This window comes from Xenopus tropicalis, chromosome 9, assembly GCF_000004195.4.
Source record: "Xenopus tropicalis strain Nigerian chromosome 9, UCB_Xtro_10.0, whole genome shotgun sequence".
Classification (NCBI taxonomy): Eukaryota; Metazoa; Chordata; class Amphibia; order Anura; family Pipidae; genus Xenopus; species Xenopus tropicalis.
The window spans coordinates 70,803,705-70,875,793 of NC_030685.2; the positions used below are offsets into that span (position 1 = coordinate 70,803,705).

The window sequence follows — 72,089 nt, forward strand, 5'->3', positions numbered from 1 at the left end:
TGTGCATCCCTGTATACCCCTGTGTATCCCTGTGCATCCCTGTATACCCCTGTGCATCCTTGTGTATCCCTGTGTATCCCTGTGCATCCCTGTGTATCCCTGTGCATCCCTGTGCATCCCTGTGCATCCCTGTGCATCCCTGTGTATCCCTGTGCATCCCTGTGTATCCCTGTGCATCCCTGTGCATCCCTGTGTATCCCTGTGCATCCCTGTGTATCCCTCTGTATCGCTTGTCGTTACACGGTGGGAGCAATGACCCCCCCACGCGCTTGACGGAACTGCACATGCGCTCCGAAGCACACGCAAAGGGTAGGAAGGCACGTCAGTCTCAGGGGCACATAAGGCTGATGCCACACAGGGAGGATATTTGCCTGCGGATAAAGCCCGGCCAAGAATCTGCCCCACACTTCAAAAATCTCATTGTTATGCCGACACCCAAAGCCATTGCATCAGCCTGGGTGCAGACACTCGAACTGGAACTTGGCATGTAACTGCATACAGTCAGTCATCTCATTGTTTTCTAACATACTGGGAGTACTGGGCATGTTTTGTTTGCTAATACTACACTCTAATAACTTCAGAAGGCCAGATATTGGGCTGTTTAAGAATTAGGGGCATAAAAAATGAATAAATTCTATATTATTAAAAAAAATCAAGATTTCTTTTTCCATCATTCGAGAAAATATAGAAGTCAATGGGAGGTGTATTTTCAACATTCAAAATATATATTTTTTTCGAGTGTATTCATGAATTTTTACTGTGATCAAGTTTAGAAAAAAAAACTCAATAACTCATATGTCTCCCCAACTGTGTTTCATAAGAAGCCAAAGGCATCTTATCGGTTTCTATGGGCTCTAAGGGATTTTTTTTTTATAACTAGCTATATTTTATTTTGAGTGATAAATCTATTTATGTTTTATTACCTCTTTAAGTGAAAAACTACAGAATTATTTTATAACTTTTTATAAGGGGGCCCCAATGACCTGTAGCATAGTGTAAGGAATCAGGGCTTGGAGGGCTAGGAGGGCACCCCTCCCCTTACTCATTGACTGGGGGGGAATGATTATACAAGGAAACATAGGCCTAGCTCTTCAGATGGTTTTGGATGACGGGAGGAACAGCAGTTCACAACGTCCCACCTTCCCTCCCTATGAGGCAGTAGGTGTTGCAGTTGGAAGAGGGTACTTTTATTAAGATCCCCAGGAGAAGTTAAATGGGGTGTTTAACAAGTAGTGTAAGTAGCTCTATCCCTAAAAAATAGAGCCAGATTATCCAGATTGGGTGGGACTCTCATTGGAGGATTCCCTTGCACTTACTAACCCAGATAAATTGGGCACTGTTGCTTTAAAAATCCAACTTGCATATAGTATGTTTCAACAACAGTGTTTTGATCCTCTTTAAAGGAAATGCAAACTCTCTCTCAAGAAATTAAAGCAAATATGCTCCGAGTGCTCTTATGAACACTTTTAAAATTTATATTAGTACTTTTTTTTTTCGTTTTCAAGATATTAGCAATTTTACATGTAAATATAATCAAATTGAAACTACAGCGCCATCTTCTGGTCATTTTTTCCAACTGAGCTTTTTTCTCTTGACTGCCAGCCCATTTGTTATATTAGCGGTGTAAAAGTTGCTAATATCTTGAAAACAATGAATTAACAATAAATTGCAAAAGTGCTCAGAAGAGCGCTCTGAGCATTTATTTTACATTCATTTATATTGAGGGTTTAAGTTTCCTTTAATATTTCATCTCACATGCATGGTCAGAAATCAGAGTACAAAGGGAGTATCCTGCGTTTTGATTGAATGATGTGTACATCAGTAAAAAGAGGATCTTTTGCGGTTGTTTATATGTATTTTGTGGTCACAACCTCATTGCACCCCCGCCTAATGGTTTACAATTTAGTGGTTGAGCACAACTTTCCCTTTTTCTTGTGTTATTGTTTATACAGGAGCAGTGGCCAGCTCCATGTTGTAGCCCCCACTATTCCCAGCTACAGTCAGGTGATCCCAATGGAGCCAATAAAAGGGCAACCATATGGGAGTTTTAACCTTATAAGCAAGCATGTTGCAGGTAAAACTTAGTCCCTTTGCTCCTAAATTGACCTAAATTACTTATATAGGTCAGTGTAGGACTGGCCAGAAGGGATGACTTTGACGTAGTTGGCCAGCTTGAAGTATATTGCAATGTACGGACAAACAATCCATCTTTTGGGTCTGGGGGGGGGGGAAGGCATTTCTTAGTAGCTGAATGCACAGAAATGTCCTATTTCTACATATTGATAATGGGTGAGTGCAGAGGATCTTTTGCGGTCGTTTATTTTATCTCACATGCATGGTCAGAAATCAAAGGGAGCATCCTGCGTTTTGATTAAAGGATGTGTACATCAGTAAAAAGATGAGGCCTACGGAGCCATCTGAGCCACATATCCAGATAAAGTTTGCTCCATCCGTATGGAGTCAATTTTTGATCCATCAGGTAAACATGGGCACATCTCCTTACAGACACCCATTGTTGTTAACCTATAGGGAGAGGAACATAGGGTGATAAAAGCTAGTAAATGGGGTGAGGATACTTGTATAATAAATAATAAATAATACAAATAAATATATTAAATAATGTATGTTTTTAGAATCTGGGTCTTCCAAACTCAAATGGACTACAGCTCCCAGCATGCCTTAATCTTCATAATATGTAACATTATTCTGGCATTTGTAGTCCAGCAACAGCTAAGTAAAGTTTGGTTGACCAGTGCAGTACTGCAGGGTTTAGTACCTCTATAACATATTTTCCTGGGTTCCCTGATGGCAGCAAATAATGGGTTAATTTCCTTATCATGAGATTGGACAGGCTTAACAAGTGACCAATTACAGAAGACCTAATAACTCTCCAGCCTCTTTTTTTTCTTGTCTGCTGAGTTTGGATGGGCTTTTTTCTTTTTTTCACCTTGGTCATTGTTGGCCCTTTTACCTCTGCAAAAGGTATCCACATGTCTCTCTGCCTGAGGATCTCCCTCCTTCTATCCTGTGTTTGCATGGAGAGACACGTAAGGCTCCATCTTTGCAGTGGGGAAGGTGCGGAGAAGTCCTTTTGCGTTGTGCCAATTTGCGTTACATTCCATTGGAATGTGGAAGTGATGTTGATTTTGATTTGAGTTTCTTTGTGGTGCCAAAGTATGTATGTGTGTATGTATATCTTTATTTTTAAAGCGCTATTTATGTACGCAGCGCTGTACAGTAGAATACATTAATACAAACAGGGGGTTATTAAGATAATAATAGATAAATACAAAGTATAACAATAAATACAGATAAATACAAGATAAATACAGCTGCAACAAGTTAAGAGTCAGGGACACAAGAGGATGGAGGTCCCTGCCCTGTAGAGCTTACAATCTATATGGGAGTAGGTTTAAAATGTTGGTGCTTCTGCTTCTGCCTGCCCTGATTTGCTTAGCTGCTGTTGTTTTCTTATTTTACCCTCTGCTGGTAAACCTTCAGTATTTTAGTTTTTGGCATTTCTTCCTATCTGTGGGTTTTTTCTAATAGGCTCTGATTTTATTAGCCCATTGCCATGGAGGATTCTCCCACTGCCTGTAATGCACATTGTTTAGATTCTAGGTTAGAACATTTTTTTAAAAACATTTTATTCTTTACTTTTTATTTTATTTTCTAGACTCTATACCAGGAATTCACTCTCCGCTAGAGAAGAAGAAAGGAGTGGTTCAAAGAACCCCTGGGCAGTGAGACCTATGGAAGAGTGCAGAGCATATCCTAATAGTTGTGCTGGGATTGCCTTACAGAGGGGGCTGGAGAAAGCAGAAAGGAATCACCAGATGTGCTGGATATGATTAAAAAGGCTGTAACAGAGGGTATGCCTTCTGCTGCTCAAGCCTCGTCTACTATCTAGAAAAAGACCTACAACAACTTCACCGAATAAGGGAAGGATGAGATTGATGGCAAACTTCCTGGGCAAGCAGAGTCTCAGATTTTCATAGTTTGTGACTTAGAGAGAGCAGTTCGGAGGCCACTTCCTTCAGTCCTTTCCCACACCTAAGGGCTGATTCACTAAAGTGCGTTAAAACGAGCGCTATTTATAGCATGCATTAAAAATTTTATAGCGTCTTAACGCACGATTCACTAAAAGGATACTTGCGTTCATTTAGACGCGATGCTGTTTGCGTTATTTAAGTTGTGAAGACTATTTTCATGCGGTATTTGATGGAACGCGCTAATCAACGCATGGCGCACAAATAGTCGCCGCATGCAAAAAACGCACGCCATATTAGCCATACACGGCATTACTTTCGTAAAACTACTTTTCTGAAAATGCCCATTTCCCTGCAAACTGGAGGCTGCATCACACTAGGGCCAACACAGACTTGAATAAATCCCACTGCAAAGTCCATATTGTGTTGCCAAAAGCTCATGAACTGTACTTTTCTATAATTACCGCCTGCTCCAAGTAGGGGTTCATTTTCGCACAGACAAATGCGATATTTAGCGCATCTAAGTGTTTGTGAATCATGCGTTAGTATTATTTCTGCACGCTAATTAATGCAATGCGGTAAAATTAATGCATGCGGTTGCGCGTAAATTAACGCATGCGATATGCGACTTAACGCATGCAATAATACATTAGTGGATTGCGCGTTTTTTTGTAAATAAAACTTATTGGCCTCTCTCCTTATAGTTTGTAAGCTCTTTTGGGCAGGGCCCTCTTCACCTCTTTGTATGTAATTCTGTATGTCCAATGTATGTAACCCACTTATTGTATGTTGGCGCTTTATAAATACACGCTAATAATAATAATGTTATTAAAGGAGGTTTCTTAATTTCATCTAACAAGAAAGATTGTTTTGCCAGCATTTTCTGATCAGGAAAGCAGATTCTCTGCACCTTTTGGATCCAGTGAGAAGCTTAAATTGTTCTTGGATTTGTAGTCCAGCAACAGCCGAGAAAAATTTGGTTGAGCAGTGCAGCACAGCAAGGTCTTGTACCAATTTAATCTTATGTAAATCTTTTCAAGTGAGAAGAGAAAGGTTGCATGCATGGGACTGAATTGTGGGGCAGGCAGCAGGGCCCACCGGGGTTTTTCTCAATGTACCAGTGGGCCCAGTGTCGGACTGGCCTACCAGGATACCAGGAAAACTCTCGGTGGGCCCAAGGGTAAGTGGGCCCTCCTGCTCCTGATCATTTGTCCTACTTCATGGCCATTCCCTATTTCTGAATACGAACAAAGAGAAGAAATAGATGGAAGGATAAATGCTAGCATGTAAATAAAACTTCTTGGAGAATAAAGTGGTTGAGTGAGGAAAGGAGGAAAAAATAGTTTGGAGAGGGGGCCCATGGTCTAAGGTTTTCTGGTGGGCCCCTGGGGTCCCAGTCCGACACTGAGTGGGCCAGTCCAATCGCAATATTGTTATTGTTGGGAGCAATATTGTTATATTGTGGTCTCCAGGATGTATAAACCTACATCACAAAAGGATGATATCTCTTTAAGCCTTCCAGCTGTAACATGAACTAGATGGAACTTCATGCTCAGCCTATTTATTATAGAGAGAGGGAACACAAAACACAGTTTCGCTCACTTTGCATATGCAAAACAGCAAGTCTGGGAAGGTTTCTCTGCACATACCGTAGCACGTTGTTTTGCTTATACACCTCTGGTTGCAGTTTGTGCCTTCCTCCAATGTTCAATGAGCTGTGCGTAATCCTTACTCATATCATACAGTACATAAAGTAGTACGTTGTGGTTTAATGACTTTTAAGGGCAATGGAACATAATGAATTTAGTGGCCTGAGATAAATGTGGACAACAAAACACCTAATTATATTGTTACATAGCAAAGCATGAGAATTACCTCAAGTTTGTCACTACAGTTGTGGGATCTGTTATCTGGAAACCTGTTATCCAGAGAGTTATGGGAAGGCCAAATAATAAAAAAATTTAAAAATGATTTCCTTTTTCTCTGTAATAATAAAACAGCACTTTGTACTTGATCCCAACTAAGATATAATTACCCCTTATTGGGGGCAGAACAGTCCTATTGGGTTTATTTAATGGTTAAATGATTCCCTTTTCTCTGTAATAATAAAACAGTACCTGTACTTGATCCCAACTAAGATATAATTACCCCTTATTGGGGGCAGAACAGCCCTATTGGGTTTATTTAATGGTTAAATGATTCCCTTTTCTCTGTAATAATAAAACAGTACCTGTACTTGATCCCAACTAAGATATAATTACCCCTTATTGGGGGCAGAACAGCCCTATTGGGTTTATTTAATGGTTAAATGATTCCCTTTTCTCTGTAATAATAAAACAGTACCTTGTACTTGATCCCAACTAAGATATAATTACCCCTTATTGGGGCAGAACAGCCCTATTGGGTTTATTTAATGGTTAAATGATTCCCTTTTCTCTGTAATAATAAAACAGTACCTGTACTTGATCCCAACTAAGATATAATTACCCCTTATTGGGGGCAGAACAGCCCTATTGGGTTTATTTCATGGTTAAATGATTCCCTTTTCTCTGTAAAAATAAAACAGTACCTGTACTTGATCCCAACTAAGATATAATTATCCCTTATTGGGGGCAGAACAGCCCTATTGGGTTTATTTCATGGTTAAATGATTCCCTTTTCTCTGTAATAATAAAACAGTACCTGTACTTGATGCCAACTAAGATATAATTACCCCTTATTGGGGGCAGAACAGCCCTATTGGGTTTATTTCATGGTTAAATGATTCCCTTTTCTCTGTAATAATAAAACAGTACCTGTACTTGATCCCAGCTATGATATAATTTATCCTTATTGGAGGTAAATCAATCCAATTTGGTTGATTTTAATGTTTATATTATTTTTAGGATGGAGATTCATATTATGGAAAACCCCTGGTCCCGAGCATTCTGGATAACAGGTTCCATACTGGTATAAGCGCATAATTGCACAAAACCATTGTCTATGTGATTTACCTACACAGTTGCAATTTCAATGCCTTGCTACAGAAGACTTTTTGTTGCCTGCAATTTAGCGTGCCGCTGGTGTAATCGGGAGTTTTAGCAATGTTTGTCCTATGTATGTTAGCTTTGTAAACAATTCTCATATTATTAGTGTAGAATAAGTCCAGAGGCTTGTTTTGGTTACATGCCTTATGTAAGCTTATGTATGATTAACATTGCAGTTCAAACATTAGCAGGATACTTATTACTTAGCAACTGCTATGTTGATCTGTGTTGTATCTCATTCTTATTCTGGAATGGGGTGTTGTGTGCCCTATTTCTTTTGTATGTGCTCTATCCTTTACATGGCATATGGCAACCAAGCTGATTCCAATGTTTTGATCTTTTAATACAGTGATCCCCAAACATTGGCTCGACACTGATGCTGTTCCAAGTGATCTCAAAGTAGGTGCCCATTTTTAAATTTCCAGCTTAGAGACAAATTTTGAAGCACCGAGAGACAGGCAGAGCCTCCTTTAGGTTAGCACAGGGCCGCTTAAAAAATCATGTGGCCCACAACAAAATTTTCTGGGCCCCCCTCCCACATGGTCCCTCTTCCAATGGCCAATCCCATACACAGTGCCCCCCATACACAGGGCCCCCCTAATTATGCTGGCCAGGGCCCCCCATACACATTGCTGCCCATACTCTATGCTGGCCAGGGCCCCCCATACACAGTGCCCCTATAGACAGTGCCCCCATACTCTATACTGGCCAGGGCCCCCAATCCACAGTGCCCCCATACACAGTGCCCTCATACACAGTGCCTCCCATACACCTTCTCCAATGGCTTCTTCAGGCTCCTCCGTTAGCGAATTCGGGCTCCTCTGGCGAGATACTTCCTGAACAATGCCTCTTCACTTGTGTCTCCACGCGAAAGGAGACAGGCCTTTTATAAGGTTGCGCCCCGTGCGCACTGATGTCACACGTAAGCACGGGGCGCAACCAATTGGAATACTAATGACAGGGCCTGTAATAGATTAAAGGGGGCCCAAGCTAGTCAGAAGACTGTAGCACGGCTGGGTCCCCTTTAAAAGTCAAAATTGCCCCCCCCTGTGCCCCCCTGAGCCGGCCCTAGGTTAGCAGACCACATGGGGCTCACATATAGCCAAGCACCGGCCTTATTTGCATCCCCAAAGAACTTTTTCCTGCTTGTGTGGCTCATCAACACTTTTTATATCTGAGTGTGGCTCAAAAAATTAAAATGGTCCAGCTTAACTTGCTTCTGTCACGTTCCTTACTGAAACATATGAGCTGGATGCCTTATGTCAGTGCTGTCTAACTTATTACATTTAGTCTAAAATACTCTGGAGGGCCACATCCGGCCCACAGGCCTCCAGTTGAACATCCCTGCCTTGTGTCATTGTTGCTGATGAGCCTTTTTCATGAAATCAGAAGCTTATGATGTCGTATCCTACTCACACTCCCAGCCCTGATAAAAAAAGCTATCATTATCACCTCTCTTTGGTGAATTGTTTTCCATGTGTAATGAAACAGTGATTCTAGTAATTCTGAATACAGAAGGTCACTTACTACCTATTAGGACAGCACAAAAATTGCTCTACTGTGTATTTTGATTTACTCCAAATTTTTCCACCATAATGTTGCACTCAGTATCTAGTAGAATTAAGTCTAAAACAACTGGACTTTTCTGAGTTTTTCTTGAAAACGTTTCACCACTCATCCGAGTGGCTTCTTCAGTTCAAATGACTGGTAGGGAATTCCCCGGTATTTAAACTCTTGATTGGAGTGATTGGATCATACCTTCTTACACCTGTCAGTTTCAGCTAACACCTAACTGAACAAGTTCAATGGAACCATTGTGATTGGATGTCTGTGACTCTACTACCATCAAGAGTTTAAATGCCGGGGAATTCCCTACCAGTCATTTGAACTGAAGAAGCCACTCGGATGAGTGGTGAAACGTTTTCAAGAAAAACTCAGAAAAGTCCAGTTGTTTTAGACTTAATTCTACTAGATACTGTATATCAGGACCTGGATGAATGAGAATCTTCATAGACAATGTTGCACTCAGCTTTACATTAATTTTGTGTGATAAATCTGTATAGCGGTGGTGTAACTAGCATGCTCCTGGCCCCCCTGTAAAAAAATCTTAGGAGGGGCCCTGCACACAGAGATCAAAGAGATCCCTACCAGGCCCCTAACCACCAACACCCCACCCCCAGCTGGCATCTTCTGCCCACTTTCCCCCCCCCTCTAGCAATTGGGATAGTGGCTGGGCAGAAGGGAGTTCTTCACCATGATAGAGGAAGCAAACTCTGCGGTCCAGGCCCCCCTGTGGCCCGGGTTCTTCTTCCTCTGTAGTTATACCACTGCTGCATGATTTTACAGTGTTGTGGGCCATTAAAGTGGTGATATATAGTGCATTCTAATTCCACTTTTTTTTATATGGCTTGCTAAAAAAAGCCCCTTATAGTCAGTGTCGGACTGGGCCGCTGGGTTGATGGGGAAGAATCCCGGTGCCCCTTGGCGGTCCAGATCCGATTCCCCCCAGGATGCTTCCGCAATTTGCCATCTCCCTCCCCCGATGCGCCACAGGTAAGGGCAGTGGCAGATTGGGAGATTAATCGCCCCGCAACAAATCTTCTTTGCCCTGGGCGACTAAATTCCCGCAATGCCATCCCACCTGATAGAATGAAAATCGCCGGTGGGATGGCATACCCGTTGCTGCGATGTCCCGCAGTCGCCTGAAGTTTCCTCTGAAGACAACTTTGGCCAACTGGGGGACATCGCAGCAACGCGTATGCCATCCCACCAGTGATTTACATTTTAGCTGGTGGGATGGAATTGCGGGGAGATTAGTCGCCTGCGACAAGGAAGATTTGTTGTGGGGCGACTAATCTCCCCATGTGCCACTGCCCTAAGTTTCTTTTAGGAGCACTCGGGTGTGGGGGTCGGAGAGTGTTGGGGGCCTCTGCGTGAAGGCGGTGGGGCCATTGGGGGGTGTAGGGGCCCGGTGGGCCCTGCACCCCCCAGCAGGGTCGGACTGGGGGGTGAAGGGCCCACCGGGGCTCGCGCCCCAGGGGCCCTGCAGGTGCCCCCGCCAGCTGTGTCCCCTAAGTCTCCCCCCCCCGCCGGGGCCCCCCACCCAACATCCCCCCAAGCGTGTGTAATTTAACGTGTCGGGAGGAGCGGTCGGGCAGAGGGAGCGCAGCAAGGGTCGGGTCTGGGTTGTCGGGGACCACTAGAGCCGGGGCCCACTGGGATTTTTCCCAGTGTCCCGGCGGCCCAGTCCAACCCTGCCCCCCAGTCCGACCCTGCTTATAGTCATGTGACTATAATTTTAACTGTTGCTGTTGTGATTTCTTTGGTGTAAAATTCCCCTTTTTTTTTGCACAAGGTATGAAAAAAATCCTAAAAAAATAATGTTTCTTATTTAAAGGTCCGGAATGAAATTGTACATCTAGTATCTATTTAAGGCTGTGTAATTATTTGTTTCAGCTCAGCTCCCCGGCATTAATTACGCTTTCTTGCCAATTCTTGCTGCCAAACTCTTGCTGAACAAATTGCAGAACAATGCCTAGTTTGAACGTTCACTATTAGATCACAATAAATTGTAGATTAAATGGAAAAGTCGTGTACGCGCACCGCCGTGCCGCAATTAGTCCTACTCACAACTCGTACAGTACAAAGTAATCTGAGCTACTAACGCACTACTGTTGGGAGCTTTTAAGATGTGCCTTTGTATGGGGAATGCCTGGGATAAACATATGTTGCTTTCATGTCAATTATAAAAGCTTTGCAAACAATTTTTTTCTTTTGCTTTGCTTAAGTATTATAAACGAATGTATCAGAATGTGCTTCCAAGGACAAAAGGGAAACCTTATGATTGGATGCTGGCTAGTCCTCTCCCACAGTTAGTTTTAATTGGCTTGGAGTCTGGCTGGGATCACAGTTGCCTGTGCAGTGCTGGAACAGTGAAGGGATATTTAACGTGGCTGCATATCCTGGATGGTTGCTCTAAGTTCCAGCGTTGCTGTATGAAGAGCAAACATGAGTCTGTTCGCAAGGAGGGTGACTTTACCCGCCATCACCCCGCTGGTTCTGCAGAAGAGGGTAAGGGTGCAGCATTATTTAGTTACATAGGGTTGAAAAAAGACCAGAGTTCATCAAGTTCAACCCTTCCGAGTAAACCCAGCACGGCTTTTGTTTCGTTTTAAAAATTTGCCTTTGTAGGTTCTGTCAATAATTTGTTTTAAGGTGACGGAGGGAGCGGCAGGATTCCATGTCTGCTGAAAGCAGCGACGTTGCTTATTAACTCACCTTAGAAGTGTAGCGTGGAAGGTTTGTTATTGTTCAGTGTCTGTCATTTATAGGGAATATTATATGCTATGTATTAATAACACACATATAATATATATTTAAACTAAAATTACTATGATTTCCATTGATATACTAACATTCTCTCTCTCTCTCTTTCCCTCTCTCTGTTTCTATCTACTTATCATCTCTCTGTCAGTCTGTCTTTCTATCTTCTGCTGATCAGTCACACTGCCAGTTTCTATCTACTAATAATCTATCTGTCTGTCTCTGTAGCTGTTCCTCTGTGTCTTTATATCATACGTCTGCCACTCTGACTATATAGCTCTCTGCCGTCTCTCTCTTCCTTACTTTTCTAAGTTGTATCAGATCTTTAGGAGAATGCCAGTTTTTAAGAAATTCGTATCGTATATAGGAAATGTGCAACCTTGGCTGCTGGGAATTGTAGTTCAATAGCAATAGGTCTATGCAATAGCTATGTGGGGGTAATTTATAAAGACTGGGCAAATTTTCACCTGGGCAGTAACTCATGGCAACCAATCAGGTATTTGCTTTTACTGCTTAACCTGCAACTGGATGAAAAAAACTAATCACTAGTTGCTATAGGACACTGCCAAGGTGCCAATAAATAATCCCCACTGTGTCTAGCATTGACTCCCATGCCTTTACTTTGTGTTTAATGAATGAAGTTCTGGTACTTTAATGGGGCTTATAGGAACATGCCCTCCTAGAAACTGGTAAAGGAATAAAAAAAGTGCATATTTTACATAATTCCTTGTAAACGCTATCTTGGGTCAAGGAGTTTGTTCAAAAAATGAACACGGGTTGCATCTCTAAATGTTAAGTGTTGGTCACCTTAAAAGGAACTTTTAGAATGTCTTTTTGTACATTTGTTTATTGTTATGTTGTATCTGTTGCACAGTTGTTTCTGTTATCTGGTTGTTAGGGCCCCTGAGAGTTTGTCTGCTTGAACAGAATGAAAAGCTATACAAAAACATGACAGCTGTGTGTTTCTTTATCTAGATTCATTGGCCTCATTGTGTGTGTGTGTGTAGGTAAATATAAATGTTATCCATATATATGAAGCACTTTGACATCAGAATGCAGGGTTTATAACTTAAAGATATAGCAGCAGTGACCGGCAATAACATAGGTGCTCTAACAGGAGCACTAACACAAGGCTACAGTTGGCAGCAGTGCAGCCCCTATATTAGTGCATGTTGGTCAGTTTGTGGATAAGTATGAGGAGTTTGTGTGTATTGAAATTTAGGATGAAACCAAAGAAGAAACTGGTAGGGAGACTGGTTGGATGTTGGGCGAGAGTTCTGATAGTTGGGCTGGTGCATGACAGTGAAGGTGATGGGAGTTATCCATGATAACCAAGGAGTGGGAGGGCAAGTGGGGCAAATACCTAGGGCTGTAGCACAGTGAGTCAAACATGTACTGAAGGCTTTGAGATTTGAGCATAAGAATGACTTGGAGTTGCTGGGAGTTGTGTCTGCCAGTGAGATGCTGGTGGGTGGGGAATGTAACTCAGATGCACAGGGGGGCTCCGTGCGCAGTGAAATTTGTGAGGGCGAAGGAGTGAGTGGGCCTGGTACTGGGAGACTGAAGGTGCGAGGAGTTGTAAGGAAAGACTTGTAGGGGAGCTGGTCAGATATTGTAATATTATTCATAATAATAAAATTACTTATACCTAATATTTTGTAATTAATAAATTAAATTGTATAAATTATACGGACCTGGAACTTATCCCTGAGGATGTAGAGAATTCTCTCTCTCAATATATATTTACAGTATGTGTGTGTAGGATTTAATTTATACCATGAACCTTAATATAAAAAATGCATAATACACATTGCCATGTTGCTACTTGCTGAATCAATGAACGCCCAGGTCTGTCTGTGTAGGGGGTTTGCATGTCCCCATATCTGCAGGGGTTTCCTCTCTCTGCCATTGTATCCTGTTACCAAAATGGATTCTAGTCTGTGCGTCTGTACAATGTGTTGGTATACAGTATGCTGGTACAGGTATGGGACCCATTATCCAGAATGCTTGGGACCTGGGGTTTTCTGGATAAGGGAACTTTCCATAATTTGGATCTCCCACCTTAAGTCTACTTAAAAATGATTTAAACATTAATTAAACCCAATAGGATTGTTTTGGCTCCAATAAGGATTAATTATATCTTAGTTGGGATCAAGTACAAGGAGAGAAAAAGGAAATCATTTTTAAAAATTAGAATTGTTTGATTTAAATGGAGTCTATGGGAGATGGCCTTTCCATAATTCAGAACTTTCTGGATAATGGGTTTCCGGATAAGGGGTCCCATACCTGTACTATATAAACACAATATATGAATAGCTGGTTAGGATGGTTGTGACCAAAGGATCCTCTTGTAGTTTTACTTAAGTCTGGGATACTTACTTTGGAGAGTTAAGGGGTGCATTCGTTTTGTATTAGAAATCTGATCTTTTGGAGAGATCACAATCTTTGCCCAATTTAGACGCTCAGGGCCAATGATGGAATTGTAACAGAGCCCTATGCAGGCCCATGGGGAGAGAAATGCATTTACAGGTTGATGCAGTCCTCACCTGACAGGAATTTAAAACTTGCCCAATAGATATCTGGCCGATCTTCACATATGGGTTTGGAAGGCTGTAAAAGAGGTACTTGCCCAAGGCAAATATGTCTTCTGTTTGTTCCTGGGATTGGGGCTCCAGTCCTTAAGGATATTAATGAGCTGGAGAGAGTGCAGAGACTGCAACTAAACTGGTTAAGGGGATGGAAGAGTTAAACTATGAGGTTAGACTGTCAGGGTTGGGGTTGTTTTCTCTGGAAAAGAGGCGCTTGCGAGGGGACATGATTACTCTGTACAAGTACATTAGAGGGGATTATAGGCAGATGGGGGATGTTCTTTTTTCCCATAAAAACAATCAACGCACCAGAGGCCCCCCGTTTAGATTAGAGGAACGGAGCTTCCATTTGAAGCAGCGTAGGTGGTTTTTTCACGGTGAGGGCAGTGAGGTTGTGGAATGCCCTTCCTAGTGATGTTGTAATGGCAGATTCTGTTAATGCCTTTAAGAGGGGCCTGGAACAAGCATAGTATCCAAGGCTATTGTGATACTAAAATTTACAGTTAATATTGATGTTTGTATATATAGTTTATGTATGTGAGTGTATAGATTGGTAAGTATAGGTTTGTGTGTGCTGGGTTTACTTGGAAGGGTTGAACTTGATGGACTGTGGTCTTTTTTCAACCCTATGTAACTATGTTTCTACTTACTACCCTCCCTTTGCTTGCCCCCCCATTCACCACAGCACCCACTGCCCTTCAACTCCCACTCACCTGTGGGCTGCCACCATAGCAGACTGATTCATGTGATATATTTTGCTGTAGGTTTGACCCCATAGATGTTTTAATAAGCTACTGACCCTGGGCTGATTGTGAGGATCATTTGCAATAGACTGGGGAAATGGTTCCCCCCATAGTGCCACCATCGGGTCTTTAAAGCATTCATTTGTGGGGTAGCGGAACGTTCCTGCCTTAAGAAATGGACCACAGTGGCCTATAGTAATTGGCAACACCAAAAGGCAGTGTGTGAAATGCAAAAAATGGTGTTTGTGCCTGTTCTTTGCACTTTAACCACTGTCTTCGGTTAAATAAATGACCCCCTTGTGTGTCCGAAGCAAAGTCAGACCCCGTACGGCCAACTTAAGATAAGGTTTCTGTCTCCTTTAAGGAGCTAATGGTGAATAGTGTATATTGCCTTTTCAAACAAGCAGAGAAAGGAATGAGTGTGCCTTTTAGCGAAGGGAAAAACCCTCTCCTTAACCCACTCATTTGTTTACATGCTGTACTTTGAATGGCAGCCAAAATAATCCAGCTGGAGAGTTCACAAGAAACAACATTGTACCCATATTGTATGCAATGAGCACAAGGCAAATAGATTTGCAGGAATGATTATATTTTAATAGAACATGTAAACAGTAATGTTTGTCGTCTGCAAACTGGGCAAATATTTAACTCTTTCAAGCCTCACATTCCCCAGGTTTTTCCTCCCACAATGCACCAGGAAAGGAATATTCGCTAATAAATGTGTTTAACTGCTAATAATGGCTAAAGGCAAAGTTAACTCTTTTTTTTAATTTACTGTTATCCTATTTGAGTTGTAGCACCGATGTAGGAATTGTTTTGTGGATTTGTTTCAGAAAGACTTCTGCTCGCTTATTTCTCCTGCTAATTACATTTATCAATGTTCTTCCCTTGCTACCGTTCTGCAGACAATGCATTGCTTATGTTTCCCAGAGAGAGGTATATTCCAGCCCCTTTAGAGAGAGGGACAATAAAGCTTCCCGAGGGCCCTCCCACACATATTTCCAGTCGTTTGATGCGTGCAGTTTTGTGATTTAACGGGATGATAGCATGAATTGCCATTTATTAAAAGAAAAACCCATCAGATTTCCCCTTTGCATTTCCAGCCATGCAAGCTATAAAACAAATATTTAACCAGTCCATTTATGCTTCATAAATAAACCATTTTCATAAAAATATACTATTTTAGTACAAGTATAGGACCCATTATCCAGAATGCTTGGGACCAAGGGTATTCCAGATAAGGTTTTTTTGTGTAATTTGGATCTCCATACCTTAAGTCTACAAAAAAATCAATAAATAATGAATTAAACCCAATAGGGCTGTTCTGCCCCCAATAAGGGGTAATTATATCTTAGTTGGGATCAAGTACAGGTACTGTTTTATTATTACAGAGAAAAGGGAATCATTTAACCATTAAATAAACCCAATAGGGCTGTTCTGCCCCCAATAAGGGGTAATTATATCTTAGTTGGGATCAAGTACAGGTACTGTTTTATTATTACAGAGAAAAGGGAATCATTTAACCATGAAATAAACCCAATAGGGCTGTTCTGCCCCCAATAAGGGGTAATTATATCTTAGTTGGGATCAAGTACAGGTACTATTTTATTATTACAGAGAAAAGGGAATCATTTAACCATTAAATAAACCCAATAGGGCTGTTCTGCACCCAATAAGGATTAATTATATTTTAGTAGGGATTAAATACAAGGTACTGTTTTACTATTACAGGGAAAAAGGAAATCAATTTAATTATTCAATTAAAATGGAGTCTATGGGAGATGGTCTTTCCATAATTCTGAACTTTCTGGATAATGGGTTTCCAAATAATGGATCCCATACTTGTAGTATGTGCTATTGGGTAATCCTAAATAGAAAATTGCCATTTTAAGAATTAAGGGGCCGCCCCCTGGGATCATAGGATTCACAGTGCACACAAACAGGCCAAGGCACACATACATGCTAGGCCCCATCAGCCAATGAATGGGCAGAGTTCTGCCTTTTACTCCCACACTACTTCCTGTTACAGTTAGAGCTGCATTATTTCCTGTCAGCTGATCTCTGAGGGAGCTCACAGCCCAGCACTAAATGGCGGCTCAAGGGAAAAGATGTACAACGGAAATATTTACTGATATATATATTCCAGTTTGGCGAGATTCTTTAATAGGTCACTTCACATGATATAAACTGGCTGTGAGATTGGGGGAAAGTTTTGCAAAAGTTTTATTGTGCAATATTGTTTAAAAATACAACCCTGATGCTCCTGGACTACAGCTCCCAGCATGCTTCAGGTTTCATATTATGTTACATTATGCTGGGATTTGTAGTCCAGCAACAACTGAGTAAAGTTTGGTTGAGCAGAGCAGTGCAGTGCAGCAGGGTTTACAAGCCCTTTGATGGCATGATCTCTGTATTATAAATACAAAATAATCTGCCAATGAGAACACTGATTCCCAGCACTGTGTCAGGCATCTTGCATTTAGAGATGTAATTTTTTTTTAAATTATATTACACTAGAATACAACATGGGGATAAAGAACTGTGCCAGATTTTCACAGACCAGCTGGGATTCTCATTGGAGGATTATTTTGCATTTTAATGCAGCCACTGGCTGTAGAGAGATGTGGAATAGTTTTGGAAAAGTTTTACTGTGCAATATTGCTTTAAGAATACAACGCTAATGTTGCTGGACTACAGCTCCCAGCATGCCTCACCCTTCATATTATGTAACATTATTCTGGGATTTGTAGTCCAGCAACAGTTGAGTAACGTTTGGTTGAGCAGTGCAGCACAGCAGGGTTTAGTTCACCTTTAATTAACCAGCTTTTATTATTATTGACACATTTTTTAGTACCAGTTTTCTAATGAATCTTGAATATTTTCAAAAACCCAAATTCAAATTTTGATAAGTCTGCCCCTTATTATCTGCCCTTAATATTGTTGGATAGTTTTTTTTGCAGGCGCAACAAATTTTTCCACTGTGAATTTTCACAGAAGTTTCGCAAACAATTCACCAATGGCAAAATGCAGAAATTTGCTACATAGTTACATAGTTACATAGGGTTGAAAAAAGACCAGTGTCCATCAAGTTCAACCCATCCAAGTAAACCCAGCACCCACAACCCACACCTACCAATCTATACACTCACATACATAAACTATAAATACAACCACTAGTACTAACTGTAGATATTAGTATCACAATAGCCTTGGATATTCTGCTTGTTCAAGAACTCATCCAGGCCCCTCTTATAGGCATTAACAGAATCTGCCATTACCACATCACTAGGAAGGGCATTCCACAACCTCACTGCCCTCACCGTGAAAAACCCCCTACGCTGCTTCAAATGGAAGCTCCATTCCTCTAATCTAAAGGGGTGACCTCTGGTGCGCTGATTGTTTTTATGGGAAAAAAGAACATCCCCCATCTGCCTATAATCCCCTCTAATGTACTTGTACAGAGTAATCATGTCCCCTTGCAAGCGCCTCTTTTCCAGAGAAATCAACCCCAACCCTGACAGTCTAACCTCATAGTGAGCTACGAATCCATGCCTGGCGAAAAAATTTGCTCATCACTACTTGTTATTAGTATCAGTAAGCCTGGCCAAACACTGGGCCACAAAAGAAGTCTTGAAGTAACTGAACCCTGATTATTGCCACTTCTCTAAGGGTTTCTGTATGTTTCGGTGGCAAAAACCTGTCTTGTCTATAATAACAACTGAAGTTGGCTTCAAGGGGCAACTAAAGGCCCCCATACACGGGCCGATTCTAGCTACTGATATGGGTCCCTTACACCGTTTCGGCAGCTAATTGCCCCGTGTATGGGGACTACCGACGGGCCTGCCCGACCGATATCTGGCCTGAAATCGGGCAGATATTGATCGGGCAGGTTAGAAAATCTAGTTGGATCGGGGACTGCATCGGCTCGTTGATGCGGTCCCCAGATCGACTTTGCCTATACCCATCATTATACAAAGGAAGCCTAAATTCCCACGATATTGTCCACCCGTAGGTAGGGATATCGGGAGAAGATCCGCTGGCAACATCGACAAACGAGTGGATCTTAAGGTGTATGGCCACCTTAATGCACAAGTTCTTATTGTGACCCCCCGTACCAAAAGCAGCCTCCATCCCTTCCACGTGTCTTTCCTGTTTTCTAGCAGTGAATGGAGTAACACCTGAGTTATTTCATACTTGGCTCTGATTTATTTTGAACTACAGATTAACTATATTTGTTAATCAACTATATGTTAATTGGCCATAATGACTTATCAGTGTTCAAAGGGCAGAGCTACTATCAAAGGTCATTTGTGATATGAGCTCTGTGCTGGCATTATGGCAACCTCTATTAAACCTCTATTAAACTGGGTCTTTGTCACCTATTTTACCATGTTGAAAGGTGTCACTGTCACTTTTTCTAAACTGCCTGCAACAGGTGCACGGCGGGTTCATTGAAAAAATGTACAAAATTTAAAATGAAATTAAAGAATTTGCAAAAAAACCCCAAAACCACGTAAAAATCCCCTGAAAACCTTTAAAACCATAAAACAAAGGAAGATCTTCTAGTTATAAAAAGGACCCCGCCTTTGACTTCTACATGATCTTGAAAGCTTTTAGATGGCATATTTTTGCTTTCAGATTTGTTTTGGTTTTGTTGCATAATAAATCATGAAGAAATCGCAAAAAAAACCCCACGCCAAGATTGTATTTTGGTGTAAATAAATACGGATTGTGAAAAATAATCAAACATTATTAAATAACCCCCTGTATGTGATATGCAATATACAATAAATGTATTGCATAATATATTTTGGGAACATTTATCAAAAGGACATACAGGTATGGGACCTATGATCTAGAATGCTCGGCACCTGGGGTTTTCCGGATAAGGGATCTTTCCATAATCTGTATCTCCATAACTTAAGTCTACTAAAAATAATTTAACTATTGAATAAACCCAATAGGCTTGTGTTTAATAAGGATTAATTATATCTTAGTTGGAATCAAGTACAGGTACTGTTTTATTATTACAGAGAAAAGGGAATCATTTAACCATTAAATAAACCCAATAGGGCTGTTCTGCCCCAATAAGGGGTAATTATATCTTAGTTGGGATCAAGTACAGGTACTGTTTTATTATTACAGAGAAAAGGGAATCATTTAACCATTAAATAAACCCAATAGGGCTGTTCTGCCCCCAATAAGGGGTAATTATATCTTAGTTGGGATCAAGTACAGGTACTGTTTTATTATTACAGAGAAAAGGGAATCATTTAACCATTAAATAAACCCAATAGGGCTGTTCTGCCCCCAATAAGGGGTAATTATATCTTAGTTGGGATCAAGTACAGGTACTGTTTTATTATTACAGAGAAAAGGGAATCATTTAACCATTAAATAAACCCAATAGGGCTGTTCTGCCCCCAATAAGGGGTAATTATATCTTAGTTGGGATCAAGTACAGGTACTGTTTTATTATTACAGAGAAAAGGGAATCATTTAACCATTAAATAAACCCAATAGGACTGTTCTGCCCCCAATAAGGGGTAATTATATCTTAGTTGGGATCAAGTACAGGTACTGTTTTATTATTACAGAGAAAAGGGAATCATTTAACCATTAAATAAACCCAATAGGGCTGTTCTGCCCCAATAAGGGGTAATTATATCTTAGTTGGGATCAAGTACAGGTACTGTTTTATTATTACAGAGAAAAGGAATCATTTTTAAAAATTAGAATTATTTGCTTATAATGGAGTCTATGGGAGATGGCCTTTCCATAATTCGGAACTTTCTGGATAATGGGTTTCCGGATAAGGGATCCCATACCAAATATTGCAGAAATTTCTCCAATATTTAAATAATATGTGTTTTGGAGAATTTTGAGAGGGGCCACACAGTATGTAATGCGTTTTGTTTCAATGCACTGATGCTTCTACTTACAGATACAATGCAGCTATTGACCCTCCCAGCGTCGGTTCTTTTTACATATTAGAGCACATGAGGACAGGCGTTTGCTAAAAATACATGTGACATTGGAATCTGAGTGAGCTGATTGATTCATTGATTCTTTTATTTAAATACAACAGCAATAAACATTTGTCTTGGCTAAAGGTAAATAGGGTCACAGCTTCTAGCAAGTGACTATGCTCCTGTAAGTACACAAATCAAAATTATATTAAGGAACAATGGGGGTTATTTAATAAAAGGCACACAGTTTGCCCAGAAGCAGTAACTCATAGCAACCAATCAGCAGGTAGAATCTTCTGGTCACCTGTTTAAAAGCCAAAATCTTTGGCTTGCTATTGGTTGCTGCTCCTGGGCAAATGTAGTGCCTTTTATTACATATGGAGGTTTATCTCTATATTAAGGAACTTGCAAGCTTTGGCCTAATCGCCATACGGTGCCTAGCCTTGTGGTGGTTTGTTGAACCTGATTTCCTATTACTGATATCTGTTGGGTTGAGAACTCTTCCCCGTATATATAGATACTTGTACACAAAATGCAATTACAAATTTTAATCATCTATATATATATATATTCATTGCATTTCAACAACACAGCATTTCCCAAGTTCACTTTTTCATATTGAAGGGCCTTATTTATTAAAATTCGTATTCACCCCTAGCTTTGCACCCCTAACTGGCCATTGGATGGACCTACACTCAATGCAGTGCTTCTAGGCTTATTAGAGGTGCCCCTTTATTTGAAGACAGAATATATAAGGTAAGGATACATAGATTCACCAGAATACTAGTACAGGTATGGCATCCCTTATCCGTAAACCCATTAGCCAGAAAGCTCCGAATTACGGAAAGCCCGTCTCCCATAGACTCCATTTTAATCAAATAATTCAAAATTTTAAAACTGATTTCCTTTTTCTCTGTAGAAATTAAACGGTGCCTTGTAATTGATCCCAACTAAGATATAAATAATCCTTATTGGATGCAAAACAATCCTTTTGGGTTTAATTCATGTTTTATTGATTTTTTAGTAGACTTTAGGTATAGAGAACCAAATTACGGAAAGACCCCTTATCCAGAATACCTTTGGTCCCGAGAATTCTGGATGACGGGTCCTATACCTGTACATCTCTATTCCCATATAGCGAAACCCCCTCCCGGAACTTGGTCCTATGCAATCCCTTAGGGTTAGTTTGATTCTCATGTTCCCCTGTGACACATAGGGGCTGATTTACTAACCCACGAATCCGACCCGAATTGGAAAAGTTCCGACTTGAAAACGAACATTTCGCGACTTTTTCGTATGTTTTGCGATTTTTTCGGATTCTTTACGAATTTTTCGTTACCAATACGATTTTTGCGTAAAAACGCAAGTTTTTCGTATCCATTACGAAAGTTGCGTAAAAAGTTGCGCATTTTTCGTAGCGTTAAAACTTACGCGAAAGTTGCGCATTTTTCGTAGCGTTAAAACTTAAAAGGTGCAAAGTTTCGCGTAAGTTTTAACGCTACGAAAAAAGCGCAACTTTTTGCGCAAGTTTTAACGCTACGAAAAATCGCCAGATTTTACGCAACTTTCGTAATGGCTACGAAAAACTCGCGTTTTTACGCAAAAATCGTATTGGTAACGAAAAATTCGTAAAGAATCCGAAAAAATCGCAAAAAATACGAAAAAATCGCAAAATACCGATCATTACGAAAAAGACGCAATCGGACTCATTTCGACCCGTTCGTGGGTAAGTAAATCAGCCCCAAAGTATGCCAATTGCCCCGCACTTTAGCTTGTGAACTTAGACTCCCTTTATTCATAGCTAGCATGGAGCATTGCCAGTCTGACCTGCCTGTTACAAATGTCAGCAAATGTCTCTGTCTTTGATGCTGATATATTAAATGGAGTCACATGATACACAAAAACATAAGTCTGGGGGCACAAAAAGATAAAAAAAGATGAAAGAGCGATTCAAAACAAAACAGAAACGTACAATTTCATCTTTATTGATTTATATTTTAGCTTTGTAACTACTTATTTAAAGAAAATGTAAATAACTGCCTTCAGGGGGGAACCAGCATTTTTTTTTCCAAGAGTAAAAACACACTTCATTCTGTCATTCTTTACACAAACAACACAGTTTTGTGTACAATAGGCAAGTGTGCGCTACCATAAGTCAATGTCTCCATAAAACTGACCCACTGCTCCCCCTAGTTCTCTAAAATATTTGGCCAAAAACTTAAAAGGATTTTGTCATGATTTTTAAGGGATACTTTTTATTTATAAATGACACTGTTTACATAGCAAATAATTCCCATTTAAAATGTTATTCTTGAACCAACAAATGTATTTTTAGCTGTAATATCGGTGTGTAGGCGCCATCTCAGTGCATTGTGCCTGAGTCTGAGCTTTCAGAAGGAGCCAGCGCTACACATTAGAACTGCTTTCAGCTAACCTATTGTTTCTCCTACTCCCATTTAACTGGAGGAGTCCCAAGCCGGACTTGGATTTCTTACTATTGAGTGCTATTCTGATATCTACTCAGAGCTACTATCTTGCTCTCTTACCATTCTGCTCAGGGTCGGACTGGGTGGTGCAGGGCCCACCGGGTCTGCCGCCCCAGGGCCCCCACACCCCCCACACCCCCCAAGGTGCCATCATCAGCTGTGTCCCCCGCACCCCCAAAGGGGCCCCGCAGCACCCCCTAACCCTTCATCTGATATCCTCCCCTGAACATGCTTAAGTGAAATGCGTCAGGGGAGGACACTGGCGGCTGGGGGAGGGGTCAGAGGGATCAGGTTTGGGCCGCCGGGGCCCAGTCCGACCCTGGTTTTGCTGATCGGCTGCTGGGAGGGGGGTGATAGCACTTCTACTTGCAGCACAGCAGTAAAGAGTGATGTGTTTTGAAAAAAACATGTTTATGTTTGTGTTAGTATTCCTTTAATTACAGATATGCAAGGGAATGTTTATGCCAATCTGATTCATGTTGAGCTGGTATGGGCACTGTTGATTCACACTGCAAGGCCTACAAAATACATTTTTGATCCTACAGATGAAAGATGACAGCTCCATTGACTTCTACATAAACTCGCAAGCTTTTCGACGCAGAAGTTTTACATTTGAATTTTCCGATTTTTTTTCCCTTAATAAATATCAGAGATTCGAGTTTTTGAATCCTAATTTGAATTTTGTGAGTTTTAGTGCTAAAAACTCGAAAGTTGAAAAATCCTGTACTCCAACCATGGCTCAATAATAGAGAGTAGTGAGGAGCGAATCTGTCCTGTTGCGCTTCGCTGGAAAATATTGCGAAATGTCGGAAAATCCGCAAAATGTCTTTGTTGCGAAACTTTTTAGTCACCTGCGTGTTTTTTTGTCGCCGTGTCTTTTTTGCCGCTCCCATTTTGACACGACTGAGCCCGTTTTGCCGCAACCACGCCTATTTTGACATGGCCGGGCCCAATTTGACTTTTTTGACAAGAAGTTTCATGAAACAATTCGCCAATGCCGAAATGCAGAAATTCACTGCAAATCCATGCCTGGCAAAAAAATTCGCTTGTCATTAAAGAAAGTTATATTTTACATTTGCATTATGTACACACTTTACAAATACGCAAAAGATCAGTCAAACAAGTGATAGTTACAAATTGCATATATTTTATTGTCCCTTTGTAATTTTTGGCTGAAAAAACTCGCAAACCTTCTCTATTATACAATAATGTAACAACAAAGACAAGAGGCTCCATGGCTGCTGGGGGCCTTGGTGTGAAGAACGCCCAGCAGATACTCTGACTGATGCATTACAGTATGAGTCAGTTACCTTTACTCTACATATGAATCCAACCACATTCCCATAGATTAACTGAAATCTGGGTTGGGCACTAAGAGAAGCCTATATTTATTCTCTGGGTACCTGTAGCTGCTAGCAAGTTATTTCATCTGCAACGTTGATAACCATATTGTTTGTTATCCAGGTGATTAAAGTGTATGGTGAAGATGGCACCAGTAGAGCTATAGAAGTTCCTAATGATATGACGGCTCGTGATGTCTGTCAGTTACTTATTATGAAGAACCGTTATATTGATGACCATAACTGGACAATGTTTGAGCACTTGTCTCACTTAAACTTAGGTAAGCTTGCTTTCTGCTATATGTTAGATATTATAATGTTCTTTGCGTTTTTACTTCTTAACTAGCAAAAATATTTGAATACGCCAGATGAAAGTTAGACTATAATGGTGAGATTAAACAACTATTTTCTTCCAGCTTTGTGACATAAAAAATAAAGAAAAATTTGTATTTTTGTAAGATTTTTATGACTAATGATTTTGATACTTTTTCACCAAGGCCTCATTTCATCACAATGAAACCCGTGGCCATCACAGAATTAGGGTTACAAGTCATTTGTGTTTTTGATTTTGCTGCCATAGAAAAGGCATAACCAGAAATAGTAGAATGAAAGACCCAAGAAATGTTTTTTCTGCATAATGAAATAGAATGTGATTCTAAGCCAATTGTACATCCTGGAGCTAGAAAATAAAGTGAAAGAGCAGCAAGAGTCCGTTGTGCCAAGTTAACTGGCAGAAATGAAGCCAACTGCTCACATTATGACCTATTTATCAAAATTTGTATTTCTACTCTGAATAAACCTGAAATGTAACTGTGAATGTTAGCCTATTTAATAAAAAATCCAAATTAAAAAAAAGTGATTGACAATGAGTAGCTTCAACTTGAGGGATCATTTCCTAGAAGCTGTTATGTCTCTGCACTCAGATGACCCAAAAGCCAATGGCTCGGGCATAACCACCCAGAAATTTCCCTTAACAAATGGAATAAGACAGGGCTGCCCCTGTCCCTGTTAATTTTTGAACTAACCATGGAGTTATTAACACAAAAGATAAGTCAAACTACTGCTATCCAGGGTCTCCAGTATGCAGATGCGGAACACAAAATAGGCCTCTATGTGGATGACGTGATCATTCTCAAACCCGCAAACCTCAATCCCACACATAATGCAAGTCCTACGGGAATTTGGCGCAGTATCCTACTATAAGATTAACAAGGGTTAGACACAGGCCCTCCCTATGGGCATCAGCTCAGAGATAGTAAATAACCCTAAGCAATCTTTCAAGTTTCAATGGCAAACAGAGTATCTAAGTCAGTACACACCCTCCACAAATGTAACCACAATACATTATGCACAAAGCTCTTCAGACTGACATATGTGTCCTGGATGGGAGGTGTAGCAGTGGTAAAAATGCTAACACTACCTAAAATTCTTTATCTATTGAGGGAAATCCCACTTCTCTCACCCCATGCCTTTTTTGTCTCCATTCAACACTTTATTATTGAACTGCAACATAAACGCAAACAGATTGCTAATGACAGACTATATAGAAACAAAGGTGGGCTAGGGGTGCACCCCCAACTGCAGATAACTTACAGGTCTGACACTACCTGACCTCCCAGGAAAAATTTCCCTTGTCTCCCCCCACCTCTTGGGAAACACTTTAAAGGAGAAGGAAAGGCTAAGTCACTTGGGGGTGCTAAAATGTTAAGCACCCCCAAGTGACTTTAATCGCTTACCTCGTGCCCCTATTAGGAGAAAACAGCCCCAGCCCGGGGTACCTGTAGCGATGCGCTTCCTCCTTGGTTTCGCTGCGACTACACGAAAGGCGCATGCGCAGTAGAGTGAAAAGCCGACTTCTCTGTTAAAGTTCCGCCTCTCACTCTACTGCGCATGCGCGCGCAGCGATACAGGAAGGAGGAAGCGCTACCGGTACCCCGGGCTGGTGCTGTTCTCTCCGTACAGGGGCACCAGCCCGGGGTACAAGGTAAGTGATTTAAGTCACTTGGGGGTGCCTAACATTTTGGCACCCCCAAGTGACTTTGCCTTTCCTTCTCCTTTAAGCAGGAGAAACACCCTGTAATCATGCCATGTAGAAATGATTGGGACATTATATAAAATGCTAATCTTGGGACATTCCTCAGAGAAAGGGGAGTCAATACTCAAATGGGAAGTCAACATCCAATCACAATTGAATGCAGATGACTGTGAGAGAGTGTTTAAGGAAGTGAAACAGGCCACCAAATGTACCAACCACCTAGAGCAATACACCAAACTTCTTCTTAGATGGTACTTGCCTCCACACCACCTCACCCACATTTCCCTTAGTCTTATCTTTGTGTTGGAGGCATTGTGGCTCCATTGGGACCACATCTCACCCTCTGGGACTGTCCAGCAATTCAATGGACCTGTTGGTAACTCTCTCAGTTCATGGAATCCAAATTGTACATCTCACACTTTCCACAGCACTGGTCCTCCTGCACATGTTACCACCGGACTTGGAGAAAGGGAAAGCATTTCTCACCCACCAGTTATTATTTGCCGCTGCAACCCTTATTGCCCCTTTTTGGAAATCTACTTTGGTCCCAACCCTGTATCAGATCCCCAAAAAAGGGAAAAAGAATATAAAAATGGAGGGAGGCCAAGATACAGAAACAAACGCAGTAATTCTCTGTGGATGGCCTGGCACAGAGCCCAATACATATTGATTTGTAGACAACTGCCACTACCTTCCAGAGACTTCTCTACTCCCTAAAGACCCTATGAGAATATTAGGGCCACTCCCTTACTAACACTATCCCTCATCCCACCCCACCCCTAGGGAAGAGTGAAACTAATATTGTATCACAAGTACATATTGCCTTTTTTGTTAACCTGTAATGCATTGTTCCCGAACCCCTGCCCCTCTTATTTGTGTTAAAAATTTAATAAAGGTCGATTTCCACAAATTTTGCTTTGACGGCTCCTAGTGTTTGGCAGTCAGTTTTTCAGATTTACATTCAAGCCCCCCCCCCCTTTTTTGCTTAATAAATATTGAAAATTTGTGTTTAAAACAATAATTCAAAGTCATGACTTTTAGTGCAAAAAAAATTGAATTATGGAAAAAAATATATTACACACTTTGATAAATAACCCCCCTATGTGTATCTCAACTTGCCCTCATGAGATGCACTGGGCTTTGTCTAAAGGCCAAGTACCCGGAGCAGCCACACAAGTTTTATATAGTTGATTGTTTTAGATTTAAGTTTGAAATCACATTTGACATAAAGTTAATGTTCCTACAGAAAGAATCATAGAAGACCATGAATCAATGATTGACATACAGTCAAACTGGGACATGGAAGAAGACTGCCGATTTTGTTTTCGGAAATATTTTGCGAAATACCAGTTTTTCAAAAAGCCAGAGGTAAGGTATGGGTACAGGTATGGGATCCGCTATCCAGGAACCCATTACTCAAAAAGCCTTGTATTATGGGAAGGCCATCTCCCATAGACTCCATTATAAGCAAATAATTCAAATGTTTAAAAATGATTTTCCTTTTCTCTGTAATAATAAAACAGTACCTGTACTTGATCCCAACTAAGATATAATTACCCCTTATTGGGGGCAGAACAGCCCTATTGGGTTTATTTAATGGATAAATGATTCCCTTTTCTCTGTAATAATAAAACAGTACCTGTACTTGATCCCAACTAAGATATAATTAATCCTTATTGGGGGCAGAACAGCCCTATTGGGTTTATTTAATGGTTAAATGATTCCCTTTTCTCTGTAATAATAAAACAGTACCTGTACTTGATCCCAACTAAGATATAATTAATCCTTATTGGGGGCAGAACAGCCCTATTGGGTTTATTTAATGGTTAAATGATTCCCTTTTCTCTGTAATAATAAAACAGTACCTGTACTTGATCCCAACTAAGATATAATTACCCCTTATTGGGGGCAGAACAGCCCTATTGGGTTTATTTAATGGTTAAATGATTCCCTTTTCTCTGTAATAATAAAACAGTACCTGTACTTGATCCCAACTAAGATATAATTACCCCTTATTGGGGGCAGAACAGCCCTATTGGGTTTATTTAATGGTTAAATGATTCCCTTTTCTCTGTAATAATAAAACAGTACCTGTACTTGATCCCAACTAAGATATAATTAATCCTGATTGGAGACAAAACAATGTTTAATGTAACAATGCTTAGTGTTTATTTTTTAGGAGAATTAAGGTATAGGGATCCAAATTAGGAAAGGATCCCTTATCCAGAAAACCGCAGCTCCCGACCAGTCTAAATAACAGATCCCTCACCTGTACAATGTTTATTTTTATTCCTAGTGAGACATTGTTGCATTTTACTTTGCGGGGAAGATGTGTTTATTTGGTATTATTTTCTTAAATATATTTCTAATGTTTTGATATCCAATTTGAAAGATTTATCAATTTAATTTGAAAATGTTAGTTTAAAAAAAAATTCAAATGAGTTGAATGAACAAAATTGAATGGAACAATATATGTTTTAATGGGAGTGAGTTTTTCCAATTTGATTTCCAAATTGTATTTTTTCACAATCAAATATTGGAAAAAGCCTGATTTTGATCCAACAGAATTACTCTGGGATCAGCAGCAGTATTTGTTAATTGCTTGCAAATTATAAGAACAATTTAATAACTTCTCTCTTCTATTAACAGACCTTTTTCCCAGATTCGGTGGTGTCGTGCTCAAATGAAGTTCATGATGCAACAGTTTCTAAGGATATGTTAAAGGTAAATACTGAATGATGGTGCTGCATAATCCTATTTTCGTGAGAAAAGGTCAATTTTTACAACCGCAAGCTTAATCCCTCTGCTGATATATATGTCTGACAGGTCCGTACTGCAATAAGAAAAAATACTTTCTATTTGTTTTAGACTTAAGCTCTCAGATTTCCATAGCTGGATAAACAGTTCCTATAACAGCAAGAATGATGCCATTTAGGCCTTTCTTACCATCACCGAGGCGGCATTTTGTTGATAATTCACAAATCAGCTTCTACTTAAGCAGAATAACAGAGAAATCATCCCCCCAGAACTAGAATCCTTGAGGTTTTTGGCCACATACATAAAACAGTCCATCATGCCCAGTTATATACCAACCAAGCCATAATATGGATAAGGCAAACCCCATGTATCTTCTGATAAATTATATCCACACATGGGATGACCGTTACGTCTGTGGAGACTGGTGGCCATAAAAAACCCTTTGGAGCCCATGGGCCTCCAGTTGGACAGCCCTAATCTAGAAATACAGCAAAGCACATCTGCCAAATAAAGAAACCATATTGCAAGATCTACGCACTGACCTTAATTCAGACAGGTTATATGACAGACAGTCCTGGGTACATTGGGGAACTGTGCAAGTGAATGGCAGATAAAGTTCAATGCAGAAACTTACAATGTTTTGCATTATGAAAGAAAATCCGTAAGTTATCAATAATCACTTCCAGCGGTGACATGCAATATTAGATTAGGAGGTTCAGACTGGAAGAGACACAGTGCGTAGGGAAATCACTTCCCCCTGCTGACAAGACAAAACCAATTATCTGCTTCTTTTCCATATAAGATTTTTTTTTTGATGTTTCACATGCAAAACGTAATAGAACTAACTGCCAGTTCCATGGCTCCCCTGTGTCCCACGAGTCTGATAAATGACCCTATAACCAGGATGTAACAGATTTAAACCACTGATTGCTAACATGCCACGTACCCCTTGAAACCACAAGTGACATATTGGATTCATGATTAGATCCCTTCATAGAAACTGACATGCAATGAACTCACCGGGGGATTTCAGAATGATTTTCTGTTGTTATAAAATACACCTTGTGGCAGTATCAGCAAAAAAATAAATGTATTTTGTTCTTTAAAATCTAGAAGTAAAAGGAACACTAAATACTACTGGACTGCACTGCTCAGCCATATTGACTTTAAAGCTAGGTTTAGTGTCCCTTTAAAGCATAGGAGTATTAGGGCTCTGGCACACGAGGGAGTTTAGTCGCCCGCGACAAATCTCCCTTGTTGTAGGTGACTAAACTATCGGATATGACATCCCACGCGAGCAACTAATCTCCCCGTGTAGCAGAGCCCTTAAAATCACTGTAGTCAACAGTACTCTTATTGGTGAATTGGTTTCCATGTGTAATTATGTTTTTCATCAACTTCTATAGGGAACTAGGGGGCGCAGTGGGGCAGCTTTACAGTTGGGTTTAGTGTCCCTTTAAAGAGGACACATTATTGTTTTAACCATCTCTTGATCATATGGAATCGTACAGAATACTGAGTCAAATGGAAACAGAGCAGGAGGATTTGTATGACTGACTGCCAGCTCTCTGTCCAGCCTGCTCCTTTAGGAGTATGCTCTGTTTATGATTGGCTGCAATAGGATGCAATGGTAGCATCTATGGTAGCCTGGAAAATATAGAGAGAGGAGGACTAGTATGTAGAGGACCCTAAATTCTATTAAGGATGCTGTAACTGTTATTCAGATGTACACATAAGGGAACACTGGTGGGTGCAGGCTGCAATGGTTACTCTATACTGTGTGCCCTTTGGCAAGCACCTATGGGTGCTGTGCTCTGTACCTTGTACCAGATTTTCTATACTTCTGTCTGGGTAAATAAACCTTCATATCACTTTACTACACTTTTAAAGATAATTTTTAGGATATGAAATGTCATTTTATGACCACTATGGCTGTTGTGGGGCCACTAAATTTGCCTTCAGTCAGTTGAAGGAAAAGTCCCACTTATTAAAGGTACAGGTTTGGGACCTGTTATCCATAATTTTTGGGACCTGGGGTTTTCCAGATAAGGGATATTTTCATAATTTTGATCTCCAAATAAGTCCTCCAATAAGGATTAATTATATTTTAGCTGGTAACAAGTACAAGGTACTGTTGTATTATTACAGAGAAAAAGGAAATTAATTTTAAAAATGTGAATGATTTGATTCACATGGAGTCTATGGGAGATGGCCCTTCCCATAATTCTGAGCTTTCTGCAAAAAGGGTTTCCAGATAACTGATCCCATACCAGTACTAGCATCCAAAGGCACTCCTTGCACTTCCTTAAAGTGCTGGAAGTGATGCCAAATGGACTTGAAAAGTGTATACTGTATTTTTACCTATCAGCTGCTATTGTGTCAGGCATTACTGCCCCTGTTGAACAAAATAATGCTGATAACAGCACAACAATTGTGTCTGATTTTGCACTTTGCATGCTGCAGTTGTGTATAGCAAACAAGGGAAAGTTATGCTCACCACAAAATTTGAAACCATTACGTGGTGAGGCTGTGACCACAAAATTCATACAGGCAGCAACAAGAGTTCCTCTCTTACCCATTACCAATATATATTGGGCATTAAGACATTCTGTACATTAAGGGGCATATTTATTATGCTGTGTAAAAAACGGCGAGAAAATTCGCCACACATCGCCAGGCTTCGCCGTATAAAAATGGCGTAAAATTGGCGTAATTGTTTTACGCGTTTTTTCTTCCACCGGAACTTATGGAAAATAATGGCGTAATATCTGGCGTAATATCCGGCGTTCAGATGGCTAGCTTTTCCCTTTATTTTGCACACTTTTTACTCGGCGAATTAGTTTTACACAGCATAATAAATACGCCCCTAAGCTACCAAGCAATGCCCTCCCCTTTAAGCAAAACAGGGATTGTTTGCAATTTATTTTAGCGGGCCAACTATGTCAAAGTCATCCCAGATCTGGCCAGTCCTACACTGACTTCTATTCTACTGCTTCAATATACATTTAACAAAGGGACCGAGTTTTATCTGCAACTTACTTTCAAGGTTAAAATGAAGAAATGATTGCCCTTTTATTGGCCCATTGGTATCACGTGACTGTAGCTGGGAAGAGTAGGAGCTACAGTATGGAGCTGGCCACTGCTCCTATATAAACTATAGCAAAAAAGGGAAAGTTGTGGTCACCACTATCGTTAATGCAGGAGCAGTGGCCAGCTCCATGTTTTTTTCTGAGTGAGTGAGTGTAGGACTGGCCAGACCGGGGGTGAGTGTGACGTAGTTGGCCAGCTTGAATATATTGCAATATAAGGACAAGCAATCCCTGTTTTGTTAAAGGGGAGGGCATTGCTTGGTAGCTTAATGCACAGAATGTCTTATATATATTGATAATAGGTGAGTGTAGAGGACCTCTCGTAGTTGTCTATACTGCAATTGTGGTAAATAGATTAAATTAACTCAATAGCATTTCCTTTCGGTAAGTAATTACAGATGTACTATATGAAAACCACAGACAATGATGACTACTGTGCCAGTGCATATCCATATGGTGTGGGAAACTGCCCTCAATACACCTACAGGGGAGTAGAAACAGTGTTGGACTGGGGTGTCCAGGTGCATCGGGGCTGCCACTCCAGGGGCCCCCACCCCAGTCACTAACACTTCCACTGGCCCAGTCCGACCCTGAGCAGATATTTTTTTATTTTGTTTAGCTACAAAAACCTCCATTATAGCCTTTTGCAACAACTGAGCTAATTAGGAGCTAATGATTTGAAAATGTTGTAGTGTCAATGTTTATGCACAAAGATATGCTATAATATAAATATATATAATTCCTGTAATATAGCGCTGTTGGTAACCTATGTCAGCGATAGTATCCATCAAGTAGATTTATTTTCAAAATAATTGAATATATAAGTGTAGGAATATTGTTGTACACTTGAAAATGATTAAGGTACTATATGCCATCACACCTTCTGCATAGATAAGCTAGGCAAACAGGCAAGATTGTGTCGGAAATATGAGTACAGTACATGATGTAGACCCATAAAACATGGGCAGAGATAAGAATCATTAAGACAATATAGCCTGCCCAGTGTGCAACCCTTGCACTGTTCCATTCTGATTAGCTGCCTGTTCTGGGTGTTTGTATTTATTTACTGTCTGCAGAAATGGATGGTGATGCCAGGTAATATCTGACCCACAATAAATAACAGAGGAACAAGGCACACAATCAGTTTTTTTTCACATGTGCACTGTGGTTTTCTATTACTTGTACTGCAATTCAATATTATGAAGGTTAGACGTTAGACGCTAGACGTTAGACGCTAGACGTTTACAGAGCTAGGGGGCACCTAACTAATTAATAGAGTGTATTGAAATCTAAATCTGCAGGTATTATGTTATTAATTGTCTGGTTTTAATGTTAATGACAGGTGTTCCTAAGCACAAGTGCCTTTCCTGAAGTCCACAGCTACTTGTACATGACGGAAAAAGGAAAAAAGTCTTGGAGAAAAGCATTTTTCATCCTACGGCGCTCTGGATTGTATTTTTCTACAAAAGGCACATCGAAGGTATTGGCAACCAATTTGAAATACTACTTTCAAATCTTTAGATCCAGTTTAGCTTTTAATGTTGAGCAATTGCTTCTGTCAATACACTGCAAGATCCACTTGTTTGGCAAAGTCGCCAAAGTTGGATCTGAGTCTGATTTGCCCAGCCACAGAATATGGAAAGACCCATTGAATAAGGACAACATCAATGTGCCACTGTGGTCTTTGTTGGACAGGAAAATTAAATCTGTATGAAAGATATGTGGCCAATATTGGGCCAGATATCTACTTATATATAGGAATTATATATAATAGCTGCTAGCCAATCCAGAGAAAAGCAAAATTCCCTTCTGAAGCTTCTCTACTTTTCCTCGGGGGGGGGGGGGGGGAATGCTTTCTTACTCCAAGATGGCAATCGGACTAGTCCCTGGATCAGCTTGTACTAAGAGCTATTTTCAACAATCCTGTATTTTGTTTCTTCAGGGAGAGATTCAGGGAGAGACTCTTAAAACTTCACAGCTCTCACTTTGGACACCTTTCCAAATATTTACATTAAACCTCCTTTCTTCTAATCAGAATGGATACCCTTGCATCTGCTGGAAGCACCTACTAATAAATAAAACATTAGGTAGATTATCTGATCCCTTTATATATTTATACATAGTTATCATATTCCCCCTTAAGCTCCTTTTCAGCGTAAGCAGACCCAACTTGGCCAGTCTTTCTTCATAACTGAGATTTTCCATACCCCTAACCAGCTTAGTTGCCCTTCTCTGGACCCTCTCTAATTCAATAATACTAGGAACACAAAGATCTGCACCTCTGGCTTCAGCATGCAAACTACAAATAACAGACATAATGCATCAATCAGATTCAGTACATGCACCAGTCCCCTTGTACTACTCGATCCCCAAAAAGTCTCTAAATTCTTTATAGGTTTATGATTGATTATCAATAATGAAAAGTCCAGCACTGGAATCTTCATACCCTAAGCACAGAGTGAAAATAAAGTTCATGTTTTACTGCCAGTCTGTGCTAAAATCTAACCTACATTGTTCTCATAATGCCCATCGAAATACATTTACATTTTGTTAACGTTTTTTTTTAAATAATTTTTACTAAGGAGTTATGTTCTACAGATACCTCTAGAAAGAGGCAGAATGCAGACATTTCCAGTGTGAAAGAAACTGGCATTGGTAGTATCTAGGGTTGTAAATTCTACTGATCAAAAACTTAATTATAAATGTAAAATAATTGACCAATGAGAATGTGGATTCCCATCACTGTGCCAGGCATCTTGCTGGTATCTTACATATAGAGATAATTATGTCATTTTTTTCCCTTCATTATAAGACAAAGGAATCAGACATGGGGATAAAGGACAGACTTGTTCAGTGCTGGGAAACTGTGCTTAATGCTCCCAACTCCAATTGCTGGAACAGAGAACATGGAAATCCAAAAAATAGGAAAAAAGCTTCAGCAGGTTTACTGCAAAACATTTATTGTGGGTAGTGGTAACATGACATGTTTTGGGTCAATACCCGAATAAATAAATGTTTTGCAGTAAACCTGCTGAAGCTTTTTTCCTATTTTTTGGATTTCTACAATTGTATTTGGTTGCAGCACAGAGCAACAACTAGGAACTAAAGCTTTTTTTCGCAAGTATTTTATACAAAGTTCACCAATCATTTTTTATTTTTGAACAGAGAACATGGAGCCAGATTTACACAGATCAGCTGGGATTCTCATTGGAGGATTTCTTGCATTTTAATGCAGCCGCTGGTCCTGGAGATTTCAGGGAAAGTTTTGTAAAAACTTTATTGTGCAATATTGCTTTAAGAATAAAACCCTGATGTTACTGAACTACAGCCTCAACCTTCATTATATGTTACATTATTCTGGGATTTGTAGTCCAGCAACAGCTGAGTAAAATTTGGTTGAGCAGTGCAGCACAGCAGGGTTTAGTACCCCTTTAAATGGAGGTAAACCAATAAGGCTGATGCCACACATGGCGTAGGGCTGATTTTTTCAGCAAGCCGAAAATTCAGCCCTACGCCTGCTACTTGTGCCTGCACCCGAATGAATGAGATACGCTCGGGTGCAGGCACATGTAGCCGATATACGCATGAAAACACGTGAGAATGCATAGTCTCACTTTTTCATGCGTATATCGCAGGGGGCTCAAACTCAATTTACCTGGGGGCCGCAGGAGGCAAAGTCAGGATGAGGCTGGGCCGCATAAGGGATTTCACAAAAAATTGGCTTTCAAGGGATAATGCAAGGCACGGCGGGCGGGAGCTGCTGATTGCGGAAATGACGTTATGCCATCATAACAGTTATTATGGGAAGACGTTCTGTGTGCACAATTAGCTCCTTAGCAGCTAATTGTGCACACAGAACGTCTTCCTATAATAACTGTTATGATGGCATAAGGTCATTTCCGCAATCAGCAGCTCCCGCCCGCCGTGCCTTGCATTATCCCTTGAATCGCAATAAAAATCGTGATCCATTCATTGCTTTTGAGAAGGCGTTGGTGCGGGCCACAAAATATTGTACGAAGGGCCGCAAATGGCCCGCGGGCCGCGAGTTTGAGACCCCTGGTATATCGGCTACATGTGCCTGCACCCGAGCGTATTCCATTCATTCGGGTGCAGGCACAAGTAGCAGGCGTAGGGCTGAATTTTTGGCAAGCGTTTTTCCGCTTGCCGAAAAAATCAGCCCTACGCCATGTGTGGCATCAGCCTAAAGGACAGTAACATACATTTCAGTATAAATAAAAGTAAACAACCCTATCTTGTATGTTTCAAATATCAATGGAATTTTGAATTTCATTTTGTATTCGATTTAGGATCCGCGTCATCTACAGTTTTTTACTGATTTTCACCAAAGTGAAGCTTATATGTTACTCTCAGGGAGAAAGCTTTATGGAGCACCAACAGACTATGGGTTCTGCCTTAAGGTACATTTTCTGCTATTTTATATTGGTACCCTTGCTATTAAAAACTGGCTTTGTTCAGAAACTGGCCGGGTATATTGATGTTTTTCCTGTTTTACATAGGAGAATTTTAGTTGCTTTTATTTCAACAGGTATTGCCTTCAAGATATGCATTAATCACAATGTGCTGTGGCCTTCTAGCCTAACAAGACAGGAGGTTCCAAGGAGCTGAAATTGTTTTGTGCAGACAATGAAGAGAGCAAAATCTGCTGGGTGACGGCAATTAGATTGTTCAAGGTAACATTTTTCTGTAGTTTATTTCCAAATTACCTTTTCCTGTAAATGATGCCCTCAGTAAAAAATGGAGACACTACTATTAGTTCTTATTTTAATGCAAGATAAATATATCTGTGAATTGCCTGACTGAACTGTATCTAGTAGAATTAAGTCTAAACAACTTCGAGTTTTTTCTTGAAAACGTTATCTGTTATGTGCCTGTGCCTTTTCTCCTTTCAATGGCTGCCTCCATGGCTACATAGCAGCTTATTTATATAAATTATAGTAGACTTTCTGAAGTAAACACACAATTTTTACCAGTGCAGGGCAGCAGCACATTATATTTTAGTTACTTTTATACACTTTCATTTTTTGGTGTTACTGTTCCTTTAAATGCTGGGGAATTCCCTACCACTCAGTTGAACTGAAGAAGCCACTTGGATGAGTGGTGAAACGTTTTCAAGAAAAAACTCCAGTTGTTTAGACGTAATTCTACTAGATATTGTATATCATGACCTGGATGAATGAGAATCTTCATAGATTCTTGGATCTTGTGAATTTTTCCAATTCAACCACATATCACACATATAAAGTCCCTATTCTGACTCATACTTGTGTGTTTAGATCAGTTTTAGATCTGATTCTCTCTTGCAAATTAAATTTGACTCTGATTTTAAATACATTGATGCAAACAGTTCAGTCTCTGATTAGCTACAAAGTTCAGCTCCCTCTGGCTAAAGGTAGATTTCGAAGAATGAGGATGAGCTCAGCCTGCAGGGTTTAAATTCACTTACAGTACAAACTGCGGCTGCCCTTTTATTGTTTAGGGTGACAGGTTTAGACTAATGGGACTTCTGTAGGTTTCTCTGCAAGTGGAAAAACACCCAAACCTAGTTACTTCCCTTGTTTCCCATTGATGATAATAGAAGCTCACCTATTCCCCTTGTCATTGATTATAATAGAAGCTCAACCGTTCCCCTTGTCATTGATTATAATAGAAGCTCAACCGTTCCCCTTGTCATTGATTATAATAGAAGCTCAACCGTTCCCCTTGTCATTGATTATAATAGAAGCTCACCTGTTCCCCTTGTCATTGATTATAATAGAAGCTCACTCGTTCCCCTTGTCATTGATTATAATAGAAGCTCAACCGTTCCCCTTGTCATTGATTATAATAGAAGCTCACCCGTTCCCCTTGTCATTGATTATAATAGAAGCTCACCCGTTCCCCTTGTCATTGATTATAATAGAAACTCACCCGTTCCCCTTGTCATTGATTATAATAGAGGCTCAGCCGTTCCCCTTGTCATTGATTATAATAGAAGCTCACCCGTTCCCCTTGTCATTGATTATAATAGAGGCTCACCCGTTCCCCTTGTCATTGATTATAATAGAAGCTCACTCGTTCCCCTTGTCATTGATTATAATAGAAGCTCACTCGTTCCCCTTGTCATTGATTATAATAGAAGCTCACCCGTTCCCCTTGTCATTGATTATAATAGAAGCTCACCCGTTCCCCTTGTCATTGATGATAATAGAAACTCACCCGTTCCCCTTGTCATTGATTATAATAGAAGCTCACCCGTTCTCCTTGTCGTTGATTATAATAGAAACTCACCCGTTCCCCTTGTCATTGATTATAATAGAAGCTCACCCGTTCTCCTTGTCGTTGATTATAATAGAAGCTCACCCGTTCCCCTTGTCATTGATTATAATAGAAGCTCACCCGTTCCCCTTGTCATTAATTATAATAGAAACTCACCCGTTCCCCTTGCCATTAAATATAATAGAAGCTCACCTGTTTCCCATGCCATTAATTATTCAGGTATAGGATCCATAATCCGGAAGCCCATTATCAAGAAAGTCAAATTACAGAAAGGCCGTCTCCCATAGAGTCCACTTAAATTAAATAATTCACATTTTTAAAAATTATTCCCTTTTTCTCTGTAATAAAAAACAGTTTATTGTTCTTGATCCCAACTAAGATATAATTAATCCTAATCCTAATTCTTGAGTCAAAACAATCTTATTGGGTTTATTTTTAATAATATAATAAATCATTTTTTATGGTATGAAAACCCAAATTACAGAAAGACCCCTTATCCGGAAAAACCCAGGTCCTGACCATCCTAGATAACTGGTCCCATACTTGTAATAGAAGCTCACTTGCTGATACGGGTGGAGTTTGGACCAAAAATGCTTAAATGGCCATTATCAGAACATATATTTTCCTGTACCCACCTGGGGAATTTGATTATTAACAAACTATCATTTTTTTGACAACCTTTTGTTGAAAAAGGCACATATCACCCATGAATTGCTTCCCTATTAGAGCTGCTGGCTGACACAGCCCACTTTATGGGTGGGAAAAAAATAGTAATGACATTTTACGGAATGACCTGGAGCTGCTGTTAACTGGGGTGCCTTGTTGTGCACAGTCATATCTTGCCAACAAATTTGAGAGCCCCCACAAACCATCTCACCCACTGGAATGAACTAAGTTTTAATCTCAGCCTAAATGAGCTGTATAGTGGCACACTTACATTTGATTCCTTAAGCACTGGGATATTGAGCTCTCAAGGGGAGTTTGTAGCCTTCATTTATGTGTTTCTCCAATACAAGTGCAGTAGCACCAAGGAGAGTAAACTCACACCAGTCAGTTCTTTCCATGACTTGAGTCTCAACATTAGGTAAACCCAATAGGATTAATTATATGTCAGTTGGGATCAAGTACAAGGGAATGGGAAACATTATTAAATATTTGAATAATTTGCTTAAAATGGCATCTATGGGAGATGGGCTTTCTAGAATTCTGAGGTTTCTGCAAAAAGGGTTTCCAGATAACTGATCCCATACCTGTACTAGCATCCAAAGTTTTCCGAATAATGGGTTTCAGGATAACAGATCCTATATCTGTATAAACATGAGCTAAGTGAACAATTTTCTCCATGGGAGTAGGTTTAATAGAATATGCTGTGAGTATGATAAACTAATATTACCTGATTTTTAGAAATGAAGTCTCTGTATTTTCATTGACAGCATGGGATGCAGATTTACCAAAATTACCTCAGACCTCAAGAACAGGGTGATTCCAGCAGCCTGTGTTTTTCACCTACGGTACGTATATTCGTATTCCAGTGCTTTAGCTGATACCAAATGTCAAAGAAAATGTAAAACGATTTAATTGATTTAAAAAAAAAAAATGACTCGATATTAAAAAGTCACCATTTTATAGCATTCATGCAAAATAATATTCCTAGTTAGGCAATGAGGATGACTTCAGGCATTTCTCTGCCAGCTAAAATACATGGTGGATAAACTGCCCCCTATACACCATTAGCCTCAATTCCTTTTTACAGTAAAGGAGAAATACCCAGTATGCCCTTGTAAATAATGGTACATTGAGCCTCCATGAACAATTACTCCAGATCCTAAATACATTACACAGTCAGGGGCATAAGCAGAGGCACCCAAAATACATTAAATACAGTGGTATCTAGTAGAATTAAGTCTAAAACAACTGGACTTGAAAATGTTTCACCACTCATCCGAGTGGCTACTTCAGTTCAAATGACTGGTGGGGAATTCCCCGGCACTTAAACCCTTGTTACACCTGTCAGTTTCAGCCAACACCTAACTGAATAAGTTTAATGGACCCATTGTGATTGGATGTCTGTGACTGTACTACCCTCAAGGGTTTAAATGGGAATTACCTACCAGTCATTTGAACTGAAGAAGCCACTCGGATGAGTGGTGAAATGTTTTCAAAAAATCTCAGAAAAGTCCAGTTGTTTCAGACTTAATTCTACTAGATACTGTATATCACAACCTGGAAGAATGAGAATCTTCATAGACATTAAATACAGTGAGATACATTGGGTAGTGGCACCACAAATGAATTAAATACAGTGAGATGCAATGTGAACTTTAGCCCCAAATACATTATAGTAAATGCAATGAGAGGCAATGATTTATTTAATACCCCAGACCCTCTTACCCTTTCAAAAAACAAGTGTCCTTAAGGCTGGAGAAGACTCCAACATTGAAGTGTCCAGAATGAGTTCAGAAATTGTTTGCATTGCTAAATGTGCCCTGGTGGTAGACAAGAGAATAGCACCCAAGAAGGAGAAATCATGTTTGCCACTGTCTGACTTGGGTCATATTGACAGCACATTGAGTACAATAAGCAATAGGTTATCTAAAAGCAGTTCTATTATGGTGCACAGTATCAGGTACAAGGCTGGCTACACACCAATATTAAAATAGGCACTATTGTCATTGTGAGCGGCTTATAATTGCTTATTAGTTCTCAAACATTTATACTTAGATGCCCAATTATTTTGAACCTAAAACCATGAACCATAGAACCATGTCACTATTGTCAAATGTGACAGAATAAGATTTTCATTGGTTATTTGTCCATATACTTTTTTTTTTTGCTTATAGAGAAGCATATCAGAGAATTCACTGGTGGCAATGGACTTCTCAGGACAGAAAAGCAGAGTTATTGAAAACCCGACAGAAGCACTATCCATAGCCCTCCAAGAAGGGTTGTTATGGCGGGTTGGTAAACTCTACGCAAAATGTAATAGATTTCTGCTTATCGTGTTTGCACTTGGAAGGTGATAATAATAATGTTTTATTCTTGAACAGAGGAAAAGCAGCGGTCGAATCAATTGTCATTGGACTTCTACCTCATCTCAGAATTCCTCAAAGAATATAGGTATTTCAAATAAAAAGTACAATTAAATGAATTTTGGGATAATATTATGTATGTGGTCAATGGGCAAGTTTGTACTTAGCAGCAAATTCTTCTATAATTGAAATGCAGTGTGTTTTTACTGGAAGTCAGCATTGCAAGATATTCCAAAAACCTATTGAATGCTATATTTGTAACCTTATGTTATCTATCTGTCTGTCTGTCTATCTATCTATCTATCTATCTATCTATCTATCATCTATCTATTTATCTATCTATCTATCTATCATCTATCTATCTATCTATCTATCTATCTATCTATCATCTATCATCTATCTATTTATCTATCTATCTATCATCTATCTATCATCTATCTATTTATTATCTATCTATCTATCTATCTATCATCTATCTATCTATCTATCTGTCTATCTATCTATCTATTATCTATCTACAATATCTATCTATCTATCTATCTATCTATCTATCTATCTATTTATCTATCTATTTATCTATCTATCTATCTATCTATCATCTATCTATCTATTATCTATCTATCTATCTATCTATCATCTATCTATCTATCATCTATCTATCTATCATCTATCTATCTATCTATCTATTCATATTCATTTAATATTGTATATATATAATATATTGCAGATGTTAAATAGTCGAAGAACTATTTGATCTCTGCTTTTCTAAAGGTGCATTTGCCAGTGGCATTCAGCACATGTTGAACTGCAAGCAATTTGCTTTTGGATAAAACATACACCTACACCCAATTCTGTTTTATTTTACATACCTAAACTGGTTAATGAAAAACACACCTAAACATGGAAAACCACATGTAAAAACCACTTGTTTAACCATTTTTTCAGTTCAGTGGATCCACCCTGCCAATATATACAGGAGTCTTCTAGTATTGCCATCTGGGGTACATTTATTTATGTTTTTTCAAGTCGTAATTCATATGCATATTGAGCTGGCTCTAATGGTGTTTAAAGGGACACTAAACCTAACCTACTGCACCGCTCAACCACAATATACTAAATTGACAAATCCCAGCATACTTTAACATACTATCAAGGTTAAGGCTTACTGGGAGATGTTATTTAGCAATATTAGAGTTGTATTCTTAAAGTGATATTGCAGAATTTCCCCTGTTTTTCACAGCTAGCGGCTGCATTAAGATACAAAAGAATCCTCTAATGAGAATCCCATCTGATGTGTGTAAATCTGGCTCCATGTTCTCTGTTCCAGCAATTGGAGTTGGGAGCATTAAGCACAGTTTCCCAGCACTGAACAAGTCTGCCCTTTATCCCCATGTCTCATTCCTGTGTCATATAAAGAAGCCAAAATGACATAATAATCGCTGTATGTAAGATAACAACAATATGGCTGACACAGTGATGGGAATCGCCATTCTCACTGGTAAATTTTCTTACAGCTATAAAGAAGTTTTTGGTCAGTAGATTTCTTATTGGAGAATAGTTTTTCATGTGTTATTAAGTTCTTGGCAACTTCAATAGAGAACTAGGGGTGCGGTGGGACAACTTGATTAGTTTAGTGTTCACTCACTTCACTTTTTAGGGTTTCACTTCTGATAAATAGGTTTAAGATCAGGGATTAAGAATCATATAAATGATATTACTGCATGTTACTGCATATAAATGATTTGTTATTGTACCTCTAAAGAGATAAATGAACTGTTCTACATTTTAGCTGTACATATATCCCAGCCTTGGTTCCATCATCAACTATCCAGAGACGAAGCTCAGAAACTGATTTTGCAGCAAGGGCTTGTAGATGGGTAAGTGACTTTGTACAAAGTATACATTGTCATATTCAATTAAACATGTATTTTCTTTATTTTATCAGTATTCAAAGCTATGATTTTTATATTTAGACTAGTTTAAGATGGGTGAATTTCCTATGGCATTAAATAGGTGTACAACAGTGCAAGAGGGAATGAGGGATGTTGTGAACTTGACTGATTGAAAGTCCGACAGTAACATTCTTCTGCATTGTATTACTGTGAGGTTGTAGAGCGTTCTGTTGTGCTTGTGGTCTATAGGCTGTCAATTTAAATTGTTAACTGAGTTATCAGCTGCTAATAATACCTGTCAATAGACATCACCAGTGTTGATGGCCTTACTACACTAACACACCCTCCGGCCACTTTGGATTGTGTGTTAACACAGAATAACTAAACTCACTTATCCCATTTAACAAAGATAATTGCATCACAGCGTCCCATCTAATTAAGCAGTAGTATTGAACAGGTTATATGTGTTTACATGATTTTAGATAACCCAGTTTCCTCAGTTTATCTCAATTTGTGATGCATTTAACACATGCTTTGTCTGTATAGTATACTCCACGATAAGGAAAAGTTATGAGGAACCTTTTGTTCTTTAGTTGATGTTGATGAAGTCAAACTAATACCTTAGTGCTCATCTGCATGTATTGACAATGATACTGTATATAGAGCCAAATCTAGAAATGCTATACCTTGGTGCATGGTGCTGTGTCTGTTGATGCAGGGGAACGCTAGAGCTACCTCCAGACCAGGTGGTTCCTCCCTTAGGTGCCCCTGCACCAATAGACCCAGCACACTTGCACGTGCATTCTCCTGCTAGGCACAAGCATTGCTGTCATTTCTATCCTCAGTTGTGTAGATAGTAGTCAACATGACACCTTGAATCTGTTTTAGAACAAAGCAGGTTCTCCAATGGCCACTTCCCTTGGCCATTGGAGATGGTATATCCAACCAAGAACAGTCTAGAATAGCACCACTTGTATCCTTTTTTAAAATGCCTTTATTGCACACTTCTCAGGGCATACAGCTATCTATCCTCAATGCCATTTGCAAAATAGAAGATGGCACATACATTGGTACATTATGTATAAGAATTGATTAATAAGCAGCCCCATAGCATCAACTTCTAAAACTCCTATCTTGTGCTTTAATGACTTCCAGTGGTACCTAAACTGAATTCCCAAATGGCAGCCCAAAGCATACTGAGCATGTGTAGCTATATATAGTATGTATACTGTATTATCCATAGGGAGCTTAGGTTGTGCTCCACATTAATATTAGTTTATATAGTTTATGTATGTGTTGGTATAGATTAGTAAGTATAGGTTTGTGGGTGCTGGGTTTACTTGGAAGGGTTGAACTTGATGGACTCTGGTCTTTTTTCAACCCTATGTAACTGTGTAACTTTTCGATGGAGACCCCTAGCTCCCCAGATTCCATGTTATAAGGCAACCTTTGAAGCTCATTCAAAGAAGCATGTTTGAATTTTGTTCCACCTTAAATAGAAAGGTTTGGAATAAAATTTATTTCAACTCCACATTTTTGGCATGATCATCATGGGCTCAATCCCAACACCTCTAGCAGGTATCCTTCATATAAATATTTTAGTCTGTTGGCACACAGCGCGTCTAATGATTTTGTTGTTTGGCAGATGTACTGTAACAGCAAACCAACGTAGGCTGGACTTTGTGAGTTTTGGGATTTCTTTATTTTATTTTAAACTTGAAAATTCCATAAATATTTCCAAGTGCATAACAGACTAGCGGAATAAAAATGTAGTTCTAAGCCTTCGGTATTTAAGCCATGTAGACGTTTATTCTTTGTGCCCTGGCAGAGCATTTATACAGTAGAAATAGTTACATTAAAATGGATGTTTCTAGTCTGAAAATTACAAGCTTTTACCAAAATCCTTCTGCAGACACCTACATACTTTATTAAATAAACCCAATAGGGCTGTTCTGCCCCCATTAAGGGGTAATTATATCTTAGTTGGGATCAAGTACAAGGTACTGTTTTATTATTACAGAGAAAAGGGAATCATTTAACCATGAAATAAACCCAATAGGGCTGTTCTGCCCCCAATAAGGGGTAATTATATCTTAGTTGGGATCAAGTACAGGTACTGTTTTATTATTACAGAGAAAAGGGAATCATTTAACCATTAAATAAACCCAATAGGACTGTTCTGCCCCCAATAAGGATTAATTATATCTTAGTTGGGATCAAGTACAAGGTACTGTTTTATTATTACAGAGAAAAGGAAATCATTTAACCATTAAATAAACCCAATAGGGCTGTTCTGCTCCCAATAAGGGGTAATTATATCTTAGTTGGGATCAAGTACAGGTACTGTTTTATTATTACAGAGAAAAAGAAAATAATTTTATAAAATTAAAATTATTTGCTTATAATGGAGTCTATGGGAGATGGCCTTTCCGTAATTTGGAACTTTCTGGATAATGGGTTTCTGGATAAGGGATCCCATACCTGCACACAGAGGTCCAAACAGCCCCCCCTCCAAACCACTAAATAGTGACTGTCTATGGCATCTTACTGGTGAATTTAAAAATGATTGGTACTTCCATGCCTGCTTTCTTGGTTTCTACATGATATTCCAGATAGAACTCTCTGAGTGTACAGAAAGCAACATCTTAGTTTTCCTAACATTTTTGATGATGTTTCTACAATTGCTTCAAAATTGGGTGTTTTTGTTTGTCGCTAGTCATACTGTAAATAAAAGATAGAATTAGGAATCAAAGTCATAATTTATACAGTTTTCTTTTTTTTTAGGGTGTTTATATTACGAGATAGTCAAAGTACTCACAAGGCATTTGTCTTGTCCATGTGTCATGGACAGAAAGTAAAACACTTCCAGATTGTTCCTGTAAGTATATTTGGCATTATCTAATTTTAAAAATCAAATGAGTATATTAACACTAGAGGTATTTTTAATGCACACCAGTAGAAATGAAAAAAAAAAAAGTCTATTGCCTTCATTGCTTTCCAGTTGGGCCACACTGATAGTTTCTTTGTGTCCTGTCGGGCCAGGTCAGTGAACCCAACCAGTGGGTTGCAAGCAACATGTTGCTCACCAAACCTATGGATGTTGCTCCCAGCTTTGGTTGCATAAAAACAGGTGTAATACCAAACAGAGCTTCATGTAGGCTGATCGTCCACATGGGGCTACCAAATAACCAATCACAGCCCTTATTTGGAACCCCTAGGAACATTTTTCATGCTTTTGTTGCTCCCCAGCTCTTTTTACATTTGAATGTCGCTCATGGGTAAAAAAAAGGTTGGAGATCCCTGCGCCAGATTTACCCCTAGACTAAAGGTCCCCATACACGGTAAGATCCGCTCGCAAGCGGATCTTCCCCCGATATCCCCACCTACGGGTGGGCGATATCGGGGAGCTTGAAGTTAAAAAAAAAATAATCCGATCGTTTGGCCCTGGGGCCAAACAACCGGATTATGTAGGCGGCAATATGGCAGTCGGTTCGGGGACCGCATCAACAAGCTGTTGCAGCCCCCGATCCGACTGAATCTTTTAACCTGGCCGATCGATATCTGGCCAATTTCAGCTGCCGAGTCAGTCCACCGATATCGGCAGCTTCTATCGGCCTGTGTATGGGGGCCTTAAAAGTGGATGGATCCCAAGGTTCAATTGCTTTAGATTTTGCTTATAGCCTGAACTAGGAGGACCCAGTAGGAAGTTTTTAAAAGTAGAATTCTCACTGGTGAGTTTTTTTATAATTACATTTTCCAGCACTTCTATAGCAAAACTAGGGGGCGCAGTGGGACAGTGTTATAGTTTTATTGTTAGTGACCTGCTCCTGAAGCTACATATGACTTCAGTTTATTAACACTTCATGTTTTTTATTTATAGGTAGAAGAAGATGGAGACCATTTCTTCACATTAGATAATGCCCAGACAAAATTTACAGATCTTATACAACTTGTAGAGTTTTACAAACTCAACAGAGGGACACTGCCTTGCAAACTCAAGCACTACTGTACAAAAATTACCGTCTGAATGTATTTCATTATGTATTATGTAAAGATTATGTACCAAGTAAATCATATAACTCCTCTGCTTTCTTACAGATGCCATTTGTAAGGGTTATTATTGAGCAATACGTGTCATGTGAATTGGCCTAAACACACTTGGGTGTAATAAGCCTTGTCTTTGTTATCAAATGGGAAATGTACAGTATTTTGATACACTTTTCTTTCTATTTATTTTAGACATGCACCACATCCAGGGTTCTATTCTCACTATTCCAGAATTCCTTGCAAAGTATTGTCAAGGATAAGTCCATAGTGATCTCCCTATGTTAAATACCAACACATTGATTTTTGTAGCTACTTTGTAAAGAAGGGGGGTACAATCTGAAAGTTTTATGCAAACTTATTTACATTAACTGGAAGACTTTAAAGGGGTGATGTGTCAATATTTGAATTCAATTTTTTTCCCACAATTTATTTGCCCCCATAAACTCCCATTTATAGCTTAAAACTTGAATAATTGATATTTATTAAGTGCCAAAAATTGGGCATTTAATTCAGCATCTAAATTGCCAGTTCATGTAGATGTCAATAGGAATCCTAGGCAAAATGTATGCATTTTTTTTTTATTTAAGTTTTTTCTAAATTTTTTTGAGAGTCTGCAGACCCATTGAAAATAATTGGTAGAATACAAATTTGATTGAATACACGTTCAAGTTTTTTTTCATGTGAGTTTGGTAAAATTTTGAGTTTATTTGAATTATAAAAAATAAATGCACAAATAGATAATTAAGAGGGTACAAGAGAATTAATGAAAAAAAAATAAAATTCTAATTAGTACTTGAGTTTTCTTGCTTTCAATTGCTCTTTTTCAACCCTTGAGCACAATTATTTTTTTTAAGAAATAAAATGCTCACCAGTAGTGATGAGTGAATTTTTTTGCCAGGCATGGATTCGCAGCAAATTTCCGCATTTCGCCATTGGCAAATTGTTTCGTGAAACTTCTGTTAAAATGTGCCACGAAAATGTTTTTTGTCGTGAGTCAAATTGGGCGCGGTCATGGTAAAAAAGGCATGGTCGCGTAAAAAAAGGCGCAGTCACGTCAGAAAAAGGCGCGGTTACGTCTAAAAAGGGGACAAAAAAAATAGACGCGGGTGACAGAAAATAGACGCTGGCGACAAAAAAGACGCTGGCGACAAAAAAATCATTTTGCAAATATTTCACAGTTCGCAAATTTTCTTGCCGTTTCGTGAATTTCATGGCGAAGCGAAACGGGACAGATTCGCTCATCACTACTCACCAGATTTTTTAAGTTTTGAAAAACACAATTGTGGAAAAAAACACTGAGCAATTTCAGGAATTATGTCCTAATTTTGCCCCACATTGACAATGACAACTAAATGCCTTGCCCAAGTACTGACCTAGCAATTATCAACTGAAAATGTGCACTGCTACTAGTCATGAGCGAATCTGTCCCGCTAGGAAAATCTGCGAAACGCGTCTTTTTTATCTCCTATTTTGATGCAACTTATTTTTGATGGGCGACTAATTTTTTCGCACTGGATTTTCACTGAAGTTTCGTAAAAACAATTCGCCAGTTGTGAAATGCTGACATTTGCTGCGAATCCATGCCAGGCAAAAAAAATTGCTCATCACTAAATGCTACATTTTATTGCTAGGATTGCCTAACGCTTTGAACAAGAATTTCCAGGAAAGTGTTAAAAAGGCATTGGACGATAATTTCTGCCATTTTAGGTCTGCGTATCTGGGCTGTTAGAAATAGGGCAAAACACCTATTTTTTTACAGTGAAAAATAAAAAACTGGGTGTTTCACCTATTTAGGAAAACTTTGGAGTGGGAGGGATTAAATATGGCAAAGGTGCCTGTGGAAGAATCTGGAAACGTTGTAGATGTACGCCCCTCGCTCTACCAGTAAGCTGGTTACCTCCCATTGTGTATTAGTTCTGCTTCTGACATTGTGTAAGAAATCGAAATAATCATAATATACATTGGACAGAACCTTATTTTAAAGAATGAAGAAAAATGAAAGTCTATACTGTATAAATAAAGTCTTGCACTCTTTAAGAATGTTTTTAGGCTTTTTTCATGAAAAATGTCAAATGATTGTATAAAGAAATATCAAATGCTGTGACAATGTAAAACTGAATTAATTAGCAATTATAAAGTGATAAACAAAATGTTTTCTCTCATGTTTTACTGTATTTCACCCAGCTAAGGGTGTTGGGTTCTATTTTATTATTGTTTAACCTTAAAGGGACACTAAACCCAACTGTAAAGCTGCTCCACTGCGCCCCCTAGTTCTCTATAGAAGTTGATGAAAAAACATAATTACACATGGAAACCAATTCACCAATAAGAATTCTACTGACTGAAAACTTAATTAAAGATGCAAGAGAATTGACCAATGAGAATACTGATTCCCAGCACTGTGTCAGGCATCTTGCTGTTATCTTACATATAGAGATAATTATGTCATTTTTCCCTTCATTATATGACACAGGAATCAGACATGGGGATAAAGGACAGACTTGTTCAGTGCTGGGAAACTGTGCTTAATGCTCCCAACTCCAATTGCTGGAACAGAGAACAGGGAGCCAGATTTACACAGATCAGCTGGGATTCTCATTGGAGGATTTCTTAAATTTAATGCAGCTCCCGGCCCTGGAGATTTTCGGGGAAAGATTTTTTATTGTGCAATATTGCTTTAAGTATACAACCCTGATGTTGCTGGACTACAGCTCCCAGCGTGCCTCTACCTTCATTAATTGTTCTATGATTTGTAGTCCAGAAACAGCCAAGTGAAGTTTGGTTGAGCAGTGCAGCACAGCAGGGTTTAGTGCCCCTTTAATGTTTAAATCTCCAGGAATGTTATTATACCAAAAAGATACAATGTCAACTGCTTTATTTGTTCAAAGGATTTGCTATTTTGGAAAACACATATCTATAGAGAATCCAAACAGCCAGCCAGTTTTGATAGTTTGAGAAAATTCCATTATTTTTTATACAATACAGGTATCGGATCTCTTATCCGGAAACCCATTTTCCAGAAAGCTCAGAATTATGGAAAGCCCGTCTCCCATAGACTCCATTTTAATCAAATAATACAGAATTGTAAAACTGATTTCCTTTTTCTCTGTAATAATAAAACAGTACCATGTACTTGATCCCAACTAAGATATAATTACCCCTTATTGGGGGCAGAACAGTCCTATTGGGTTTATTTAATGGTTAAATGATTCCCTTTTCTCTGTAATAATAAAACAGTACCTGTACTTGATCCCAACTAAGATATAATTACCCCTTATTGGGGGCAGAACAGTCCTATTGGGTTTATTTAATGGTTAAATGATTCCCTTTTCTCTGTAATAATAAAACAGTCCCTGTACTTGATCCCAACTAAGATATAATTACCCCTTATTGGGGGCAGAACAGCCCTATTGGGTTTATTTAATGGTTAAATGATTCCCTTTTCTCTGTAATAATAAAACAGTACCTGTACTTGATCCCAACTAAGATATAATTACCCCTTATTGGGGGCAGAACAGTCCTATTGGGTTTATTTAATGGTTAAATGATTCCCTTTTCTCTGTAATAATAAAACAGTACCTGTACTTGATCCCAACTAAGATATAATTACCCCTTATTGGGGGCAGAACAGACCTATTGGGTTTATTTAATGGTTAAATGATTCCCTTTTCTCTGTAATAATAAAACAGTACCTGTACTTGATCCCAACTAAGATATAATTACCCCTTATTGTGGGCAGAACAGCCCTATTGGGTTTAATTAATGTTTTATTGATTTTTTAGTAATCCAAATTACGGAAGGACCACGTATCCAGAATACCCTTGGTCCCGAGCATTCTGGATAACAGGTCCTATACCTGTATTGCATTCAGTACATGATTGGTGGCTGTGACGCCATTAGCAATGCTTATGGTTGGCCTCTGGATGTCAGCAGCGTACCACAGTATGGCTCCAATGTCCACTGCGATTCGGCAGTCATTATATGTATAGTCTTTGCACACCTTTTAAAAAGCCAAGCTTTTCATAATTGTATAAATTATTTACTTATTCTGTACCAATTAGTTCTACCGATTGCTACGTTTGTTATCAGGTTAGCCTTTAAGATTAAAAAAAAAAAAACTGGACTTGAAGAATGATTAAAAATTCATTAGCAGAGAGAATTAAATATGCACATATTCCGCTTGTGAACTGTGTTCTTAAAACCATTATGTTAACTTTTTTTTGTCCTAATGATTTCTATAATTAATATAAAGAAGTCTGCAAAGACTTTTGAAAGGATAATGAGACTTTCCAAACGGGGTGAGATGCAAATAAGGCCGTAGAGTTATTGCACAGAAACCCTGTTTAAATGGAAGTCGACACAGTTGACCACCTTTTTCTCTCTAACGTAGCACATTTTATATCTCTGGACATGCAATATTTCTCCTTCATATATATTAGGGGTCTACTACAAAATATATGTTTTTAACTCCTCTTGGTTGACAGAAGAAATGGGCCAAACTAATGTGCATGAAGTAAACGTTATAAACATTAGTAGTTGTATTCAGTTATAAGTATTAATAGCAATTGTCCTCATCTGCTAGGCAGACAGTTGCAAAAATATAGAACAAGTAGTGGCATAGTGGAGGGGCCTGGGGCATAGGGAGTCCCAGGGTCGGACTGGGGGGTGCAGGGCCCACCGGGGCTCCCGCCTTAGGGGCCCTGCAAGTGCCCCCCGCCGGCTGCATCCCCTAACCCCCCCGCAGGGTCCCCCACCCGACGTCCTGCCCTGAACGTGCGTACATTTAACAAGTCAGGGGAGGAATTGTCGGGCAGAGGGAGTGACGGCAAGAGTCTGGGCTGTTGGGGCCCACCGGGATTTTTCCCGGTGTCCCGGCAGTCCAGTCCGACCCTGGGGAGTCCTACCCAGCCCCCTGCCTGCCCACTCCCGCCCCTTCCTGCCCGTCAACATCACCTATGTCCCCTGCTCCTTGCCTACAGGTAGCAGAGTGGCTGGGTATGGGGGTTATTTACAACTATAGAGGAAGCAGACCCGGCTATCTGGGACCCCCATGACAGTGGGATCTTCTTCCTCTATAGTTACGCCACTGAAAATAGGGTTTAACCTGAGCCACATTACATTATGATGTCCCATGAGTCCATGTCTGATTATATCAGGGGTGGGCTGATTTATATATATGTCCTTTATGTATGTATGTATATCTTTATTTATAAAGCGCTACTTATGTACGCAGCGCTGTACCAGTACCAATAGCACCAGCAGGACCCATCCTCCAGCCCCACATTTGCTTGTAGACCATGAAACTCTAGAAACTTTATGGCTGATTGATGAATATAGGTATTACAACATACAATGCAATTGTCAGTTGCAGGCAATGAGTTCTTTGCTTTTATTTTTCAATTATTGTAGTAATGGCAGCCTCTTTGACTTTAAATATGGGTGTTGGTCTTGGAGATCTCTTTCCTAGAAAAGCGTCAGCAGGGGAGGACCAGCCTACGAGCCCAATATTTCGGTCAAGACAAGAAATGAAACCAAGCAGTGACATTCCATGGAAAACATGAAAAATAGTTACAGATAAATAGTTGTATAGAGGTTTATCTTGACATTGTAAGGTGGGTTGTCAATGTGATGATAATATGGTAGCAGCATGGTGAAAAAATGATGTGCTTAGCAGCACTAGTGTCCTTACTCTGATTCCAGCTAGAGCACAATATGCAAGGTGTGGGGATGATTTATCAACACTGAGCAAATTTGCCCATGGGCAGTAACCCATGGCGACCAATCAAATGGTTACTGTCATTGTTCTACTTGCAGCTACTCGTACATTGAAAAATCCCCTCTTTTTTACACTGAAACAAATTTAGCCAGATCATTCTCACTTTCATTAAACCTTTAGCACCCATTTTAGTAAAATGCACTTATGTTTGAAGTAATTGGGTGATGGAGGTGTTCCTTGTGCCCAATATATATATATATATATATATATATATATATATATATATATATATATATATATATATAAACAGCGCACAGCTAACATCCACCCCATCTATTAGTTTATTGGGTTTTTAGTTAGGCTTAAAGTTTAAAGATTAGCTGTACAGGTATGGGATCTGTTATCCGGAAACCCATTATCCAGAAAGCTCCGAATTAAGGAAAAGCCATCTGCCATAGACTCCATTATAAGCAAATAATACTAATTTTTGAAAATTATTTCCCTTTACTTTGTAATAATAAAACAGTACCTGTACTTGATCCCAACTAAGATATAATTACCCCTTATTGGGGGCAGAACAGCCCTATTGGGTTTATTTTATGGTTAAATGATTCCCTTTTCTCTGTAATAATAAAACAGTACCTGTACTTGATCCCAACTAAGATATAATTACTCCTTATTGGGGGCAGAACAGCCCTATTGGGTTTATTTAATGGTTAAATGATTTCCTTTTCTCTGTAATAATAAAACAGTACCTGTACTTGATCCCAACTAAGATATAATTACCCCTTATTGGGGCAGAACAGCCCTATTGGGTTTATTTAATGGTTAAATGATTCCCTTTTCTCTGTAATAATAAAACAGTACCTGTACTTGATCCCAACTAAGATATAATTACCCCTTATTGGGGGCAGAACAGCCCTATTGGGTTTATTTAATGGTTAAATGATTTCCTTTTCTCTGTAATAATAAAACAGTACCTGTACTTGATCCCAACTAAGATATAATTACCCCTTATTGGGGGCAGAACAGCCCTATTGGGTTTATTTAATGGTTAAATGATTTCCTTTTCTCTGTAATAATAAAACAGTACCTGTACTTGATCCCAACTAAGATATAATTACCCCTTATTGGGGGCAGAACAGCCCTATTGGGTTTATTTAATGGTTAAATGATTCCCTTTTCTCTGTAATAATAAAACAGTACCTGTACTTGATCCCAACTAAGATATAATTACCCCTTATTGGGGCAGAACAGCCCTATTGGGTTTATTTAATGGTTAAATGATTTCCTTTTCTCTGTAATAATAAAACAGTACCTGTACTTGATCCCAACTAAGATATAATTACCCCTTATTGGGGCAGAACAGCCCTATTGGGTTTATTTAATGGTTAAATGATTCCCTTTTCTCTGTAATAATAAAACAGTACCTGTACTTGATCCCAACTAAGATATAATTACCCCTTATTGGGGGCAGAACAGCCCTATTGGGTTTATTTAATGGTTAAATGATTTCCTTTTCTCTGTAATAATAAAACAGTACCTGTACTTGATCCCAACTAAGATATAATTACCCCTTATTGGGGGCAGAACAGCCCTATTGGGTTTATTTAATGGTTAAATGATTTCCTTTTCTCTGTAATAATAAAACAGTACCTGTACTTGATCCCAACTAAGATATAATTACCCCTTATTGGGGGCAGAACAGCCCTATTGGGTTTATTTAATGGTTAAATGATTTCCTTTTCTCTGTAATAATAAAACAGTACCTGTACTTGATCCCAACTAAGATATAATTACCCCTTATTGGGGGCAGAACAGCCCTATTGGGTTTATTTAATGGTTAAATGATTCCCTTTTCTCTGTAATAATAAAACAGTACCTGTACTTGATCCCAACTAAGATATAATTACCCCTTATTGGGGCAGAACAGCCCTATTGGGTTTATTTAATGGTTAAATGATTTCCTTTTCTCTGTAATAATAAAACAGTACCTGTACTTGATCCCAACTAAGATATAATTACCCCTTATTGGGGGCAGAACAGTCCTATTGGGTTTATTTAATGATTAAATGATTCCTTTTTCTCTGTAATAATAAAACAGTACCTGTACTTGATCCCAACTAAGATATAATGGGAGGCAAATGGATCCTATTGGGTTTATTCAATATTTGAATGATTTTTAGCAGACTTAAGGTATGGAGATCCAAATTACGGAAAGACCCCTTATCCGGAAAACCCCAGGTCCTGAGCATTCTGGATAACAAGTCCCATATCTGTACCCATCACTGCATTGTCAGTTTTTTAAGTTTCCCTTTTGACTTCAGTAAAAGGAATATAAACTGGATGATATTCCAATGGTGGCTAAATGAAGAGTGAAGTCACCTAATGGGTCTAGTTCCTCCCAATGTTCCTTTCAGCCTAATCTTTTATAAGTCACATGATTAGAGGTAGCAATTAGTTTCTTGAGAACAACCAAATGCAAAAAGGTTCATGGGAAGTCAGCGGCAACATCCTTGGGCTGCAGGGAAAGAAAAAAAACCCAGCAGAACAAAACAGGGCAGCAAAGTTGCCTCATATGACACAAACCTCAGATACAAAGGAATGATTGATCAGAGAGGTGTTATTTAAAGTGCAATAACACATTCTGTTTTTGTTAGGGGTACATCAAAGCATTCTTACTGGACAACCAAACATCCAGCTTTTTTTTTTCTCAATACAGCTGCCTCTGTAGTGGGGGGTTGTATAATATTGATTAGCCTGACTATACCTTGATGCATACTGTATATACCTCATAATGTATATCTGTGATGTGTAAAAGCATGAGCAGGGGATTCTGGGTACCTAGAAACTCTTTGACTTGGCCCTTGTCCTTACTTTGGATGTTCCATAGTAAATAAACAAGAGGGTTAGAAGAGCGCTGGCTTCTATTTTTTGTGCAAAGTTGGCTAATTTTTATCTGCATTTTAGACTTTAGAAAACAACTAAACAATAACCCCCTTTATTATCAAATGCCACACAAAGGGGACCATATACCTATGTAATATAAGCACAATCGATTGCTTATTCTACTGTTGTTTGTATCAGAGTTGGCATTTAATCCCCGTGCCTCATTGGTAAGTCATTCCGTATGCTGGGAAAAACACTCAGCTTTTTCTTGCAAATTGCCCATAACAGCCAATCACATTTTTGCTTTAAAGGAACAGTAACACTAAAAAATAAAAATGTTTTAAAGTAATTAAAATATAATGTACTGTTGCCCTGCACTGGTAAAAGTTGTGTGGTTGCTTCAGAAAGACTACTATAGTTAATAGAAATAGCTGCTGTGTAGCCCCGGGGGCAGCCATTTAAATTGAAAAAAGGAGAAAAGGCACAGGTTACATAAGAAGATAACAGATAAACTGTGTAGAATACAATGGGAATCTATGCTACTTATCTGTTATCTGCTTAGTAACCTGTGCCTTTTCTCCTTTTTTCAATTTAGATGGCTGCCCCCATGGCTACACAGCAGGGTATTTATAAAAACTGTAGTAGTGTTTATGAAGAAAACAAACAACTTACCAGTGCAGAGCAATAGTATATAATATATTAATTATTTTTATACACTTTCATTTTTTGGTGTTACTGTTCCTTTAATTTTTTAACTTGCTGATCGGTTGCTAATAGTGAATCTGTCCCCTTTCGCTTCACCAATTAAAAAAATTGTCGCCTGCGACTATTCTTTTGACGCCTGCGACTATTCTTGCAACTATTCTTACGACTATTCTTGGGACAATTTGGACGTGCGACTATTTTTTTGACGCCTGCGACTATTCTTGGGAATATTCTTGGGACAATTTGGACGTGCGACTATTTTTTTGATGCCTGCGACTATTCTTGGGAATATTCTTGGGACAATTTGGACGTGCTACTATTTTTTTGATGCCTGCGACTATTCTTGAGACTATTCTTGCGACAATTTGGACGTGCAACTATATTTTTGACGCCTGCGACTATTCTTGGGACAATTTGGACGTGCAACTTTTTTTGACGCCTGCGACTATTCTTGGGACTATTCTTGGGACAATTTGGACGTGCGACTATTCTTTTGACACCTGCGACTATTCTTGGGACTATTCTTGGGACAATTTGGACGTGCAACTATTCTTTTGACACCTGCGACTATTCTTGCGACAATTTGGACGTGCGACTATTCTTTTGATGCCCGCGACTATTCTTGCGTCAATTTTTGGACTGGCTGTGAATTTTTTCATCCGTTTCACAAAACAATTTGCCAATGGCGAAACGCGGAAATTCGCTGCGAATCCATGCCTGGCGAAACATTTCACCCATCACTAGTTGCTAAATGTAACCAAAAGGTAGGGGGAGGCAGTTTAGGATGTGCTAGTAAATAAGCCACTTAAAGTTCACTTTAAAGCATATATCTATTAAAATGTGAAGCAGGCATATTCCAAAGGGAATTGTGGCTTAGAATGTAGTAGGATTGCTCATACATTAGTTTTAATGAACCATATTGTATTCATTTCTTGTATGTATGTGCAGTTATATTTGTCAAAAAAAAAGATGTGCCTTCCTGTATGCAGTGATTAATTAGTACTTATTATGTTATTGTGGTTGTTGCATATAGCACATGTTCCTGCGCTTATACTGCTAAATATATGCCCCGTGGTTAGTACGTTTCATGGGCTATTCTGCAAAGGCAATGCCTTGGAAGGTATTTAAAAACCACACTGTACCAAAGATGCTCTAATTACATACCTCTAGGAAAATTACCGCTCTCTCGTAAGAAGACATTTTCCCGTCACAGATATATATTTTTTTTCCACATAAGTTTCGCAATAGGAAAGCCTGAGGGAACAGCGCAATTAGGACAGTTGGTGTGTTGATTACTTTGTACTATTAAGCTTGTACATGCAATTACTTTATAACGGCAATCATTACATTTACTATTACAGCATAGCTTTCATAAAACTTCAGTCTTAATTACCCTTTAAAGTATTGTGTAAACGGCAGCACATTTTCTTCGCTGCTAATAAAATGCCAGCAAATCTGCAAAATCATAGACTTCTACCTGTTTATCTTCTCCTGTTGCCCTTTGTTTGTCCTCTGCCCGACGACAATGAAATGTGTTTCATTTTGATTAATAATATGATTATTTTAGCTCTTTTAACATTTACAAATGCTGCATTTTTACAGTAAACAACTTCATGACACCTCTGGAGTCATCTTGTATGAAAAGATTATATTTGGGCCAATCGACTGAAAAGGGATAAAGGTCATATCATTCAATCCATTGATCCTCACTCCATCTTTAACTATGTATAGGCTCTTTACTGTTCAAAGTATTGAGTTCTTCTTCTTATCCCTCATCTCCATTAAGAAAAGACATATATTACTTTGAATAAACCTGCCCACAGCTACATTATAACGGAGACCATAGGGGTTATTTACATACACAAGGGCAATTTTTTCCCCAAAATGCCAGATTTCCGACATCATTGCAGTCACAAGGAGGCATTGTGTCTGTTGGAATCACGCCTGATTCGGCAAAATGTATGCAACTGTGCACACATTCAATCACCAACTGGCAGAAAGAAGTCCGACTAGTGATGAGTGAATTTTTTCAGCAGGCATGGATTCGCAACAACTTTCCACATTTCGCCAATTGATGCTGAGTGCAAAAGGAACTCCAAAGCTACCGCCTGGGCAGGGGGTGGCAGTAGCTCCAGGGTTTCCCTGTATCAATAGGGAATCAGCAACACTCAGTTCAGTACAGAAGGCCCTTTCCAAGTCAAACAAGTATCTTAAATTTAACTAATGTCATGCGTTGTAAATGATAACCTACCATAGGGATCATTTACTAAGGGGGGATTTCTTAACATTTGGATTTTCATGGTATTATAGTTTTTAGAAACCACAAATAAACTCATTTCCACAAATGGCAGCCGTTTATCGAAAGATCCAAACTGAAAAAGCATGAATGAAGTTGAATCATATCGGGGCACGAAAACCACAATTTTTTTGTAGTGTCGCACAAGACCCGGCATCAAAACCCCCTGAAAAACTCTAAGAAAAAGGAGGCCCTTTAGGACCGGAGGAAAGTGGAGGGACAGGGCCATGACAAGGCAAGGAGGTGGACCTAGAAAGTGTTGGATGCAAGGGCTCATGGGGCTTGTAGTCCAGGCAGTGATTGGTAGATGGAAGGGGAGGTAATAAAATGGGCGAGTGGAAGGGAGTTCGGCACCAATTTTACTGAACAGCCCGCCCACCCACCCTATTGAAAGGCACTAGTCGCAGCTAGTGGTTGAGAAATAAGTGGCAGGAGTAGGCAGTAGGAGCCATGGCGGAAGTTGTGCAGGTCAGAGGCTAGGGGTGGCAGTGATTAGCCAATGTTAAAAGGGGAGGGACAAAGGATAAGGGGAGGAGTCTCTGGGATTTGTTATGCTGGTTAACAAGGGATCTTCATGGGAGCGGCCTTCAGTGGCTAGGGGTAGAGATCCCGCTGGATAGTGTTATATATTAACATGTTGGGATTGTAAAGATTGTTAATTATGCAATAAACTGCGGCTTTTTCAACCCACCGGGAGTGTTAGTGAAAAGGGCGTGTGAGTTTTGGAGAGGAAGGGTCAAGACTTGACGCTGCCTATGTCAAGGATCTTTCAGTTGTAAAGGGACATCTGCTATTGACTTCTACATGATCTGGTTTTAGCTGGTGTATTTTTTAATTTCTTTCAGTTTTGTCTTCTAATAAAGCGCAAAAAAACATGTTTTTTCTGCGACAAAAGAAGTTTTTGCCATCAAAAAATCTGAACCGAAAAAAATTGAGCGTTAACAAATGTCTTCTTAAGACTGCAGACACAAGTGAAAGGGGTGCAAAAGTGAACGGCAAAAGGCAGCTCTGTGTGTAGATCCTTAGACAGACAGGGGAGGGCTAGGATCCCATTGGTTTATGTGGAAGGCAAGGGCACATAATAATGACATCATTTTTTCTGTTCAGAAACCACAGAAACAAACCTCTTGGAGAAATGAGTTAAGATTTAATAAAACCATGAATCACACCCAAAAATTATATCCTGCCAAAAAAAAAAATATGCTCATCCCTAATGTCTTCATGTAATTGATGAAAACTTTGCCACAGTGAAGAAGGAGAAGCCTCCATTATCTATGAATGTAAGTGGCAGGAGAGGTACCTAGATCTAAGGTTTCTATATAATATTATTGTAGCACAAACGCTGATAAGAGTCTTTGGGTGAACACTAAATCATTTAAATGGGGGCTCTCTGGTGTTTATTGTTAATCTGTGAGAGCCCTCTTCTCTTGTTTACAACACAACTATTCCTGGATATCACAGATATGTCTTGTGTGATAGCACAGAATGACACTTAGACACGGCAGTTGGTTTTTCTTCTTTCTTCATGTTGAATTTCATGCTTGTAATTTCACACTGCTTTATCCCAATAGCAACATTCATCATAAGACGTGGGCGAGTGCTGCTTTCCTGGGTGGAATAATCACAGATGTAGAAACGGTTCCATCTCAGTTGCAGTTGTACATTACACCTGAGAGTATTTTTGGCATGAAGTTACCAAGGCCACTTTGCACATTACAGGAAGCAGGACCTGTGTGCCCATTCACACCTGCTCCTTGTATATCAGCAATTCATAACTGGCGATTAGATTTCATAGATTCTTTTATTTTTTTATTTGTCTAATGTACAGTAGGTAGGAGATAAATCTATAATTTATTGTTTCTCTTGCCCCAATTTCTGTGTAGGAACAACTGTCCGACTTACAACTTAATTTATTATGCTGTCTTAATCTCTAGATATTGAGGGTCCTTATTACCCTTTAAAGGAGAAAGAAACTAATTTTGGCATTTTACTGCCGATAGATTAGTGCCACCTTGAACGCTATATTTATTCTGCAAAAAGCTTTACCATACCTGAGTAAAGAGCCCTAGAAGCTCCCTCCGTTTGTTTAAGATAGCAGCAGCCATTTTATCTCTGTGTCTGTAGCTTCCTGCTGCTGGTAGCATAGATCACACTTTCTAATGGGAGGGGGAGTGAATTCTTATGAATTCTAATGAAAGGGAGGGCAGAAATAGGGAGAGAGGAGAGAGCTGTGCAGACTTCAGCCCCGGGAATAAATTATTTTTCTGAGAGAGGAAGTCTGACACAGAAGAACATGTTTAACCAAAAAAAGACATTCTGTGTTTCTTTTGATAGAGAACTCAGTGCAGCATTTCTGTGAGTGCTTATGGCTGTATTTACATAGACCTTTCTGATAAAACTTACTTAGTTTTTACTTTCCTTCTCATATAAGCTTCCTTACAATGAAAAGAGATCCTCTGCACTCACCCATTAACAATATATATAGGACATTAAGACAATCTGTGCATTAAGTTACTAAAAATATGACCCGCCTTTAAACAAAAAACGGATTGCTTGTCTATACATTGCAATATATTCAAGCTGGCCAACTTTGTCAAAGTCATCCTTGGTCTGGCCAGTCCTACACTCACTTTCATCATTAAAAATTCTACTGCATGACCCATGCAGCCCAGTGGGTTTGGCAAGATATAATTGGGGTCACGATTAGCCAAATGGGGTTGTAAACAGACTCCCCCATGCCAAGAAGAACTCTTTTGGGTTTAATAGCATGTACAGAGAGACACATCATACAATCTTACGAAACAGTGGCCCTTTGAAGGAACCTATAGCTAAAATTCAAAACCCCAGATGGTGTAGGTTTGTTAGCAAAATATTTATTAAGCATTTGTAATGATGAACAAGTATTTATTTTGAATAGCAAGGATTCTTTCCATTGTGGGGAAAAAATATTTTTTTCCAAATGGTAATTCCCTCATTAAACTGCATTATGATTATTGATTCAAACAGACACATTGATCTGATTTGATAAATGTACCAATTCACTGAACACTTTCCTGATAGTGATGAGTGATTCTGTCCCGTTGCGCTTCGCCATAAAACTTGCGAAACAGTTAAAAATTAGCGAAACTGTTAAAAATTCACGAAACGACCGTGACCGTGCCCTTTTTCGCCCACTTTGACGGGCAATAAAAAAAAATCTGCGCAACAAATTTTTCCGCTGGGAATTCTCATTGAAGTTTCGCAAAACAATGCACCAATGGCGAAATGCGGCAATTCGCTGCGAATCCATGCCTAGCAAAAAAATTTGCTCATCACTACTGATAGTCATGAACTGTTTGGTAACCATCAGGGTTGGACTGGGCCGGTGGGGCACTGGAAAAAAACCTAGTGGAGCCTGCCGGCCCAGACCCGATCTCCATGGTGCTCCCCCCCCAAAGATCTGCCTCCTCCATTGAGCCTAAGATAAGACTATATCACACTCGGGGCAGGGAGTTGGGTGGGCGGCAGGGGTGTGGGTGCCAGGGTGGAGGCCCCTGGGACGGGAGCCCTGGTGGGCCCTGCACCCCCCAGTCCGACCCTGGTAACCATGAAAAAAATGTAAACTGCTGGGAATCTGTAATCCAAATGAATGGTATCTTTCTAAACAGCGGCTTTGAATTTTGCATCCAGTCAAAGTAGTTACAATTTTTTCCTTGTTTATATTGCAGTTAAAAGAACAACATTTACTATAGCAAAGTCACAGACTGGGCACCAAGTAACAAATTTGGCAAATTTCTTAATTTGCTACAATTCCCCAAAGATCTGCTGCTTATAGTATGTCTTCCTTCCATTTTGATAAGTAACTAGTCCACATTCATTTGTAAGATGAATTGGTGGTTTGTTATTAATAAATCAAACAGATGTTGCCTTCTGTTCCTCAGTTTGTGGCGATTACTCTCAGTATGTATTCATTTCATTGTTCAATCAACGTCTGACAACTTCTATTCTATGTGTGTGAGGGATCTCTCTGTAATTTGGATCTTCATACCTTAAGTCTGCTAAAAAAACATTTACACATTAAATAAAATCAACAAGATTGTTCTGCCACAAATATGGATTCATGCAGCTCAGTTACTATTAAGTACAAGGTACTGTTTTATTATTATAGACTTAAGGGAAATCATTTTTAAAATTTAGAATTATTTAGTTGAAGTGGACTCTATGGGAGATGGCCTTTCTGTAATTCAGAGCTTTCTTTATAAGTGATCCATAAACAGTTAAATCTGCTAAAAAGCATTTAAATATCGATTAAACCCAATAGGCTTGTCTTGCCCCCAATAAGGATTAATTATATCTTAGTTGGGATCAAGTACAGGTACTGTTTTATTATTACAGAGAAAATGGAATCATTTAACCATTAAATAAACCCAATAGGGCTGTTCTGCCCCCAATAAGGGGTAATTATATCTTAGTTGGGATCAAGTACAGGTACTGTTTTATTATTACAGAGAAAAGGGAATCATTTAACCATTAAATAAACCCAATAGGACTTTTCTGCCCCCAATAAGGGGTAATTATATCTTAGTTGGGATCAAGTACAGGTACTGTTTTATTATTACAGAGAAAAGGGAATCATTTAACCATTAAATAAATCCAATAGGGCTGTTCTGCCCCCAATAAGGGGTAATTATATCTTAGTTGGGATCAAGTATAAGGTTCTGTTTTATAATCACAGAGAAAAGGGATATCATTTTATAAAATTAAAATGATTTGCTTATAGTGGAGTCTATGGGAGATGGCCTTTCCGTAATTCTTTCTGGAGAATGGGTTTCCAGATAAGGGATCCCAAACCTGTGCTTGGGGGTGCAGTGAGTGTGTGACCACAAAATTCATACAGACAAAGACAAGAGGTCCTCTGCACTCTCCATTATCAATATATACAGGGCATTAAGATATTCTGTGCTTCAAGCTGCCAAGCAATGCCCCCCTCCCCTTTAAACAAAGAAGGGATTGTTTGTCCATATATTGCAATCTATTTAAGCTGGCCAACTATGTAATTATATATATATATAATGCATATAGATATAACACTTATATATGATTAGTGATTAGTGAAACTGCCCACAAACAAAATTAGCAAAATGTTTAAATGTAATCAAATGCACTGAAGTCAATGGGAAACATCAGAGATTTTTCCAGTGCAAAAGAACACACGGAGAGGTAGAATATTTTGGCTTTTTTTTGTGTTTTTCACATATTTTCTTCCAGAGCAAAAAATTGTTTTTTTTCTTTGAAACTGAATTGCGGAATTCTAGTTCCGATTATCAAACTTTTGACTAATGGTAAAAATGCAGTTCGAAATTTAACCAGGCAAAAAAGTGCTCATCTCTATATACATTACTGTTAATAAGTATATAGAGATATACAGAAATATATATATTAAATATTTATTTTTTAATCCATTTAATTAAAAAAACGCCAATTTGGATATTATAAAAACAAACCATTAGAAGTGCAATTGTATTAACCCTTAAAAAACTGTTTATTATTTGCTGTATCGACCCTGAAATCTTCAACCCTTTAGCGCAGATCATCTCACAATTTTAACCATAGCTGCACCTACTTAGATTTTGTGATATATTGCGTCCATGATTTATTTTGCCCCTGTATTTTATTACCGCGTGACCAAGACCTTTGAAGACATCCTGTCTCAGTTAAGATATATTTCTGCTCGCTATAAATAAATAACTTAATAAACATTTCCATAAGGTTAAAAAGCCAAGCGATGTCAAACAAAGTCAAGATATTTTTTTTTATGATAAGACAACCTGCTCGCAAGTGAATGACGATTACTAAGGCTGGAAGGACGACAGACAGAATATGGAATTTGTAAGGCAAAGGGGTTGCTGAATATTTAGAGAATAAAAAATCACCTTTGGCAGATTTGATTCTAATATTAATGCTTTACTTGGATCATAGCATCTGGGATAAAAGGAGGTTTAAAAAGTGATACTTTGGCTTGTTCTGAGATGAGAAGAGGGTGAATTAAAGAGAAAAAAAAGAAAGACTTTGGAAGGGTTTATTTTTTACAAATGGGCCAAAGTGCAAAAAAAGTGTGTATAGCATCATATAATGGCCTCTAGCCCTAGAGGCGCAATACTTTGACAAAGACAAAGAATGGAGTATAAAGAGTTGCAAAGCTCCTTTACTTGCAGCTCATTTACAATGCCCAAGCCAGTATCACCAAGGGTGCAAAGCTCTAGTGGGTGCAAGAGTCGAAGCCCAAAGTACAAGGCCCCAGTGTGTGCTGCCCTGTTGGGAATTTCACAACCCAAAACACCTTGCCATAAAGCAAGACTCTGAGACAACATTCTCTCAGCAAAACAAAATACAAGTCTTGTGGAAGCCGTCTCTGTAATACATACAGACGGAGGGAGCAAGTTGTGATACGAGAGGCTTCAAATAACACAGTGGTGGCATGTGTTATTATAGACAACAATATATCAAAGAGCACAACAACCTAGACCTAAGACTGTAGCTAATTGTCACACAATTGTGGAGGGGGATCTGCTAGACATAGCCCAGCCATGTCTCTTCCAGCTATGTGTGTAACATGACATTTCTCTTATTCAAGCTTTCATATCTTTTACTGTAAATACAAAGTATCCCCTTTGGCCTCTACCCTGCCTTCATCTATATTAGGGACACAAATTGGGGGCTGTTGGTCTAATATTGGGATGATGTCACACCACAGACCACAACCCGGCTTCAGATGAGAGTCTCCAATTTTACCATCAGTGTCTTCCTAACTTGTGTGTGCAAATGAGGTGCAAGTTAGGGGCAGGTAGGGAAGCCTCCGGCCTCCACTTTTGAATCTAGTGTGGCCTATGACAGGCTGTACTATATTCAAACAGCCGTCCACAGGTCTCTGCACTCCGAAGAGGCCTGCAACTATTCGCACAATGCCCCATGCAATGCACAAAGTGCAAACTTTACATGTTTTATCTAACAGATCACTATAAATAACCCTCTATTGCCTGTTGACCATGCCCCTGCAGCTAATGGCATTTCAAATTAGCTTAGGGGCAAGAAGAAGAAACCTCTTGGGTTGCTGTATGAAGAAAAGACACCAAAGTATATAAGATGTCAGGAGGTATGATCAGTATATTTGTTAATAGGAGCAGTGACCATAAGATGATTCCTCTATAGAACTTATAGGAAGTCTTAAGTGGAGGTCCTCTATCTACTGCATATCCCACAGGGTCTCTGAGCCTGGCACCCAGCAGGCTGCTCATATAAAAAAGGTATCCATATATTAGATAAGATGAGTATTCTATAGATAAGTATTAATCCAATGTTTCTCCTTATGTGACATCTACAGCTTTATGGTAAAAGATTATTATATGTACAATGTGAGTGACAGTTATAGTCTCCACTTACAGGGTCAGACTGGGCTGCCGGAATACCGGGAAAAATCCCGTTGTGCCCAGGCCCTAGTGGGCCCCGGTGGCCCAGACCCGACCCTTGCGGCGCTCCCCCTGCACCGACGCGTTAAATTTACGCACTTGGGTAAGGACATCGGGTGGGCCCTGCGAGGGGGTTAGGGGGGCCCCTGGGGGGAGGAGGCTATGGGCGCGGGCCCCGTTGGGCCTTTCACCCCCCCAGTCCGACCCTGTCCACTTATTATATTTCTGTGCTTCTACTTTTGCGTATATAAAGTAGTGTGGCCAGAAGCAGCAGAACATACCCTATCTGGGAGAGATTAAAAAAATAGATTACTCTTAACCTACTAGAATTCGGGACTCTTACATGATACAATTCATTTTGTTATGTTATTAGTAAAATCAGATGCTTTAATGTACATGTTATTTGCTAGTCTGCAAAATTTGGGAAAAAAACTCTTTTTAATTTTTGCCCAGGACAAATCATGTTTGCCATTTGGAGGCATTTGCTGCATCCCACAAATTCTGATAAATATGCTGGGTTTTTAGATGCAATCTCTTAAACTGGGTGTAAATGTTGCATCTTGACAGCAGCTATTGTTTACTGGACTACAGATATAAATATGTATTTTACAGGGTTAAAACATAACCTACAACTCTTCAAGTCCAAAAGGATGCTTAATAAGAATTCTGTCTCCTTTATTTATACCCTGATATATCTTATATACAGTGTTATCACAAAGGATGATATATCATAGCACTAGTAGATAAGATTTCCATTTCATTGTCCGCTATGGAAAACTGGGGAGCGCAAAGTGGACATATGTCTTCTATAGTAGTGTTGCTTTGCCTAAATGTTGCTGGACCAGTGTTGGTCTGGCTTCTAACTATTTGGCCTATTTCATAGTCATTCCCTGTTTCAGTATAGGAACAAAAACAGATGGAAAAATAGAGTATAATATGTAGAGAAAAGAGACTAGGATAATAAAGAAGTTGAAGGGAGGAGAAATAAAAGTTTGGAGAGTGGGCCCATGGTCTAAAGTTTTCTTGTGGGCCCCTGGTATCCAGTCTGACACTGTGCTGGACTATAAATTCCACCATTGTCCAGTATATTATCATGGGGTAAAGCATGATGTGAGCTGTAGGCCAACAACCATAAAGATAATTTCCTTAAGCAACATTGTACAATCCAGAAAAATGTCCTCCAATGAGTATCCATGTCTGCTCTGTTTACACTTTACTCTTGGTTTCATACATTCACTGCTAAAGGAATTAAATACAATTCTAGGTAGGACCACCTAAAAAACACTGCCCTTCTGACATAGGATTACAAAGTAATATTAGCAAGTAAAAAATGTCACCAATATGATGACTATGGAGAGTTGATAAGGACGATTCTCATTGGAGCGTTCTTTTGCATCTGTAATTAAGAGTGCTATGCCTATTTTGGAAAGCTAGGGGGAGCAAGCATATGTGAAGTCTGCTTGTAGAAGTACTACTTTACCTTTACTGTATATATCATTTGATTTATCTTTCTATCTGTCTCATTAATACATAGGCCCTTGGCTGCAACACTGAACCTGCGGAGCATTGTGGTTAACAATTAATTCAAAACGTGTATTTGAAGATTATTGACTTCCTGGCTAAGCTTATAATTTATGCTTTTAATTTCGTTAAAAACCTTTCATTATTGCCATTATTTTGCGGGTCAGAAAAGACATTTCAGCTGAAGCCTTTCCTCTCGACTATGTATACTTTTCATAGCCCGTGGAAGATAATGGGATTTATAAAAGGACTATCTTGGCGACATAATTACAAACAAAGAGACAATAATTCTTGGTACAAATGTGCCCACTAATGAAACAAGCATACATTAACTGTACAAATTTAAGGGGAGAAAAAAACATTTCAGTTTGAACTTTTGCAAAAGGTAATGAATAGCAATTTAGGAGTAGGCTAAAGCCGTGCAGGATGCATCATTAAAATAGAAACATTACAACCTTGAATATGCTGAACGCTTCCATTGTGCTCATAATCATGCTTAATGCAATCTTTTTATATTAGTTCAGCATACAATGCAACAAGCACCGACTATGCTGTTTGTCTAGAATATATTTTCATGTAAAGTAGAAATGAAGACCTTTTGTATCAAGTACAAATTGCTGGGCCCCTAAATTTAGCTTGCATCCAACTTTCTTTTCTAACAAAAAATCATACGCAACTATTTCCTACCTTCTTCTAAAGTAAGGCAATGAAGCAAGTATTACAATTCTGATTTCATTTTAAAACCATCAGAAAATAATAATGTACGGTACAGAGGATGTAACCAAAATTGACATGACTAGGGGCATGACCCATTGTTCACTCCTTTTATTTGTACACAGTCATTTAGCAATGCCTTTATTGTTTACATAGCCAAAAACGTCATGAACAACACGGTACAAAACTTGTAACGATTTGTAATAATAATTGACAGCAATTGGTAACAATTGGTAACAATCAGTAGCCCTTGGTAAAGCCCTCTGCCAGTCTGCCCTTCCAAATGCCAGCAATGCTCACTAGCCGCTTGCCCCAGCTCAGTGAGATTGCCTAGCGTTGTAATATCCACACCATAGTTGTTAAACAGAAACAAACCGCAAGGGACCAAGCCCTGGGGAAATTAACTGAACATATTCAACCCCACTGTGGGTACCCACCTTAGGGGTTGCCCCAACGGTCCAGTATTGTAAAAAACACACCATCATGCCCGGCAGACTGGCAAGGGACCCGCCAAAGCTGTGACTAAGACGCTACCATGGGTAGTACATCTAGCCTCCCTATGTTGAGTCCCGCTAGGGTTCCTACCGGCCCTAACCCTATCCCCTAGCTTGCCGGGCTTCCCCCTGCCGAAGAACATTGACCAATAGGGAGGGTGGGGATTCACGCAGCTGCTGCCCTATCCTATTTCCCAGCTGTCTTCCCACGCAACTGCTTGGTGCCTCCTTCTGCACCCTTGCTACCCCGTGCCCGGGCTGACCAATCAGTGCTCCCATTGTCTGCCCAGTCATGTGGACCCTCCTCCTACGCTGCGCCCGGCATCCAGGCCTTTCTTCATTAATTTAGACTTGAGGGCTCATTCATAGTTATGAGCAAAAAAATTTGGCAGTCATGGATTCACGGCGGATTTCAATCTGCGAAACGCATTTGTAGCACAAATTTTTTGTAACGCACGTCTTTTGTTGCCTCGACTGCTCCTATTTTTGACACTACCACACTCATTTTGATATCACCGCACCCATTTTGACATGGCCACTACTTTTTTTATGCGACCGCGCCTAATTTTTCCACAGCGGATTTTCACAGAAGTTTCGCAAGCCAATTTGCCAATGGCGAAATGCAGAAATTCACTGCCAATCAATGCCTGGCGAAAACATTCGCTCATCACTAATGTTTTTTCACCATTGTGACTTAAGAGATGAAATTTCCTGTATTTGCAGCTTTCCTTCCTCACAACTGGCAGGCTGCCAAAATCATGGTCGCCGACTTAGAGATTTGATAGACAAGTGAATCCCCCAATAGTGAGAGCTCTTGTACTGACAAATCCACTACTTCAGATGGGGTTTTTTGCCTTCCTCTGGATCAACTAGTAGTTAGGCAGGTTATATATAGGCATTAAGGTTGAACGTGATGGACATATGTCTTTTTTCAACCCAACTTACTATGTAACTATGTATGTAACTTGTAAAGTCAGTATGTGAAGTCATCAGTACGTGCTGTTTGCATTATGAATATCATGATAGTTCAAGAAGAAAAGTTGCATCAGTTTAGTCATAGTTTCTTTTTTCACATCCATGTTTTTTTTCAGTGTGTCTAACATAACGGAAATTTCCAAAACGGTAAAAACTTATGAAACACATTGAATTCAATGTGGATTTTTTGTGCACAAAACACTTTGAGGCCTAGAGGGGTGGAGTGGCTTCTTTTTTTCAGCAAATCAATCAATTACTCAATGTATAACTACTAACCACAAAAAGGCAACAAATGGTATGTTTAACATATAATTCTCTTTATATGGTAAATATTCACAAAACAGTTAATACTGTTTAATTGAGAATCCCCTTGACAAAGGACTGTATTCCAAAATGTTGGGGTTTTCTCAATCCACACGTGTCTGCTTTTCTGTTACATTTTGTCCAACTGGTGGTATGTATATTATGCATTGTATCTGTATTAACTGTCTTGTGAATATTTACCATATAAAGAGCATTATACAGTATGTTAAACATACCATTTGCTGCCTTTTTGTGCTTAGTAGGTGTGCATTGAGTAATTGATTGATTTGTATTAATAACCCCTATGTGGGTTTGTGGAACAGATTCTCATTTGCACCCTTTTTCTTCTTTTTGTTGTCTTTGTTTTAAAGCCAGCTATTTCTGCTTTAGCAATTGTGGTGTGCCCTCCAAAACTGTTTTTTTTTTTGCAGCAACCTTTTACATGTCTAATACATTGCAGTTTATGGGTGTTTTGTTGCCACATTTTTTTTATGCAGTGATTTTGTAAAAATATTTGCCAAAGGTGAAGTGCAGAATTTGCCACAAATCCATTCACAGGAAAAATTTTACTCATCCCTAGTGTTTGTGCTCTATGTCAACAAAACAGTTAACTTAGCTCATGTTAGGAGGTAGCCCATACATCTAATATGCACTTTGTCGTTCTGTCTGCTTCCTCTACCTTATAGACTGTAAGCTCTTTTGGCAAGAATCCCAGCTGTGTCATAGGAAGTCATGGTACTCTGTGCCTATCATTTAAACATTTCTTAGATAGATGTTGTGTACTCTTATGTTTAAAAGCGATGAATTATAGTGATGAGCAAATTTGTCCCGTTTCGCTTTGCCAAAAAATTTGCGAACTGCAAAGAAAATTTGCAAAACGTTGAAAAACTAATTTTTTGGCTGCGTCTATATTTTGCCACGACTGCACCTATTTTAATGCAACCGAGCCCATTTTGACGCAACCACAACTTTTTTTGACACACAACAAATTTTTTCGAGGCGCGTTTTCATGAAACAATTTGGCAATGTTGAAATGCGGAAATTCGCGGCGAATCCATGCCTGGCAAAAAAATTTGCTCATCACTAATGAATTATGCTTACAAGGATGGCAGATCCAATTTTAGAATTAAATAACCACATCATTATTGGCTGGTTGCTATGAGTTACTGCCCAGATGCCAATTTGCCCAGTGTTAATAATGTATCCCCCAGTATCTTGGTACTGTACAGCCAGTTCCAGGCCTCAGGAAAGGAAGGCCGTTTGAATACATATAAAATTATGTTTAATTAGTTTGATTTTGCCATGTTGTCACCTTATTATGCAATATTATTATATTATATATAGTCAGTATCAGCCACAGTTTTACCAGACTTTATTTAAGATAAAATAATACAGACATGATATGTAATGCGTGACTAGCACAAAATAACCTATTTTATTTG

At 39.2% G+C, this 72,089-nt stretch overlaps 1 protein-coding gene across 1 annotated transcript; it reads left to right on the forward strand.

Annotated features, from left to right (window-relative positions):
- The first annotated feature begins 10,893 nt into the window (after nt 1–10,893).
- Nucleotides 10,894–47,997, forward strand: grb14 (growth factor receptor bound protein 14). The gene is made up of 13 exons (XM_004917702.4): nt 10,894–11,086; nt 24,589–24,745; nt 27,746–27,867; nt 29,149–29,223; nt 33,688–33,825; nt 36,653–36,763; nt 36,941–37,036; nt 40,055–40,132; nt 41,462–41,578; nt 41,669–41,738; nt 43,440–43,527; nt 46,327–46,420; nt 47,423–47,997. The coding sequence occupies exons 1-13, from the start codon at nt 11,024–11,026 to the stop codon at nt 47,567–47,569; spliced, it is 1,356 nt and encodes a 451-aa protein (XP_004917759.1). The 5' UTR covers nt 10,894–11,023; the 3' UTR covers nt 47,570–47,997.
- Nucleotides 47,998–72,089: the final 24,092 nt, after the last annotated feature.

Excerpts from the sequence above, each read along its gene's own strand:
- grb14 (XM_004917702.4), top strand. The coding sequence starts at position 11,024 with ATGAGTCTGTTCGCAAGGAGGGTGACTTTACCCGCCATCACCCCGCTG. Across the intron at positions 27,868-29,148 it reads AGTTTTTCAAAAAGCCAGAG|ACCTTTTTCCCAGATTCGGT; the intron begins GTAAGGTATGGG and ends TTCTATTAACAG. Across the intron at positions 36,764-36,940 it reads ACTATGGGTTCTGCCTTAAG|CCTAACAAGACAGGAGGTTC; the intron begins GTACATTTTCTG and ends GTGGCCTTCTAG.